This window comes from Numenius arquata, chromosome 12, assembly GCF_964106895.1.
Source record: "Numenius arquata chromosome 12, bNumArq3.hap1.1, whole genome shotgun sequence".
NCBI lineage: Eukaryota > Metazoa > Chordata > Aves > Charadriiformes > Scolopacidae > Numenius > Numenius arquata.
This window is the reverse complement of record NC_133587.1, coordinates 5844955-5912899: the sequence shown is the minus strand read 5'-3', so window position 1 is coordinate 5912899 and position 67945 is coordinate 5844955. Positions and strand designations below refer to the sequence as shown.

At 54.5% G+C, this 67945-nt stretch overlaps 2 protein-coding genes across 4 annotated transcripts; one reads left to right on the top strand and one right to left on the bottom strand.

Annotated features, from left to right (window-relative positions):
- Positions 1-36373: 36373 nt before the first annotated feature.
- On the bottom strand, positions 36374-42292 carry CD40 (CD40 molecule). The gene is made up of 9 exons (XM_074157401.1): positions 42182-42292; positions 41044-41125; positions 40328-40453; positions 40099-40242; positions 39790-39889; positions 38745-38806; positions 38380-38478; positions 37944-37969; positions 36374-37628 (listed from the first exon to the last, which is right to left on the bottom strand). Exons 1-9 carry the CDS (start codon positions 42227-42229, stop codon positions 37476-37478), a joined length of 840 nt encoding a protein of 279 aa, XP_074013502.1. The 5' UTR covers positions 42230-42292; the 3' UTR covers positions 36374-37475.
- A 1899-nt stretch (positions 42293-44191) lies between these two features.
- Positions 44192-67565, top strand: NCOA5 (nuclear receptor coactivator 5). Of its 3 annotated transcripts, XM_074157130.1 has the most exons (10): positions 44192-44254; positions 48061-48247; positions 48779-48886; positions 52879-52945; positions 56456-56815; positions 57084-57199; positions 57388-57514; positions 59676-59875; positions 61820-62143; positions 62569-67565. In XM_074157130.1, exons 2-10 carry the CDS (start codon positions 48085-48087, stop codon positions 63222-63224), a joined length of 2121 nt encoding a protein of 706 aa, XP_074013231.1. In that variant the 5' UTR covers positions 44192-44254; positions 48061-48084; the 3' UTR covers positions 63225-67565. The 3 variants fall into 3 exon arrangements, with proteins under 3 accessions (XP_074013231.1, XP_074013233.1, XP_074013232.1); XM_074157132.1 differs by lacking the exons at positions 44192-44254; positions 48061-48247; positions 48779-48886 and having other exon boundaries at positions 52884-52945; positions 57084-57203; positions 57344-57514; positions 62569-62858; positions 62898-63224; XM_074157131.1 differs by lacking the exons at positions 44192-44254; positions 48061-48247; positions 48779-48886 and having other exon boundaries at positions 52908-52945; positions 57084-57203; positions 57344-57514.
- Positions 67566-67945: the final 380 nt, after the last annotated feature.

The following is a 67945-nucleotide window of genomic DNA, read 5'->3' as shown; positions in this document are numbered from 1 at the left end:
AATGTAAATGTACACACGTGTTCATTTTTTACTGTGTTTTGCTTCCCGGCTGCTGCTGTTGGTCCTTTGGCTGCAGCACGAGACCTGACAGTGCAGAAGGGCAGGACGCATCTTTGCCACGGCTCCTGCCCTCGGCTGCTCCTGCCCATGGCTGCCACATCCACATCTTGGCTTTCGCGCTGGGACTGGGAGCTGCTCGCTTCTCAGGGTCTCTCCGGTCAACCCCCCCCCCAAAGGAGGTGGCAGGCACCCCACTGCTGGCACCCACACCCTGGCCTGCTGCTGGTTCACTGTGATGATGCTGGGGAGGCAGCGGGGCCAACAGGCTGCTTCACGCTGGCCCTCGAGTGCCGGCTCTGGCCGCTCCGCCTCAGGCAGGTGATGCCCCTGACCCCCGGCACAGGAGAATGGAGAAAAGCCCTCTCTTTCCTCAGGAATGTGTTCGTGTTTTCCCTCCGGGCTGAAGAGCTGTGCCCTCGCCCCTCCGGAGCTGGCCCTTCCTCTAGCAAAAGTGTTGTGCAATAGCAGGGCTCTGTCCGTAGGAGATGGGGTCTGACAGGGTACGTGTTTAGCAACCCTCCCACCGGGTTATTCTCCATCCCCGGCCAGCCAGTCCTCCCCAGCGCGCATGCACGCACGCTTGCGTTTTAATTTCTATCCCACCTGTAAATACGGGAGGAGCACAGTGCCGAGCGAGCCGGCTGCTCCACGCGGTGCTGCCCCACACTCCCTGCCCGCCCGCACCCGGCAGGAGGAGCTGGCAGCTGCCACCATGTCCGATGGAGTCACTTTGGTTTCCTTTCTCTACCCAAATGAAATTAGGAGGTTGATTTCCTCACCCTTGTTATTTTTTCAAGGTCTTTCTAGGACCTGGGAATAAATTATTTCCTTGTCGTCTAGCCTGAGTCTTACTTGCTTATTTTTGTCTTGTTTCGCTTCCTCATATTGCACTGTCAACGTGGCCCCATCAGAGGGACCAGCCAGGCTGTCCCACCAGCAGGACAGGCCATAGCACAGCCCGGTGCGGCATCTTCCCTGCCACGAGCTGGCAGCCACACTGCCTGCCGACAGGAGGTTCCCACCAGAGGGATGCTGACTTCTTCCTGATTTTCATTGAAATGCTCATCAGAAAAAGCTTCTTTAAGAAGAAGGGTCAGTTATTCTGTCTGAATTTGAAGGAAACGATGAAAAAAAAAAAAAAATGCCCTTGGCTTTCTCCATCTCTTCAGGAAGAGAAAGTCGGGTTGTGCTTTGAGTGGTACGAGGTGCTGGGTGCGTGCTCCAGGCTGGCTGTGGTGCCTGCTGGCCACGTCTGCTCCCAGTGGGAGCCATCCCAGCACCGTGGTCCTGGGTCTGAGCCCCTACAGCCGGGTGCAGGCTCCCCAGCACGGTCCCAGAAGCACTGGCCCCCATGGGAGAGCGGCAGCAGCTCGTCCTGCAAGGGGAGGGGGTCCTTGTTCCTTCGTCCTGCAGAACAACAGGAGAAAGAACCAGAGGCAGAGTGCACGCCAAGCGACAGAAGAAAATCTGATGGTGCATCCTCATGATCTTCATGTTTCAGCCAACAGAGTTTCTGAGTGTTCTTTAAAAAGTGCACCTTCAGTGGTGTTCTCTTGAAGTCACGAGCAGCCTCGTAGCTGGCCAGCTGATCCCTCACAAGCTCCGATCCAGGTCCTGTACTTCTTCCCAGCTTCAATACAGCTGGGTTTTGTTACCGTGACCCGTTCTCACGTTGGCAGCGGTGTGTACGCCAGCAGTGTTCAGTAACTGGCTGCAGCAAAAAAAAAATAAAATTCTCCTTCAGTATTCAGTTTTAATACTGAAATGATGCAAATAAATGGCACTCTAGCCTGACCACAGATAAATCAATTGCTAGTGGTTTCCTTGATGGCAAGGGACTGGGGAAAGAGCAACGTGTTAATGGAAAACAAGCGTGAACCTCGCTGGGCTTGGGAAGCCTGGTGGAGATGCGCAGCTGGGAGCACTGCGTGGCCCCTCGGTGGTGGCTGGTTGCCGCAGACAGCAGCTGGCCCGCACAGGGAGAGGGGGACGTGCGCTAAACGCTGCGCTGGCATCAATGTAGGTCAGCAGATAGCACAGGCTGAATTTAAACCTCTCCATAAAGTGACAGTCATTTAAATAGCATCTTGCAGCCCTCGCTCTGAAACAGGCTTATTGATCCCTCAGGTCTTTAAGCGTTCCCGTACCCTTCACCATCCCCGTGCCTCCACTCCCATCCTGCTCCCTTGATTATTCTCTAAATGCTATGGAAGAAGCATCTGGTGACCTTTGACGACAGCAGTTAGTGGGAATTTTGAGGCCGGGAGGGGTTTTCAGACACGCAAGGTGTGCTGCCAGACCCCGATGTACACACTACTGTATTTTCTCACAGTTGCGGCAAGCGCTTCCGTAGCTGCCAGCCTTGAGGAGGCCTTTTTGTGAGCATCATCGTTAATTGTCCCCGCGCGGCAAGTTTGTCAGCAGTGCCCTCACAGCTGTATGCTCCGGCAGTTCTGGACACACTGGCAGTTGCTGTTTGCCGAGATAATGATGGGTGCTGCGCGTTTGCACCCCAGGTTTTCAGCCCAGGACCTCAGCAACGTGCTCACATGCTCCAGCCACAGGCAGCACGGAGATGTGCTCTCTTTGGCTCCTGCTCTCCAACTTCAGGCACACAGACAGGCAGCCCTAGCTACCTTGAGATGCTGGGGATCAGGTGGGCTGGGTTGTCCTAGGAACTCCCCGTCGGCAGGGGAAGCACCTGTGGTTAGTGTGCTCCTAACAAAGGAGGTAACAAGTGCCTTGCATTGAAGTGGGATGAGCCTGGGCCATGCAGAAGGATTTGCTTCTTGATATTGTGGTGGAATGGAGAGAGCTCAAAGCAATGAATTGCCAGCTAGAACCAGACCCTTAACAACAAAAGAGGAGGATTATTGAGAGCTCTGATTGCAGAAGCATCTGTGAAGATGTTTTGAGAGTTCCGTGCCCCCTCAACACAGCCCCTTTTGAGGAAATCTTTCTACAGCAACTTCTCTCTCTTCAGCAGTTGCACAGCAGCCTCTGGCTCCTTGCAGGGCAGGGCAAGGGCAGGTTGATCTCCTCCTTCCTTGCTTCTGCAGGAGAGGAAGCCAGTCCCGCTCTGCTGACTGGTGTCCAGTGGCAGGACTATCTCCAATCCAGGAGCTGAGCTGGCCGGACAAACCCATGGGCTGCTCTGCTGACGAGTGTGGAGTGAAGATGCTTCTTCCAGGTCAGTTCTCTCACATCAGAGGCAGCCCCAGGGGTGTGGAACGCGCAGCACCGTGGGCCAAGGGCTCCCAGCTCGTTAATGATGCCCCCTTTTCTCTGCACGGAGCGGGGCAGTGGGTGCACAGAACAGACAGTCGTTCCCTCAGTATCCCCCTCCGAGGCTGAGGCACGACCCTCGCCACACGGTGTGCAGCCTGAGGCTGTCTGCTGGCCCAGGATGGTGGCATTTGCCACTGTCACATTCTGAACAAGTCCCGCAAGGTCGGTGTCCCTGTGCTACGACGGCGGCTGGATACCGCAGCTCCGGTCCCAGCCCCAGCACAGGGATGCTGCAGCGGTCACCTCTAACGCCTTTGCTCTGAGCTGTGGCGAGCTCCAGAAGGCAAGGTGTCCAAGCCTCCTCCGGGGAGTTATTTACAAAAGATGGATGTGATCCGCTGAGATCATTAAGGGGAAATGAAAAAAAGGGCAGTGATATCTGCACCCCCAGGAGAAAAATACATCTCTGGTAACTGAGTGCGAGCAAGGCCGTGTAAGCCTCTGCCTCCCGCTCATGCTGGTAATACGCGGCTCAGGAAGGTGATCGCTTTTCCCCCATATCCTCCCAGGAAGCTGCTCTGTCACCAGAAAGCTGACTCCTTCAACCACCTCTACCACAGGTAATATCACAGCTCCCTGCATCCTTTCATTTACCAAGCCCTTGAGCTTTCTTTAGGGTTGGTATCAGGCTCTCGCAGCTCAGCATAATCTCAGTTTTGCATCTCTGCTCTTTGTGCTCAGTGCAAAGGCAGCAGCTGTGTCTTGTTGGGGGTTTCTTGCTGTGCTGTGGTGCTCCTGTTTGTGCTTTCTCCTTGCTGCCACCCCGCTGCCTCCCAGCCCATCCCGGGAGTGTTTCTGGCATCCCGGAGGTGACCTAGGCTTGTGGTCTGCAGCAGCAGGTATTCTTCTGAGCTTCCAGGCAGCTGTCACAGCTATGTGTTGCCACAGCCAGAGAAGTTAGAGAAACAAAATAATTGAATTTTATTTGGCTGTGGAACCTTGCTCCTGGGCAGTCAGTGGGGCTGAAAACTCACACATCCCAGCCTGGGCTTTCTCCTGGCACCGCGGTCCTTTTCCAGATGAGCATGGATTTAATGACCTTTCTTCAAATTCTTCGGGAAAGACCTTGGGCTTCACAAAGCTGGATCCAACACAGGTGGGCAGAGCCTGAAGCGGTCGGGATATGCAGCCATGGTACCAACACAGCGAGGAGAAACTGGGGGGGTCCTGAGCAGTGATCTCACAGTTACAGCTTTACAGAGGGCCTCAGCCCAGCCTGCCCGCGCCGATGCTGGAACCCAGGTGTGGGGGAGTCAGCCTCAGGCATTTAATGTCATGACAAGGAAGGGTAAAATACGAGAGCAGGAGCTGAGTGCCTCAGCGTTTGCGTCTCCTGCCTCTTCTGCCAATGTCTTTGCCAGTCGTTTGCCATGAGGGTGCCAAGCAGTCATTCTTAGACATCCCTCATCTATTGCCAGTGACAGCGAGTGCTTGTGGCTCGGGGATTGTTAACTGCCCTGTCCAGCTACGCTGCGGTTTTATGGACATATATTTTTCATCTGTCCCCGTCCCTGCTGTAGAGGAGCTGCTCAGGTGAGCATGAATTAGCCCAGCTGTTCGCTGGGGGGGGAGGGAGCAGACACCAGCCATTCCTAAGAAGAATGCATCCCCTCAGCTAGTGTTTTAACCACGGTAATTGGAGAAGTTTTAATCCCTCTTCTGCTGGGGGAAGCACGCCTGGCTAACAGAAACGATCCACCCCGACTTATCCCCGGCTGAGTCAGGCTGCAGCAGCTTCCTCCGCGGTCAGGAGAGTCACTCACCTTTAGCCAGGAACCAGGCAGCTGTTGAAATCCCTTCACATTGCACGCAAATTAGGCATTGAAAATACTCATTACAGCCAACATGACACGCCTTCATTATTCCAGAGTAATTGTCTGAAAGGCTCAGCTCGCAGCACAAGCTTCACTTCGTGCAGAAATGTGATAAAAAGAAAACAGGAAGTGCAATCAATGCTTGTAATCCTTTTAAATAAAAAGGTACTTGCTAGTAGCTGCCAACATCTTTAAAAAGCTGTGATTTCCCTGGAGAGAGCCCTTATCAGCTATGACTGCATGTCATTCGGGCTGTCTGTCAATCCATCAGACTTCAGTGCCACTGACATTAAGAAGCCAGGCGTTAAGATTATCACATTTAGCCATAATGTAGCACAGATTGTGTTGACATTTGGAAAGTATTCCACCACAGGAGCCATTTGACTTCGATACTTTCTTCCCAAAGGAAAAAAGAAGAGGAAAAAAAAAAAAAAAAAAAAGAAACAACAAACCCACTTTGAGCTGTTCCAGGGAGGGAGCCCACTCTGCCTGCAGGGTGCTGGATGGCCGTGCCACCCTGCCACGGTGGTGAGGAGGAAGAGGGTGTGATGGCTGCGAGGAGGAAGGACCCCGGCACACAGGCCCTGGCTCCGAGGGGGCTGTCAGCCGGCCGAAAGCTGCACTCATCTGCTTGCAGCTTCCTCTGGAGCCCTGCCATGCAACTCCACAAGGTCTCTCAGCCTCACACGCATGGAATCCGGGCAGGGCTTGCCATGGACATTCACCTCCCAGTGCCCCTGCCCTGCAGCGGGGGGCCAATTCCCAGAAACGCATCTCTCCAGTGCCTTCGCCGCACCCAAGTCCTGGTTTGAGCCACACAGGATTAATTTATCTTTCAGTAGTTTTACTTTTCAGTAAGGATCTCTTCTAATGCTTGGGAATACTGCACTTTTTGAAGACTCTGGCAACCAAATTTGTGAAAAATGTTTATCGCCAGCTCTGGTGTGTGGGTTTCAAGGTCTCGGTGCTTTTGAGCTCGCCAGGTGCAGGGATGAGGAGGAGCGAGACCCGGGCACTTTACCCAAGCTGCCAACAGGATTATTTCATACCATGAACATCACATTCAATAGAAATTAGAGAGTTTGCTGAGAAGTTCTCTCTCTCCCTTGATGGCTGCCATCCTGAGAATTTCTTGCCCCGGTGACCAGAGCCATGAGGTATTCCGTTCCTCCTGAAGCTGTAATGCTCACAGTGTCCAACTGCTGGGAGTACACAGCTTCCTATTATAGAATGGCCTGAGGATAATCCTTATATATTTTATATTGGTGTTGGGATCAATACTGGTTCTTTAGTATTATTAATGCTAATAATTAAGTATTATTCTATTAAATATTTCAACCCTTGGGTTTCCTTATTTTTATGATTCCCCTTCCCGGGTAGGGAGGGTCATTGGATGACAGAATAATTGTCTAAATGACAATACATTGTTGTGGCTTCTTCAAACCATAACAACCTGGCAAGAAGCACACTTCTATGTTTGTTGGCCAAGATGTCCCCTGTGCATGCCCGGGGCAGACATGGTGCAACACCAGAAGAGCATCACCCCGTACACACACCACGGGAACAAGGGCTCCATCCCTCCTCCCAGCACACCTCCTCCTGGGAAGGCCTCTTCCCAAAATGGAGAGGGGGATATTCCAGGCCATGTGCTGGGGTGGGGGGAAGGCTAGGGCATAGAAACAATGGTAAATGACCTGAAATGAACTGATTAATCTCTTTAAATAACTGTGAAACCATTTTCCAGAAAAAGTTAATCTACTCTAAATGGCTCTGGTGCTTTTCCTGGGCTCCAATCAATATGTGGTGGCTTGCTTTTCATGTGTGATTCACAGTAATTGCAAAAGAGCATTTTCTGAAGAAAATTACATTCTGCAAGCAGAAATGCAAAGAGACACTAGGACCAATTAGCATTAAATCCCAGAACAAGGCACGCTGTCAGGCGCACGGGCGAGCTGGAGATGCTACAGTGTCCTAGGTTCCTCTCCAGGAAGGCACTGGAGGTGCTGGAGTGTGGTATGTCCAAATGGCTTGCTCAGGAACCTATTCTGCTTCTAGGTCTGGCTGCTGGGATCCTGCCTGTGGAGTCCCAGCTGGAGAGAGAAGGTGGCTGCAGGACTACAAGCTTAGGCACAAACACCAAACACTTCCCTTTCCTGCCACCACGGGAACAGACACGTGCAGAGCTGATGTAGCCCAGCTGCAGGCTAGATTCCCAGGTCTCTCCTATCCCCTTCATCTCCTTTAGGAGATGCTTAGGTTTGCAAGAGCTGCTGGGTTTGCCCCGTTCTTGCCCAGCCTGCTGGCACTTGCCCACACAACTGGCTCCTGGTTTGCTGGGGAGGGCTGGCATGGGGCGGGCAGGGGGCAGATGGGCGGATGGGTGGACGGGCAGATGTCCCCAGCAGGGCAGAGCTTTCCCAAGGCTGCCCAACATGGAGTGCGGAGGTCCTGCCCGGCTGCCAGCCATGGCTACCTGACGGGAGGACAGGCACCCCCTTCTAAAGGAGTCTGTTGCTTTTCTGTCATCTGCTGTAAAACCAGAGCATAATTTTCCAGGATGTCATTCTAATTCTAGTGGGAAAGCTTATTTCTTGTGATTTACCCATAAAAAAGCCTGGTGACTTATGGCTGCGTGTCTGTGGGTTTGCCCATCAATCCATCACAGGGGCTGCAGGCGGGCTCTCCGCAGGGCAGGGGGAGCAGGATATAGGGACTAAGGTGAGCATGCCACTGTGATTGACACGCTGCTTTTACCATCCGTAAAGCTTCTGACATATTCCTTTTGGCTCGGTGCAGATCTGCACTGCTGAGCTCCAGCACAAATGTCATTAAAACATGTTCTACCCATGGTACCTATAAATAATTGAGGCAGCAGGTCTGCACTAAGCTCTGCGCTGCAGCTTTCTGCTCCTCCGATGAGGGGGCCCGGGAAGACGACCTTTCCTTCTCCCAGCTACCATCTTTGAAATGAAGGGGTGCCTAGCACTTCATCCCCACCCTCACTTCTCTGCTGGATCCCCCAGGCCATGCAGGATGCTCCCAGGGCTTGGTGGGGTCTGGTGTGCTCCCTGCAGTGAGATGAACGCAGACCAGCAGGGAAATCCATGGCTGAGAACGTTTGTGGCTGCTGTGGCCTTGGCAGTGCCTGATATGAAGCAATCGGTCCATGAGCACAGCTTTCCTTCCCTGGCCAAGGCTAGTGGGAGCATCCCATCTTCATGTGAGACCCACCAGGCTTCTGGCACTGTGGGACAGTGCAGTGTCTGTCACCCATCCCGTTCATGGGACAGACTACCCCAGCCCTTCTGCATGTCCTGGCACAAAGGGCAAGCGCCGTCCTTGATCCGGGCTCCTGCGGGCCAGCAGGCACGGAGCGTGGGCTGACGGATGAGCTTGCAGGCAAGGCAGCAGCGTGGGACAGCAGCGTGGGACAGCAGCAGGCTGCTCAGCCCCTGTGAGCAGGTCCCTGTCTCTGGTGAGAGGGGCAAGTTCACACCTTCAGCATCAGCCTCCCCCCCCCCTCCCCACGCCTCCCGTCACGCAGGTGCCGGCTCCATGCGTGCCCACGGGCAAGTTGCTTCTTTTCTCCCTGCTCATGACAGCCACCAGCTCCCCCGTGTCAGTGGGAGTCATTAGCAAGCCTGACGCTGGGAACATGCAGTATCAACACCGAGTGCTGATATCACTGCTCCGTGCTGCTGCTGGCAGTAATCCCCGCGTGACGCCGTCTTCCCCCCCGGCAGCCTGTGCCCTCCCACCCCTCAGCTCTGCAGCCAGGCTTCTTCCAACCTTCTCACGGCTCCCTGGGATCCAGGTGGGCACACTTGGGAGAGAGCAATATCGCGGCCGCACGCGGGGGCGTGCACGGGGCACACTCCCATTGCCCGGCACAGAGCCATAGCCAGGTGTTCTGGTGATGGAGGAATACCCTCCTGCCCCAGCACCAGACTTCTGCCACCACGTCCCGGGCCAGGCTGGCAGCACGGGGCAGCAGGGCTGAGCTTGGCCACCCTGTCCACCGCACACAGGCCCGCAACAGCCGTGGGCACGTGCGGAGGCAGGTGCTGGTGTCTGCGTGTGGAGGATGCAGCCATGCAGAAGCGCGAGTGTGTGTGTGTGTGTGCCGAGGCACAGACGCTGCGCTGTGCAGCGTGCATATGCCCTGACAGATCATGAAGGTATATTAAATAGCAGCTGTCGGGCTCTTTCTGAGCACAGCGGTAACACAGTTGGGACCATTGTGATGTCTTCTTAATTTAAACTCCTGTTGTCTTTCAGCCACGTGCTAATGAGGGCTAATGGGGAGATCAGCTCACTGTTTGCCAGCGTCGCTGTGTGCTGTGCCATGGCCCTGTCACTCCTGCAACCTGGCTGTCCTCGCTAGCTGCTTTCTATCCCTGCTTTGCTGCTCCAGTGGGGAGGGGGACTCGGGGTCTTCTCCCCAGGGAGCAAGCTCCAGCTCAGCATGTCAAAACCTGCTCTGCTGAGCTGTCTTCTCTGACCACGGAGCAGCAGGACTCATTCGGGGAGTTAAGCCTCCTTGTGCTGTTCATGGGCAGCCCTCACGGTCTCTAAGGTCTCTCGCAGCATCAACAGCCCCGAAAGCCCTGAGCAGACCCTGTGGCTGGGACACCTGTGGTGGTGGCATGGCCCCTCCTGACCCTGGAGCCCCAGGACAGCCCCTGGAACCCTTGGGACCTTCCTCATGGAGAAGCGGCAACCGAATGCCCGTGCAGACCATGTCAGCCCCTTGTACTGCCCCACTGTGCCTCAGGGTCTGCACAGGGTGCAGCAGCCTCTGGTAACCAGAGGAGTGATAGCCCTGGCTGGTTTGGCTATGACTCTTTGTCACCTGCGTGCCCGTCCTGGCTTGTATGGCTCTGGTGCTCGGAGATGGAGCAGCTCTGCATGGGAAATCTCTGCTTCACAGGGCTGCTGTAGGCTTCACAGGAAGGACGGAGCTCTGGGAGCAGCCTCAGGGGACCATTGTCCCTCTCCCTGCCTGTCCCAAACTCCAGGGCTGCCTGCTCTCCCCTCTCCACAGCCGGAGGTGCTGGGTACTCAACAAGTCCTTCTCCCAGGGGCTGCAGCGGGGACCCGGCAGCGCCATCGGGCACGGCTGGTGGTTGGGCAGGCCAAAGGGGGCTAGCAGTAGCCAGCAGGAGCAGGGTGCTGGAAGCTCAGTGCTGCCAGCATCCCTGGAGCTGCTTCTTCTCCCAGCCCAGTCTCCCCAGCCCCGTGTAGCACTAATCCACATATTTATCAGGATTAATGAAGCATGCAACAAATGTATAGGCGAGCCAAAGCAAGCAGCAGGAAGACAGAGACAATGGATGACAGCAGGCGAGGAGGAAGATAAGGCAGTGTATTGTGCAGACCCGGGGAGTGGGATGAAGCCACTTGTGCACTCGCTGGCCTGGGCTGCACGCGAGCAATGCACGCTCATTGTGTCCACACTCCCAAATACCTACACGGACACGCAGAAATCCTCCTGTTCGCTCACCGTCATGTCTCTGTGAGCACAGGCGGAAAGAAAAAAAAGAGATAGTCTTTCCAGAGCTCAGCCATCAATGTTTAAAAAAAGCTGTTGAATACTAACACAGCCATTTACGCCATATTTGCATACTTGCTTAATAAAAAATTATGGCTGTTCAAAGCCCAATCATTAATTACCCAGCATATTTTCTTTTAACTCCCTCCCTTTTTTTTATTACAGACTAAGCTGTTTTCCTGCTTATTCAGCAAAAGCTCCTCACTATTCCACCAGGACGAGACGTGCAATAAATATGTACTTATTAAGTGTGCGTTACAACTACACAAGCTGAGAGAAGTAATAACAGGCCCAACATAAAGCTGAAGTATTTATGCATGTACCTAGGGCCACTTTAGCTATTTATTTTCACAAAGAAATTAAATTAGATAGTTTGATAGCTCTCAGTGTGATTATGGTGGGAATTTACATAGGGCCCAGCCTGTCAGGTGGAGATGTGCGTGAAGGAAGAAGCCTGCGCTGAGGATGGGCTGAGGACGTCCTGCCGAGCCCCATACGTACCCCGAGGGGACACCGGGCAGTGAGGATGCGGCTCCACACACGGTCATCGCAGGACAGTGACACTTCGTGGGAAACGCAGCCTTCGGAGAGAAACTCTTGGGACGTGGAAGAAGAGCAAGTTTTCTCAGGAAAAAAAAAAAAAAAATTCCTTTTAAAAGCATTTTCGCTTGAAAGAATTGAAAGAATCGCAACGTCTTTGAGAGTTTTGAACTCTCATCCCTTGTAAATGCTTTGACACCCAAGAGATGACACCTGCCCCGCTCGAGGATGTGCGGGAGGGGCCACCGGAGCCGCCCCCCCCACGCCCGCCCGCTGCGGCACGCCCTCCAGCCATCACCGCCCTGCGGGAGGCCCAGCAATTAGTGAGCTACCTGATTAGCGCTGATTGCTCACCCCGCCGCCCCGCAGCGGCGGGAGGCCCCCCTTTCCCCCCCATTCCTCCGCCCCCCGAGCCGGGCGCTGCCTGCGGTGCCGCCTGCGGTGCTGCCTGCTCAGCCCCGCCGCGACCCCGCACCGGCCCCGGGGGGGACACCGGGGCACCGAGCCCCGGGGGCCACCTGCAGCCCCCGCCCCTGCTCTCCAGGGACCAGCTTCCCCTTGCGCTTGTCCCCGTCCTGCCTGATGTCCCCCTGTGCCTGTCCTGCAAGGTTCCTGGTGTCTCCGAGTTATTAAAGATGGGATTTTAAAATAGCACAGAGGATGAACAAGTTTTGCGGTGTCAGCACAGGGGAGTGACAGGGAGCTGCTGGGAACCAGCCCAGCCCCTCCAGTGACAGTGTCCTTTAATTACAATTGATAACCTGGCATCTCCCTCCCTCAGTGCTCACTAGCTCATCATCTTGCAGTGGGAGAGGGGCCACCACAGGCCCCGTCCTGCCGGTCCCCCGGACTCAGGCACAGTCTGCTCTGCTCCTCCCTTTGCACAAATTTTATCTAATGGAAGTGAAACATTGGCAAGATGCCTTCCAAGGAGGAAGAGGCATCTCTTGGAGGAGAGCCCTGTGCCTGCCCATCCGGGCATCCCATGGCGTGGCGATGCCTGGTCACCCTGTGCCCTTTTGGCAACTGCTTCCAGCAGGGGCTCCTAGGGAGATCAGTAGCTTCCAGGCACCGGAGATGGTGTTTGCTGGCAGAGGGAGTGAAAAGAAAACTGCCTCTGCCCGGGGGCACAGCTGGGGTGGGAGCAAGTGGGCTGAGCAATGGGGCCGACCATGGGATGTGCTGGCTTGCCAAGAGGAGTATAAGAACGACCCGCTCTGTGGTGAAACAGGAGGGAACACAGCTCAGCAATTACAGCACAATTAGCTCAAACAGCAGGTTGATTGTAAATTGCAGCTCCGTGCCAGCTACAAGTACGGAGCGAAAGGCAGGCGGGAGCTCTCCCGCAGCCCTGCTGTCTCTGCCCGCAGCCCCAGCCAAGCTGGAGGTGTAGGGCCACGACCCCCAGCATGCCCCGTGGGGTCTCCTGGCACCCGGCCCCACTCCCCCACCCCGCCAGGCGCGGTGGCCACAGGAGAGGTGGTGAGGAGCGCCGTGGGCTTGCTGTGGGAGGGCTGCCAAGAATGGCTCCCCAGGCACCCGCTGCAGTCGCGGTGGTGGGTGTTGTTGGCCCTTCCTGGGGCCCCGGGGAACAGGAACCACGCTGCCTGCCTGGGAGCATCCTGGATCCCTGGCAGAGCTCTCCTGGGAAGCCTCACTCCGTACAGGGGCTCTGGGATTTGGCCCATGGTGGCAGGACTGCTGCTGGCTCAGGGCCCAGGATGAGCAGTGCCACCGACAGCCTCTGTCACAGAGCCCCAAACCAGGTTTCCAGGGAGCAGCCTTGCTGGGAAGCTGGTAATTCTAACACTCCTGTACTCAGTGCGGGGAGCAGCTGGGGTGGTGAGCACCTTGCAGGGAGAGGACCCCCTCTGCCTGGTCCCTGTGGTGGCAGGGAAGGACAGGGCTGAGCGTGGGCTCACCTTGCAGGAGCTGCCCACACCGAGCAGAGGAGCGTGGGTGTTTTGCTGCCGAGGGAATGAGCAGCAATTAACGTTTAGTCTTTTCCTGGGGATGACCCTGCCTCAAAGCAGCCCGTTCCCTGGAGCTGCATGTCTCCAGGATGCCAACGCTGATCTGCCTGGAGTAAATAGGGCAGCCACCACCAGGTGACAGGGAGGGGACCCCACGCTGGAGCCCGGCTGTGCTGGGGGGAACCTATGGCACATACAGCTGCTAGAGGGCACAGCGCTTCCCACGGGGCTTGCGGCAGCCCCCGTCCCCGGGGATGGCACCCCTCTGAGGGGTGGCCAGGGTGCTGCTCCCAGCTGGCTTTGGGGACAGCCGTGCCCTCAGCAGGGTGTCCCACAGGCTTTGTCCTACAGATTGTGCTGGCAGTGGGACCGGCACACGTGGAGCCACGTGCTCAGCAGGAGTCAGCAGAATGTCACCAAATCTGTGCCGGGAAGGGGCAGGAGGGGCCCCTGTACCCTGTCTGTCCCTTCTGCATGGGACACGGAGGGGCCTGGGGCTGGCGGGGGCAGCGCCTGTCAGCCTGCTGAGGCTGATGCCTTTCATCTCCGAGTTACTGGCTCATGTCAGGGCAGAGCTGGAAATGTCAGGGACTGCTGCAGGGTGACCGTGCAGAGTGGCAGATGGTCAATGATGGATTTGTCACTTCAGATTCAGGCGGTTTTTAAATATTCAGCAGAATCGGAGGTGACAGCTCATGGCAGCAGGCAGGATTTCTGTACGTCTCAGTAAGACCTCCCGCCCCCCTAGGAGGGGGAGCACAGCAGGACAAACCCTGGCACCTCCAGGCAGTGGCTGGGGACGCTGCAGCTTGGGACCGCACTGTGCTTGGCCAGGGCTCTCAGTGCTCCCCATGGTTGGTGACCCGGTTGCTGTGCAGGCACGAGGCTGTGCCTGGTCTGGCCCTGCCTGCTCCCTGTGAGCCCCAGGGCTGGAGCATCCGTTCAGCATCCATGCTGTCTGTGGCTACCGTACTTTGTGAACACTGGCCAGGCCTGGGGGTGTTTCATGGGCACTGGGGGGCTCTGGCCAGCTCCACGCTGGGGGTTGGCACAACCCATCCCTTTGGTGATGGCCGCACAGCCATGTCCCCAGGAGAGGTCCAGAGAGCAGAGGGGGGCCTGGGGAGGCCAGTGGTGCCAGGGGCATGGGCACAGCCAGCCATGGCCTTGGTCAGCAGGGAAGAGAAGTGCAGTACAGCAGCCCGCCCCCCCCCCGGCCGAGATAAGCCTCCAGACAAGGAACCTGGCGGCCTGTCAGGGCATGCACAGATGCTCTGTGAATTCACAGTGGCAACAGTATTAAGGCAGGAGCCTGCCGCGGTGCTGTGCAACAGTCAGCAGGGCTGCTTGGGGCCAGCGAGGAACAGGCTGTCAAGAGAGATTCTCCTTCCAGAGCTGCCGGCAGCAGCAGCCCCGATCGCATTGATGGTTATGGGGGAGCAGTCACCAGCCAGTTCTCCCGTGAGCTGAGAGCCCAGCAGCACACACTGTCCTGCAAATACTGCTTTCTGCCCGGCCGGGGTCCTTGCAGGGCGTGGGGAAAGACATAGCCCTGCAAAAGGACACACAAGCCAGCATGGGAAACATCTCCTGTTGCAGGAGAAGAGCCAGGACAGAGCATGGGTTGATGTGAGGGACATGGGGCTTCCCCTCCCTGGGGACATGCGTGGCTACGGCTGCACTGGAGATGCCGGCAGGGGAGGGAGGCAGCAAGGTCAATGCACTAATGAACACGCTGGCCTTTGAGGGCAGGTGATGTATTATTCACTGGGCATCCCCCGTGCCTGCTGCCTAGCAGAGAGCTCTTGCCCGTGACAGCTTGATTGGCCCGGCTGTCCCCATGCCGCAGCTCATCAGGTGGAGGCCCTGACTGCAGGGCATGGCCGACCGTGCACATTTTCATCAAGCTTGGCAAACGGCGCGAGTCCTCCTCCTCCGGTGCTCATGTGTGCCACGTGCGTGGTGGTGCCCAGGGGAGACGAGCAGGGACAGACAGCACGCTCTCCTGGCCATCCTCTGCTGCACGTCAGTCCATGGGGTGGGGGAGTTCGTGCAGCCATCAGTGTGGTGGCCAAAGTCTGGTGCAAGAGGTGATCCCAACCAGGCAGGACTGCACTTGCTGGCAGGTGTGGGGCACAGGAGGGTCTGCACCCTGGTGGGCTTTTCCCTGGGTGGAGGAGAGCCAGGACCCGGGGGAGCACCTCAGATGGGGACATGCTGCTGAGCCTGCCAGACCCAACTCTGCTGCCAGGGGCAGAACCGCAGGCCCTTCCTACCCCTGCCTCTTCCCTGCCAGGACCATGATAGACAGCCAAGGATTAATGCTAAAGTAAGTGGTACCGGTGGCACCAGCCCTTCCAACCAGCTCCAACCTTGAGAGCAGCAGCCAGTGACCACCCAGGAGCCAGTGTGTTCACAGACGCCCCCAAAATACACCCCGCTATCTGTAGCTTTGCAGAGCTGACTTCTCTTCGTTACCATTGTCTGTTGTCAACAGCTTGCGCCTGTCTTGTGCACGGTCTGCGTGATCGCAGCAGCTTCCAGCAGGGCCAGTCCTCTGCAGCCCAGCCCAGTGCCAAACTCTTCTTCCTCCATTAGGTGCTTCTCTGATCAGAAAGCAAAAGGCTACTTGCTGGCCAACCTGTCCTGGAAGAGCTGAGCTTGGCTCTGGCTCCAGCCCGTGCTTAGAGCAATTTAATATCAGCAGCAGGAGGGGATGGGGAATTAATTTTGCTTGCTGCCACCCCTTCAGGCCACACCTGCGGGTGCGTGCCTGGTGCCACGCACAGCGATGTGCTGGCTCTCTCCTTCCTCTGCTCTCTCAGCTGCTTGAATTTCCACACCCTGCCTTCATCACTCCTTGAATTAACTGTTTCTCGGCCATGAAACTCTGGAAGGACTGCAGTCTGCTCTGCCCAGCAGGATCTTCCCTTCTGGTGATGGAAAGAGCATGAAGCTGTCAAGGAAACCACAGGCTATAAATCAAGGGCAGAGGCAGCATGAGGCAGCCCTTGGCTCTGAAGAGGCATTGCAGGACTTCCTAGCAAAGCTCAGGTGCTTGGGGGTAACCATCTGCTCCAGGGCACTCGCAGTCCTGAGGGATACAGGAGAAAATTGCCGTGGGACTCTCGCTCGGGTGCAGAGTGAGGGATTTACTGCAGATCCAGAATGGCTGGCCAGTGGTGTGCCCTGCCTGCACACGTGCCAGCATCCCTCAGGAGAGGATTGAGGAGACAGGGCTGCCCCCAGAATGTGCTTTGGGCAGGCTGAGCTCACCGCAGGAGCAGCTCCATGCAACAGCAGAATGTCAGGCTGGTGTCCCACCACATGCTGTGTTCCCCTCCCCAGGTGGCAACGCAGGACATGCCCCAGCCTGGGGCCATAGAGGAGGTGCTGCCCGAGGCAGTGGGTCTGAGTACTTGCCCCGCAGAGGGACAAGTGGCTCCGGCTGGGTCTAAAGAGGTTAAATCTTTCTAATCGCTCAGTAAGACCTTCTCTAAGAATTTATCTACTTTCTGCCTTCCAAGAACATATGGATAAAATCCCCCTGAGCGGGACTTACATTTATAGCATCTATTACTGAGATCAAGGTTAATCCAGAGTAATCTAATGGGGTGAAAAGGACTTTATATAAATCTGTTTTAATCTACAGGACATGATAGCCTGACAAGGCCATCGGAAAACTCATGCGCCATGGGCTGGGGCAGGGAGAGGTGCCAGGGTTCCTTGAGGGATGTGCGAGGGTGCGTTGGCTCATCGAGCACCTGCATCTCTGTAGCACAGCGGGGCAGTGTCGGGCTGGGACGTGGCTCGCCGGGCTGAGGTCGTGCTGGCTGTCCTGGTGTGCAGCTGCTGCTAGTGGCTTCAGAGAGATTTAATGGCTCTGTCCCTGTTGGGATGCAGTGCCATGGGACAGGGAGGCTATAAATGCTCTTCCCACTAAGTTATAAGCCATCCCTGGTAGGTGTAATTTATCTGTGCTTAGAGAGAGAGGATGTTCAGCAAGGAGAGGAAGAAGGTGAACTTCACATGGCTCCCAGTGCTGTGGCTGCATCCTGCATGCATGCCCCATCCTGAGGACCGGTGCTGCGCCTGTGTCCGGTGCCTGTAGCCCTGTGCACAGGGTGCTGCCATGCAGGCAGAGGTGAAGGACTTCCCCAACCAGAATGTCACCCTGTGGTCCTTGCTGCACCCCTTGCATGCAAGTCCCACAGCACCGTGCCCGGCTCCTGGTGACACGCTGAGCCCCGGCAGAGCCCAGCACCAACGGAAAGCCCTGCACGGCACCGCCTGTGCCGGCCAGCGAGGCGCAGGAGTGAGTCCTGCAGACACGGGAGGCCAAATAAGACAGTTCTCCAGAGCATGGCATGTCGTTCTACATCTGCTCAGATGGAGACTGAGTTATACAGGTCCCTGAGTCCCAGACCCGCCAGAAGACAGTATCTCAGCTAAACGATGCAAAAATGATTTAATGGAGGGAACTAATCAAGGAATCCAAGAGAGACTGCTCACCAAGGGCTGATGCAAGATTCAATTAAACCACAGCCTTTGTGGGCTCACCATTTTAATTTTCCACAAATTAGCTTAAAAAAGGTATGGAAATGAAGATATTAGATTTTTTTTTAAGTCAAAAGGAAAAATCCTTTGAGGATTATATTAGCTATTTCGCTTTAACAAACATCATTTCTATACTCATTTTCTTGTTTTAATCTCAGCTGTTTCCATTTCAGCTCCAGTGTCAGTGTTTCCAGAACAAAGATGGGGAAGGCTGTTAACTCTTCCAGGAGCTGGCCCTGCAGCCCGGCTGCCGCAGCTCCCCGTGCTTTGGTGCCAGACGGCGATGCTGCAGCGAGGGGGAACGCTATGGCACAGGTAACTCTGCCCATCCCCTCCTGGGGTGACAGGATGCCGATGTGGGAGCACTTGCTCTGCTCCATCCCTGCCTGCACCCAGCTGGCTGGGCAGAGGCTGGTGATGAGCAACGCCAGTGCTGGGGGAAAGATGTGGCCGTGGATCCACTGGGGGCTGTAGGCAGCTCTGGGCTCCAGCAGTCCCACATCTCCTGTAACTTCACCTGCTCTTGCCCTCAGGCAGCTGGAGATAAACATGGAGCAACAGTGTTGTGTGTCGGCTGCGATTTTTCTTCTGCGAGAATGTGCCTTGCGCTGAGGATCTCCCCTGAATAATAACAGCTGCCGTCACCGCCCGTGCCTCCGCTGGGATCCACTGCCTGGTGTGGCCGTCCTCTCCCTGCTCCATGAGGTACATCCCTTTGCACCAGCTCCTGCTCTGCCGGGCGGCTGCAGCACCGGGCTCGGCCAGAGGCTGTTCTCCAGCAGGAACGGAGCAGCCCTGGGAGGCGGCAGGGGCTGGTGGCCGGTTCCACCGGGCTTTGCCTGGGTGGATAGCCTGCTTCCTACCCCAAGGAACCGTGTTCCCATCCCTGGGCTCACTGCTCATGGCTGGAAAACAAGTCCCCAGCAGTGTCACTTGGGCAGGACCACGGTGGGTCTGGCAGGGCTATCCTGGGCAGACCTGGCATGGCTGGATCATGACCCCACGACGCTCAGGAGCATCACCCGCAGGCCCTCTGCTCCCTGCCTGTCCTCTCCCGGGGTGGGCATGGCTCCTGCTCCCCCTCTCCTCCCACCGCTCCCTGCACCTTTGACGCTGCCCATCCAGGTCCTACACCACCATCCCACCCTGCTTGCACCCTCCCATCCCACGCTGTCCCCTCCCGGCTCCCTTCGCATTGTCCAGCTCCTGGGTGACCTTCAGCTCGCAGCTCCTGGAAGCGCCTCCCTGCCCCCTTCCTCCGCGCCTCGAGCTGGAAGGGAGCTTCATTTGTCACTGTCTCTTTTAAAAGGTCCAATCTCTTCCGTGGGGTCACCTGGCTGCTCTGCCAGCAGCTCCTTGTGCTGGCACGGCTCTGCTGCAGCCACCGCAGCTGCCAGCCCCGGGACACGTCATCTCTGTCCCCTTGTCCTTGGGGTCCTGCTGCGGTCCCCCTCTCCCCCTGGGAAGAGGAACAGTCAGAGCCCATGGCTGGGGCCCGGGCAGCAGGGCCATCCCCATTGGGGCACTCGCCACTCTGCGAGCCACACTGCTGGCCAGGGGCTTCCACCAGCCACGGAGAGGGGCTGCAGAACCAGGGGACGTGGGTCCTCTCCTGCGCCATCCTCCAGGAGACGCAGCCGGAGCAACAGGTTGTGAATTCCCGGCTTCGCCCCACGGTGCGGATCTGGCGGCGGAGGCTGTGGCAAGGGACTCTGCCACTCCACTGGCCCCTCCCTGCCCCGCGCACGCTGAATGGAGCTCAATGCGGAATTAATTTGTCATATTGACACTGATCGTTTATTACGGAGCAGAGTGGAGCCCATTCATTTGAACAGAAAACATTTCATCTTATCTCCTGCCTTTTCATGCCTCAGCTCTCACTCTTTAACCTTGGACAACGAGACATTCATAATTTCCTCACTGGCTCTATGGCTCCTTTAGATAAGAAACTTATTTTTTAATCTTTCTTTCTATTGAATTTTAAACATGTTCCATTACAAAACCTGATGCACATAACAACATGTTTCGCCCAGCATTAATGTAGCCACATTATGCTGCAGCCTCCGCTCTGAGCCAGGCTCCCGGTCCCACTGTGTCCCTGGGGTCCGAGAGCTGGGGACCAGTGCTGCTTTCCCAAACGGCCATGAGGGCTGCCCACAGCAGTGCTGGGACCTGTCAAGGACCGGGTCTGGGGGACATCACGTTCATGGGGGTGCCACCAGCAGCCGCAGGGAGGGTGCATGGGGCTGGCTCTGCACAAGAGCGGGCGGCCAGAGCCACCACAAGATGAAGATGCTGTCATCAGCTGTTCCCAGTGGTTCCCACTTGCTCTAACATGGTCTGAGTTTGGGAGGGTATTTTTTATTCAGGGACAGTCACTGGAGAGCTGCTGCATGGCCGGGAGCCCTTGCAGCCCCATACACAAGCCCTGCTGCAGCCTCTGGCTTGGCCCTGGGCCATATGTGGCCGCAGAAGGACCGATGGCATCTCCAGTCCACACAGCCACTGCTCCGACAGTAAATAGCCCCGGCAGGGCCCCTACAAGGAGAGGCCATGGAAAGCTGTGCGCAGGAGAACCGCATAGATAAGGCTTTCACCTCCAAGGCTCTGCTGAAAAATTAGGGATGGGAGGTGGGAGGGAGCAAATTGAGATAAATGAGCGTGCTGCATGGCATCCTGCCCACGGGATGCTGAAATAAAAAATCAGTAAATAAAAAATCACCAGTCTTTATCTGGTCAGAGCCTGAATGGGCTGTGTGATAACTATAACGGATGAGCCTGCCGTAAGGGCTTCAGAGAGGGACCTGCCGTCCCTCACCGCCGTGCGGGGAGGCACCTGCCGGTGCTGGCTTGCCGGGGAAACGGCTGCTGCGTGTGCGAAGGACCGGGGCAGCCGGCTCTGCCGCGGCACACCGGGTCCTGTCCCTCCGAGCACACCGCACTGCTTGCCCTGCCGGTCCCGGGCATCTCTGGGAAGGGCTTGGCTCCTTCCTCAGCGTGAAATGCACTTTTCCAAGTCGTCCTTCACAGCGAGGGAAAAGGCAGATCAGATGCCGAATTAGCCTGCGAGAGCCGTGTTCCCGTCTCTCTTATCTAACTCCCTGTAACAAGCTCTTTGCATTTATTCTACCAAATGTGCTGCAGAATTGCGTTACAGCTCATGGCTGCGAGCCATCTGTGGAGAGAAATCCAGTTATACCTTGTATAATAAGTTCCTGACAATCTTACAGAGGACTCCGGGTCATAAAAGTCTCCCAGTTTTATCGCCAGTAACAGACACGGAGAGAAATTAAGTTGTCTTATCAAATTTAGATAATATATATCCCTCTGGAGTGGAAGGTTTCTGATGGATCTTTTACAGTATTAGAACATTTAGAGGGGTGAGTAGAAATGCAGAGGGAAGGGTGGGAGAGTACTGGGGAGCAGAAGGCCCCGGTAGCCCCCGGGCAGAGACGGGCCTTGGGGAGCCCTTGAAATGCAAGACGAGGTGAAGGCTGTTTGCAGGCTGGAGCTGTGCTGAGACACGGGCTCTCTCCTGTCTTGCTTACCTCCAGCGCTTGTGTGCCATCTATTTATGAATGCAATAACCTCCAGCAGTCCTGATATGCAAACTCCTTCCCCACTGCCTCCTGTGCTAGTCCTTGCGGGAAGAAGGAGCCACGGGACGTTTGCTGACTTTCTAAGTCCTCGGGTCCGCTGGAAATCAGCAGCCAAGCCCCGCAGGGAGGCTGGACATGGGATGTCTTTACCTTGTATCCTCCATCCCAGGGGAACATCTGCTTCGGGCCAGTGCACCGAGTCCCCTGCAGCTTCCCTGCTGCGGGCAGGCACGGCAAAACAGCCGGCACAGGGGAGGAGGATCCCTGATGCTGGGAAGGGTCCTGCTCCCGCAGCCTTTGCAGGGCTGTTCGGCGCATGGTGATGTCCTGGCTGGGCTCTCCCTGCCGCTGCTGGCAGGGAAAGGAGCTCTGCTCCACTCGGGCACCAATTTTAAGCTTCCTGGAGAAGGGTCTCTGGCTGATCCCATTGCCAGGGCTTGGCCTGGTCCTTGCCCCACTGGCTCGGGTGTGAAGGTTCCCATGGCCAGACACACAGGATGGGGACACTGGCCATCTCACCTGGCCTACAGCCCCACAGGTGAGCGCTCCCTCCCAGGGGACGCGGCTGCCTGCAGAGATGGTGCTGATGGCTTGGGAGGGCTGGGATCCTCCGCGCACCTGCTCTCTGTTCAATATTTAGTTTTCTGTAAAAGCAGAGTGCAGTAGTCATGGTAATGAAGCAGGCAGGCCCAGCATCGCTGGCGTGCCATTTATTAAGAGCTGTGCAGTCTCAGGCGCTGGGGATGCAGACGCATGCCTCCCCTGAGATCCCTGTGCTAATAAAAAAATGAGTCCTCACTTACTGATCTCTGTATTTTTAAAGACCGTTTACTCCATCTTTTCCTTTTTTTATTCACTTTGTAAAAATCTATCTTGCCCTTCAGTGCAGAATTATCTGTTTAGCACCATCGTTACTTTAATCACAATTAGCTTTCCCACTCCATTAGTAAGACTCTAAATGGTGTTAGATCATGGGAATGGGCCTTCACAGCCATCCTGGTGTTTTGCTGGGTCCAATGCCCAGGGTCTGTTCTCCTGCCAGACCCAGTGGCCAGTGGTCCCCATGCCATGCCATGCATTCCTCCCCAGCCCTTCTGGTCTCTGAGAGGTGCCGAGCCCCATGGCCACGTGGCTCCAGGGCTCCGGGGATGGGCAAGTACTGGCAGCATTTCCCTGGCAGGCTGTTCGGCTGGGCTGGAGTCGTCCCCGCTCATCACGGCAAGAGCAGAGAGGCTGGGAATTAGGATTTAACCAGAAGAGTGGGTCAAGAGCCTGCCTCGCCTCCCCACATCTTTTCTTCAGAGCATTTGGTGAACAATGCATGCAGAAGGCTTTTTATTTTTGTGTAGAAACGTGTGTCTAATGAATTAGCCACGGATTGGAGCCTAACATGGGTAATTTACACTGAACATTCGCTCGCTCAGAATCATCCATCAATTTCTTACCACATTAAAAATGACGTCCCGCTCTGGGAGTGCCTGGTTGGTGCTGCCCCCCCAAGACTCCCTCCCAGCATATCCCATGGTGCGACCGCAGGGGTTCCCCTCTGCAGAGTGGGGGGCTGACGTGCCACAGGCCGTGGTTGCTCCAATCTGGCCCCTGTGCAGCTCCGTGGGTGACAGGTTGTGCTGTGCCATGCCATGCCATGCCATGCCATGCCTGGGACCTGTTGGCACAAGGTGGGCAAATGTGAGGACGGGCATAGGCTTCCAATCCTGCAGCCTCTGGCCATGGGGTGCCGGTGGGGTACAGGGGGAAGAGAGATTTGCCATGTCCCACCGACTGCTCCAGTAATCTGTGAGCAACACCGGGTGGTGCAGCAGGGTCTTAGGTAGCTGGCATAGCCCTCAGTACCCCCTGCCCAGGCACGGGAGATAGTCACAGAGGGCTGGACATGGCAAGAAAAGCCCCAAGGGTGGGCACTGAGTGCTGGGGCTGGTGGGGAGCCCTGCCGTGTGCTAAGCCTCCCCCAAAGACCTGCATCCCCTTGGTGCACGGTGCAGCATGAGCCTAATTTGCTTGCCTGGGGACCAGCGCCAGACCCAGGGGAGGATGCCAGCACCAGAAGCCACAGGAGCATGGGGCATGGAGGTACCTGCAGGGGGGCCGGTGGTGGTGGTGGGGGCACACCCATGCAGTGGGGCTGGAGCATGGCCGTGCCTGGGGTGCAGCGGGGCAGCTCCCCACTCCACTCAGCAGCATCAAGCTCCCTCCGCCCCCTGGCCTGCCCTCTGCTGCAGGGACAACCCCGGGGAAGGGATTATACGGGGGAAATGTTGGTGCCAATGTAATTGCTGAGATAACTGCTGATGGTGGAGTTTTCAGACAAAAAATAGAGTGGCCAGGGTCAGTCATAATTGGTAAATATTTGTCTATCTAATCAAAAGGCCTTTTAATTAACAATTTCATTCTTGCAACTGGTTTAATTTTTTTTTAAGAACTTCTGCAGGAAGTCAATTAGACCCAACAGATGGTGAAGAACATCCCGGCATCAGCACATCCTGCCATCTGCCACCGCTGGAGAGCAGGGCGGCCCTGCCAGGCCCACACACCCCATGGCAGCCCCCTCCCCAGGACAGGGCAACCACAGACCCTGACCTCCGCCACAGGGCAGCTCTCGAGAGACCTGTCCCCAAGTGAGCGGCAGGCAGAATGGGCAGCTCTGTGCTGTGCCGTGCCTTGGGGCTGGCTCCCCGGCAGCACCAGCAGCTGGCACAGCGTGGGGCTGGCATGGTTCACTGTGCCAACAGGCTCTGCCCCCGCAGTTGGAGACCACGTCCTGGTGCCCCTGCCTTATCCTCCCCACGGGGCTGCCCAGCACGTGGTCCCCAGGTGGTCAGTCCCTGCAAGGCTGGAGCAGAGCTGCCCAGCCCTCAGGAGAAAAATGCCTGTAGGGACACAGGGCACTGCCACGCAAGGACACAGGGCACATACTATGCAGGGACAGCAGGCACACACTGTGCAAAGTTTCAGGACACTGCTGCACAGAGATGCAGGGCACTGCTGTGCAGGGACACAGGGCAGATGCTGTGCAGGAATGCAGGGCACTGCTGTGTGGGGACACAGGGCACTGCCACGCAGGGACACGGGGCACACACTGCGGGGGGGACACAGGGCACTGCTGTGCAGGGATGCAGGGCACATGCTGTGCAAGTACACAGGGCACACGCTGTCCCGCGTGCCCCCTGCCCTCACGCTGCCCTTCCCTCCCTCTCTGCAGGCAGGGCTGCATCTCCATCTCCGCAGGTGAGCTGGCAGCGCCCGCACCTGCTGCTCTCCACAATCAGGAGATTGCTTTGCACAAGAGGCATCTGATGCGTCTCTTCCTCAATCAGCTGCTCTTCACGCCCAGCTCCGTGCCACTCGCCGCTGATTGCCCTTTGTCTCCTGCAAGGCCACGCTCTGCGGCGGTGCAGGCAGCGGGGACGTGGCACTCTGGTGGCAGGCACAGCGCTGCTCTGAGTGTGGCTCTGCCCTCCTCTCCCCGTGTTCCCTGTGTCCCCCACAGCTCCTGGCAGGAGAAGATGCTGGAGCTCTCCCAGCTCCAGGGGATTATCTCAGCACGGGTTGGATGGGAGCCCCTGGGATGGACCTGTTGCTCCTGCCCTGGTCCCTGCCTGTGGGAAGGTAGCTGGAGAGCACAGAGCTGGCCAGGTCTCTGGGTCTGTATGGAGACCAGGCATGGGGTAAGTGGCCTGTCCTGCAGCTGGCAGGGCAGGAGGAGGCATGGGGGAGTGGAGGGCTGGGCTGGGCATAGGGCAGAACACCCATGCCCCAGGACTGAGCTGGCAGCAGCGCAGGAGGGGGCATGGCCACCCTGAGCATCACTCCTGAGCAACACCACTGGAATGTGTCCAAGGCGGCAGGGAGCAAAGCACCTAAATCTCTCCTGCCAGGCCCTCCAGAGATGTCCCCCTTTATTCACAACTGCTTTTTAATTGCCTTTTGTCAATTACAGTGAGATGGATCGGGTTCCTCGGGGAGGCAGTAATTAGCGCGGGGATGAATGCCGAGGCAGCCAAGCTCCCTCTTCACACAGCAATGGTGATTTGTAAACCTGTCACCGAGACACTGAGCTCGGCTCCGTCTCACCGCCGCGCAGCCTTGCAGGGGCAGTGGGGAGCACCGAACACAGCATGGGGGAGGCACCCATGTCCACCCAGCCCCCCTGGAGCGAGCAGGACCCGGGCACCCATCCCAGCAAAGACCCTTGCCATCCCCCCCCAGCACGCAGGGCTCAGAGAGTGGCTCTGGGGAGGGGAGGCTCAGTGGCCAGTGGCCAGGCAGCGTGCACCCTGCCGATGGGGAATGGCCATGTGTGTGGGGCAAGAAGGCCAAGGACACAGCTCCAGGACAGGCAGGAGCTCTGCGGGCAGCTAGGGAGAGGATCTGCTCCGGGCTGGCTGGGGCACAGGAGCCCCTCTGGATGGGATGTTGCTCCCGCCAGAAAGAATTAACACCTAGAGTTTACAGCTGGCTGTGGCCAGCCTCCTAATTAGGTTTGGTGACAATGGCAATTAGTCATCCAGGTTGCTAGTGTGGTGCCTGGGTCCTGCAGGGAGCTCTGGCCAAGTCACCGCTCTCCACACGGCATCTCCAGGCATCCTACCCATGGCTCAGCCTGAGCAGATGCTGCGCCTGCTGCTGCCTGACCTCCATGGCCAACTGTCCTTGAGCTCACGATGGTCTCACTCATGTTGCCAAAATTCATCCCTCCAGATAACCTGGTCAGTCAAGGGACAACCTGGGCAGTGGTCAGCTTGGCTGCACCCAGAGGGGCTTCCTCTTCCTCAGCCTCTTCTCCTCCTGGCACCCAGTGATGTCTCCCATGAGCATGGGCAGCACAATCTTGGTCCCAGCTCTGCAGGGCTTTGGGCATCGGGAGGGATATGGCCACCAGCCATGGGCCATGGCCAGGCTGCAAGGACAAGCCAGCATGCCAGCCTGGCCCAGCTTGGATGAGCCCAAAGGATGCTGCAGATGGTGGCATCACCCAGCCAGTGCTGGGATGGGTCCAACCTGTGGCCGTGCTCCCACTGGGAGGAAGCTGTGTGACCCCCACCGTGCTCGGTGGCACCACAACACGTGGCACCACAGCCTCAGCAAGTGCAAGCCACATCCCTGACCCCATCATCCCGGAGTGAGGTTGGGGCAAGGTGGACAAGTGTCCTGCAGCTCTCACAAGTGACAGGACGAGGGGACAGCTGTGAACACTGTCTGCCCCACTGGCGGCAGAGCTGGGGAGACCTCCAGCAGCTCATGGCACAGCAGAGGTTTCCCATGAAGGGAAGGGAGGGAAGCAGCTGAGGAGCCCCTGGTGCTGGCTCTGGGAGGGCTCAGGCTGCTGGAATGTCCTGCTGGAGAGAGGAGCAGCTGAGCCCTTCCCACCATGGGGCTCTGCCCTGCCCCGGCTGCAGCATCAGCCGTGCCTGCACTGGGGATGCTGTGGGCCACCGCCTGCTCTCCCCAGCTCCCCCCTCCCACCCTCCCTCTCTGCTCCGTGGCTTTTGTCTAATTCCCTACGCCCCTTTCCTATTTTTCTTCTTGACAGAAGAAGCAGGCTCATGCATCTAGAGACTCCACAGCCCTTTCTTGTAGCTGTAGATTAAATTTCCCAGTGCAGTGTCTGCTGGCCTCTGGCTGAGTCAGTGTGCAACGGGTGTCCTCCCTGTCCCCAGGGTGGTGCCAGGTCCTTGGGAGTGGCTCTGTGCAGAGGAACGGGGCAACCCCTGCCAGCAGAGCCGAGCCAAGCCAAGCTGAGCCCTGCCAGCCCTCCGGGCCCCAGCTGTGGGCAAAGAGAAGGGGCAAATCTTGCATGAGCCCGGCAGCCAAACTCTGCCGAGCATCCCCCAGCTCCTGCTTCCCTTGCTCTGCTCTGTCCTTGACCCCGGGGAGGGTGCAGCGTGTGGAGGGAGCCCGGCTGTTCTAATTAAACCATGTTTGCAAACTCCCATGGTAAGCATCACTAATTATAATTAGGGAGAGCAGATCTGCCTTCCCTGCCTCTGGGAGACGTGAACAAGCTCCCTGCATGCCGACCAGGCTTGGAGGGCACTGAGGGCTGGCACGTGGCTCTGCTCGGCGTCCCCTGGGCTGGGCACGTGCCCCAGAACAGCCCCTGTGGGAGAACGGCCCCATTGGGGGCCCTTGGGCTGGGGATGCCAAGCCAGGGGCAGGGTGCTGAGATACAGCTGGCATCAAGTCCCCCTCCGTGCGTGGCGTGACTGCCGTCCCGCTCCCTCAGCACGTTTTCTTCATGCTTGAACCATTGGCCTAACGATTTCAGGTTTTTTCCCCATTTTCCTGTATTATTATTTGTCGTTGTTCCTGTTGCAGTTCAGTGACCATGAATTATTGAACGTCTGCTTGCTCAGTAACTCTTTACTTCCACCTCGGCACACTGCTGCCTTGTTGCCTGCGCGGGACGGCCGCCAGCTCTTCCCCCAGCCTCGCCGCCTGATGCCATGGGACCCCTTGCCACGCTGTGACACACGCGTCCCGGCCCCACTCGATGGCAAGGATGCAGGCGAGGGGCTGGGCAAGCTTCTGGGTCCAGCAAAGTGCCTTCCCTGGGCTCTGCTTCATCGGCCACGGGGGCTGGGGAAAGCCAGGAGCTGCTCAGCCATGGGAGCCCTGGGTGAGGTGTGGGCAGCACTGGGTGAGGTATGGGGCAGCACTGGGTGAGGTATGGGGCAGCACTGGGATGCACTGAGGGCTGAGCAAGCAGCAGGGGTCAGATGGAGCTCACTTGATCCCTGAGTGGGTGCAACCCAGGCCATCAGGTGCACATGGGGCTGATTCAGGGCACAGCCCACCATGTCCCTCCCAGGTGATAAGAGGAGGAGAGGGGTGCCCTGCCTCCCCGCCCAGCCTGGGGTGGTGTGGTGGGGGAAAGTCCAGCCTGCTCTTCTATGGAAGAGAGCCTAACGGGGGAGCCTTTGCAGGCTGGGGAGAGTAGGCAGGGTGCAGGCATGATCTGGGATGTGATGGGTCTGCACTGCGGTTGAGGACTGCCATGGGTGCCTGGACCACCGGCTACTGCAGCTGCCTGCACATTGCCATGCTGATGCCATGTGCCACAGGTGAGTCTGCTCCGCTTGCAAAGGGCTAGCAGGGCTAGGACACCCAGAGCCCCTACAGTCCTTGCCTTTGCCCCTCCATCCTGTCTCTCCCAGAGCTGCCTGTGCTGGGGAAGGGGCTGGTTGTTGTGGCTGCTGCAAACACAGCACCTCTCGCTGAGCTGCATAGCCCCTGGAGGCTGGGACACCCCTTGCCAACAGCCTCGCCAGCTTGCCACAGCAAGGGCAGAGGTCTGGCAGCATGGGCAGGCATGAGGAGGACTTGCCCAGCATCCTGTCCCCACTCTTGGGAGTTTTGTGCTCATCAGAGGATAGGGACCTGCTAGTGCAGGACAGGCGTTGGAGCTGGGGCTGCGCCGCAGCGTTTGCAGGAGCAAGGAGGTTCTTGGTGGGTGACAGTGTCTGGCCAGGCCATCAAAGCCCAGGGGAGGTTCAGGCAGAGCCTGCTGGTGGCCTGGGGCTGCCCAGGGCAGTGGCACAAGCGGATGGGGATGAGGCAGAGAGGCTCTTGCCAGATCCCAGTCCTGCCTGGGAGGACAGGGCTTTCCTGGGGCCAGGGAAACTTTTCCCTCCCCTGTGCCATGCTCAGGGTGTGTTTGCTGGGAGGGAAGGGGAGACCCTGGGTTTAACAGGGCCCTGGGTGGGGGTGAGTACAGGGATGTGCCAGGCTGAGCTGTGCCAACAGGAGCTGGTCCTGCCAGCACTGGGATGGCTGGGATGTGCTGTGGCTAGAAACTGGCTGGTACCTGGGCCCTGCAAAGCTGCTGCTTCCTCCACACTGCTTTTGTGCTTAGGGCAGTGCTGAGAAATCTCTACTGGTATTGTGGGATTTCACAGAAGTGAAGAATAAAGTCTCTGAACTCCCTACAGCTGCATTTTCTGAGCACTGCAACACTCTGATACCTCTGAAACACTATTAAGCACCTGGTGCTGGGTTGTCTTTGCAACCATGTGTCCTAAATAAATCCCTTCCCCATGCTGAGCCGTGCTAATGGCCCATTGTTAAATGGCCAGCCAACACAGTATAAAATGAAGTCATTCTTTTTTCCAATCATCCCAGGAAAAAAAAAAAACCCACAAACCTAAAAAAAATAATAAAAATCTCTCCAGCATCTTTCTTATAGGATGAGACTGAAACTGGGAAGCTGCAAATCCCTGTGTAGTCCACTTGTTTGTCTGTGCCCTCCTGTCCCCTAAGCATCGGACGTAAGGGGGTGTTGGTCGCTTGGGGCTCTGCTCCTCATGGGAAGTGTTTGCAGGTGTCAAGCCAGGTCAGGCACCCTCTGCTGGTGCAGAGCTCTGGTTCTTTGCATACATGGGTGCAAGGTGCTGCCTCCAGCCCGTGTCCTGGCCTCACTGCTCTCTGGCACCCGAGTGCTTGTCTCTGTCTGCGACCGCCTTGCATGTAAGCGGGCTCCTTGGGAGACTCGCTCCATTTTTTTTCTTTAACCTTGAAATGCAATTTCCTCCCCAAAATACCCTTTTTCCTGTAAACAACATCTCTTTAGTGAGATTACAGCAAAAAAAAAAATCCCTGAGCTACGGGGTCCCGGGCGCTTTATCACCCGGTGAGCCCCATCCGTCACGGCTGCGTGTGTGTTCCCGGTGCCCCGCCCTTGCCGCCGGGTGATGGTCTTTTCATCATTTTTACAGATTTATTTTACAATAATTTAATTTCATCCTCAGCCCTGGGAAGACGAATTGGCCCCTGATGTGACTGGGGATTCGGAGCCAGTCTCATAAATTTGCTGCCTCTACACAAAAGCTCTTTCTGGAGTCCCCACCGCAGCCGGGAGCGAGAGTCTTTAAACAACGGGGGACGGGCTGTAAATCTCACAGCCGTTGGGGGGGGTGCTGCCGGTGCCGCTGCTTCTCCCTGAGCCTTGGCCGTGTTTGGTGGCTCCGCGTGGCCCTGGGTGGCTGGCAGGGCCTGGGCAGGGGTACAGGGCTCTGTGGGCTTCCCCAGCAGACCCCCTGTGGGACCGGGCACTGCCGGTGGCCATGTGCCAGGGCTCTCGCTGTGTGCTGGGACAAGCGGGCACCTGCAGATTGGGGGGGGTCCAGGAGCAGCCAGCGCTCGGGACCCATTTCTGTAGGCATGTACCTTGCTTTCCTGATGTGGCGGAACCGGTGCCATGCCGGGCACGGGCGTCGGGGCGGTGCCGAGGAGCTGCACCCGCTCCTGCACATCTGGGCTCGCCGCATGTGGGAGACTTTGCCGTGCTTCCGTTGCGAGAGGCTTGCCAATGTAATTAAACTCGAGTGACTCCCCTGCCCCCAGGCACAGCCCCTCATTTCCCTTTGATTTATTATGTCTTCTTAATTTATTTAAATGAGTCTCGGTGTTTGCACAGGCTGGGAGGGTGCTGGCTGGAGCTCTAATTGCTGGAGAGAAGGGAAGGCAGCAGGAGGGGCTCTGCGGGAGCTCAGCCTGGGCCAGGCAACCACGTCCTGTCCCCTGCTCCGGGCACCCGCTGGGGCTGCAGGGGGGAGCAGGATGGGGAATACACATGGGAAGATTCTTCGGAGCAAATCTGGCAGGGGTCATTTAGCTCCCAGTGCTGGGGCTTTGCCTCAGTGGGGTTGCAACAGGAAAGTCTGAGTAGCTTTTGTGGCTGGTTTAGGGGCTTTTTCCTGGGGCACCCCAGGGCAGCAGCTGCCCTGGTGCTGAGCTGACAAAGGCAGGGGGGCAGTGGAGCCTGGGGGGACGCCTGCTCTTCCCTCCTTCTAGTATGTGCAGGAGCTGGGGTCCAGCTGAATGTCACCATGGCTCCTGGCTGGCGTGGGAGAGGCGTGCAAGACCCCAGGAGAGCCCATGGCAGGGCTCTGAGGGGTCAGTCTGTGCGTGGGGCAAGAGACTGTTCCTCACCCCTCGGTCCCTCCATCCATTTCTCCTGCCTCCCCGCGGGCCCTGCTCCTCTGGTTCCCAAAGGACCACCAGGCTGAGCAGGCAGCGTGCCTCCTGCGTGCACAGCTCCTCTGGTTCCCAAAGGACTACCAGGCTGAGTGGGCAGCGTGCCTCACTCCTGCCCAAGCGCCTGCGCCGTCTCATGCCCCGCTGGGCTCTGTGCCGCCGGCCTCGCCATCCCCAGCCTGTGTTTGCACAGCTGATTGTTCCCGGCTCAGCGTACTGCCTTGCACTTGTCCCTGTTGAATTTCATCCTATTTTTTCCAGTCCATTTCTCCAATTTGTCAAGATCATTTTGAATTCTAATCCTGTCCTCCAAGATACTTGTAGTCCCTCCCAGCTTCGTGTCATCTGCAAATTTAATAAGCGCTTTCTCTATTCCATCATCCAGGTCCTTAATGAAAACATTGAGCAAACCAGAACCGGGGCGACCCCTTGGCCGTCCAAGCAGCCCAACGTTCGAGCTGTGCTCACCATACTTGCTGTCCAAATGTGATGGGAGATGGTGCCAGAGCTTTTCCATGTCCGCTGTGCCTCGCTGCATCCCCCAGTTCAAGTAGGAATTCTCTGCTTCGCTGCCCCGGAGCGGTGCTGGGACCATAGAGTGCTGCTGGCTCTGCAGTGCCCCCAGTGCCTGCTGGAGGATGGGGGTGCAGGTGTTGGGGTGCAGAGGGGAGCAGCCATCCAGCAGCAGGAGGGCGAGAGCCCCTCACCCAGGTAATTGGTGAGGGTGGGGGGCAGCAAAGCAGCCCCTGGTGGGGCCATTCCTCCCCCCTCATGGCACAGCAGCGGAGGGCAGCAGCCCACATCCTTTTCTCTTGGCTGCAGGCTCTCCCCAGCCCCATGGTCTCTCGGGACCAGGGCTGGTCCCTTGGGGACAGAGACTGCTCCTCTGGGCTGGACCTGGAGCCAGCCCAAAGAGGAGCCACCCTGTGTGCCCCGCAGGCCACCAGCCATCTCTTTTCTTTAATTGATTATAGAAAGCAATTTACAAAACACAAACTGCCACTTATGCCAAGCTCTGCGTGTCCAGGCATAGCTTAATTTCACAGTAAAATTTCAGATGCAATGAATGGCTTTTCCCAGCACCAGTCCATGTCCAAGCCAAGAGCTTTCCTAGCTGCATGGGCTGAGCTGAGCAGCCCAGAAATGGCTCCTGCACTGCCTTGCAGAGCAGGCAGCTCCCCAGGCTGGCTGTCACTGGGTTGTGATGGTGATCTGGGCCAGCTGATGCTGCCCAGGTTGGCTCAGCTGTGTGGGACCCACCATGGCTACAGCCTAGTCTGCAGGGAGCCATAGGTCCTAGCTCTCCGTGCAGTCAGCTGGATGTGAACCCTGCTGCAGACGTCCTGCGTGATGTCCCCTTTCTGCATGGCTGTGAGGGAGGTGGCCCATCAGGGCTGGCCGATGTTGTGGTGGCAGGGGCTCGGCTGAGAGCTGGTGCTCCCACTCTGGCTCCTTTCATGTCAGAGTTATAATTTCATGGCCAGGGTCTAGGAGGTTTGTACACACAGATGCATTAGTTCTGCATTTAGTGATACTTGAATAATTGGTGTCACATCAATTAGATCGGTTCTTGGATACTGCAGTGATAAGTGCTGTGCAAAAGCCTCTGGGCTGCAGGATATGAGGAACCCCAATGGCTGGTGGGGCTGGTGATAGTGGGCAGAGGGGGGCTGGAGGGGGTGTTGAGTGTTGAGAGAGCGGCAAGGGTACGCAGAGTGTTTGTCCTTTGCAGGAGAGTGGTGAGACCTGGGGTGGTCAGTGCCTGGGGCTGCTGTGCTGGGGGGACACTGGACTGGCTGTACAGCATGGGGATGCAGGTGTGCACTGGGGGACATTCTGCCAACCTCATTGCAAACTTCTGAGCTCTTCAGTACTTGAGTTGCCCCATCGTGGTGCTTCTTTGTGTCAAGCCACTTGCTGGGTACCTAGTTCAGCATAATCTGTCACTTCCCTCATCCCTTTGGGCTGCTGTTGCAGCCTGTGGCATGGCTTTTCATGGTGGATTTCCCAGCAAAGCGCTGCCCTCATGGGGAGGAGGCTCAGGTGGGTCTGGGGCAGCCTGGAGAACCCCAGGGCTCATGTGCCTGCAATACAGATCAGTGCTGTCAGTCCTATCCCCACTGTGGATTGTAGGCAGAGGTAATTTGCAGATGACAAATATCCCCGACAGTAAATATTTTTTGCACCCTCATCTTTCTACAAGCAGATAAGGTGGCAGCGCTGTAGCAATACGGTTGCTGGAGGGAGACAAACTCTTTGGCAGTCTTAAAAGTCTATTGTGTCCCCGCAATTATTTATAGATAAACAGAAGAAAGCCAATAAGCACAGAATGGAGCTGCACAGCTGCATTTGTTATGATGATGATGATGTTATCTCTCCCTCACACCCACACACGCACATCTCCAGTGCATGAAAACTCGCTGCTGGCAACAATCAAATCCCCATCCCATATGAGGCAGGACAGGCTGGAGGTTTTGCCCTCTCCTTCCTGACTTGCTGCTAGTCTGTTTTCCCCCACGGCGACCGACTGCACAACACCTCCAGCAGCTTCTCCCCCCCGGGCCAAGCCAGGGAGCCACAGCACCCAGAGTGCTGCAGGGTCCTGGGGCACCCACACAGCAGCGTGCTCCCTCCTTGGGGCACCCTGGGGCTGCTGCATCTGTGTTCCTGGTGGCAGAAAGACATGGAGACCAGGTGGCCTTCATCCCGGTAAACCAGCCCCAAGGATGCTTGGTGCATGCTGGGTGCCTCGTGATGAGGGGGGGCCCCGGTGTTGCTTGCGGGGAGTGTGGGACTGGCTGGGTCCTCATCAGCTTGTGCAGCAGGACCCCAGGATGTGGGTGCTCCCCATTGCAGGGAAGGGTGCGGGGGAGAGCCTGTTGTCCTGGCCACGCGGAGCAGGGAAAGCCCTCCTTTCCCATCCCACACTGCTGCCGAGGACAGAAACGGATGTGTTTGGAGGAAACTGTGTGAGAGATCTGGGATTAAAGGATGTGGCAGGGAAGAGTGATGAGATCACTGCTAATTGGTGCGTTTCTCCAGCCTGTGGAGTGGAGACATTGGGGAGTGAGAAATGCTGACTCTGGCACAGGCAGGGGTCAGGAAGTGCTGTGCTCTCCCCGTTCGGTGAGCACTTAGAGAGGTCCCTGAGCTCTGCGGGAGCCTGCAGAGAGGGGCCAAAGGCCTGGCAGGGCTGGACCCACCAAAGGAGAGGGCAGAAAAGTTGCAGGCACAAGGCTCTGGATGCTTCTGCGCCAGGCACTGGGGCCCCCAGGTGAGCTGCCATTCGTGTGGCACTGGGGCCCTCGACCAGCCCAAGTCTCCCCGTGTCCTGGGGTGCTGCATGGCATTGCCTGGCTCCCACTGGGACAGTAGACCCACAACTCCTCAGGAGACATGCAGTCACTGTCCCCACCCCAGGGGCCAGGCGTGGGGGGGCGATGTGTATCCCTGCCAAGCTCTCAGCCTTGTCTCTGCAGGGCCTCCGCCCAGGAAAAGCACCAGGACCAGCTCTCCAGCTGCAGACAGCATCCGAGGCAGCGACTGGGAGCCCTTAACTGGACGGGAGAGTTGGGATGATTTTTCATTGCTTCCTCATAATAAGAGGACAGGAGTAAGTGACTAGTACAGTTTGTTCACTCGGTAAAGATTTATACAATCACTTCATCCAGTAATTGGTATTCTGGGGAGAGAGGGAGCTGCAGCTCCAGCATCCGCCTCTATTTGTTTTCTCTCTGCCTTTCTCTCTTTCTCTCCCCTTTTCAGAATGAGTAATTCTGTCCCTCACAATCCCATTTAAACAGAGCATTTGCGGAGTGAATAATTAGTTACATTCAATTAGGTCTCATGCGCTCTCCCTTCTCACTTTGGGGGACAGACGCGCTAATGAGATGGCACATGTCTGACATGCGGGAGCAGGCATTAAGCACGCTGCATGTCGGCAGGGAGAGGTCAGCACTGGGAGAGGCAGGGAGCCAGGGGGGCCATCCCGCTGATGCGGGGCAGCCATGGGGGAGACAGGCCTTTGCGGGCTGTTTGGGGCCAAAGGCTCCGTGTCTGTAGCTCTCATGATGCCGGCTGCCTCCGCCAGCAGGACTCGGGGTCACGTCTGTCCCCAGGGCAGGGTGTTCACTGGGTTGGTGCCGAGGGGGACGCTCCCCAGTCCTGGGACCATCCCACCGGCACTGCTGGGAGCACTGAGCCCTGAGAGGGAGAGCTGCTGACACGCTTTTATCTCCCTTATTAAACCTAACATTAGGTTTTAAGAGGAGCCTTAAATAATGTGCCACTGCCTTTACAGTAAAAGTCGCTCCGTATTCCAGCTGCTCCTGGCTCTGGGATTTATGGCCTTTCTTAGGCCATGCTGCAAGCTCTTGGGTGGTGGCAGGTTATGGGCTGCAGCTGCTCTTTGTACCTGGAGCCTGCACTGGGCTTGGTGCAAGTCCCGTGCCAGCGAGTCAGGGCCCACAACCAGCTCTGCTGCTGCTCCCCCCACTGCCCCAGCACCCCACACAGCACTGCCCTGCGGTGAGACGGGCCCCCCCACGGTGCATGGGGTGATGGACGGGCAAGGCAAGGTGTGCTGAACCTGCCTGGCCCCTGTGATGCAGGGTTGTGGTCAGGGCACGGGCGGTGGGGATGTGTTGGACAGAAGCCCGTGTGCTTGCTCCTCACAGGTAGGGATCAGTGGGTAGGAGTTGTCACGCTGCCCGGCAGCTTTGGGGGACGCCGGCTGTAGATGTTGGCGGGGCACACCCAGGCTTACGGTGCGCTGGAGGGTGGGGGGACTGTGTAGGGAAGGTCTGAGGCCACGGCAGGGATGAAGCACAGCTGATGGTGTCTCTTTCCCTTCCCATCTCCGGTGGGAGCATCTGCCCTGGGAGCACCCATCCCCAGAGCATCCCTCCCAGGAGCATCGGTGCCAGCAGCCAGTGAAGCGCAGGGACCCGAGGAGGGGCGGGCAGGCCGCGCTGCTCACGCACACGGGGAGACGAATTAAAGTTTTAATTACAGCTTTTAATCAGCAGTGCGGTGGAGAATAACCAAGTCTGGCCGTTCCCGCCGTGGCGGCGGCCGCCAGCTCCCCCCGCGGGGTGGCTGCAGGCAGCGGGGCCGGGCTGCGCCCACGCCTGCCCTCGGTGCGGGGGGTGGGTGTGCGGGATGGTCCCCCGAGCTCGGCGGAGAACATCCCACCATGCCCACCGGCCGAGGGTGCGCGGCCGCGGAGCTCCCGGACACACACACATCCCCCCCCCCCCCCCTCCCTAGGCGGGGCGGGGCCGCGCTCCGCCGTTAACCGGACGCGGACGGTCCCACCCCGCGCCGGTCCCGCAGCACCATCTCCCGGTAGCTATGCGTCGGTGTCCGGGCGTCTCGGCCCTGCCGGTCCCTGTCCCCCCACCCCACCCCATAGAAGAGTGCTGCAGGCACTGCCGGGGCAGCGAGTCCTGCTTTTACTTGTCCCCACGGAGCCCGGCTGTGCCCGGTGGCGGGGGAGACAAGGGGGCTGTTGCCCCGGCCCAGGCTGCCACACTACCCGCAGCCACCCGGCCTCCATCACCCCCTGGACCCAGCTCCAGCATGGGGTCATTGTGCTGGTGGCCCAGCTGGGTGCTACCGCGGCCTCCCTGGCTGGGTGGCTGAGCTGAGCTCTGCCATGGTGGTCCCACATCAGCAGCCCACACTGTCCACCACGGCATCCCCAGCCGTCAGGCAGACCGAGCTCTGCCGGGGGGTCTCCACGTGAGCAGCCGTGCCCTGCTCTGCCACAACAACCCCCGGGCCGGTGGCTGCGCCAGGCTCTGCCAGGGGCTCAGCACTGGAGCAGCCACGCTGTGCCCTGCCCCAGCACCCCAGGGGGGGCAGTGGGACCAGGCTCTGCTCGTGTCCCCACATAGGCAGCTGAGCTTTGGTCCACCATGGCAGCCCTGGGGAGGCAGCCAGACCTGTGGTATCCCTACGGGGGTGGTTGTGCCATGGTCCACTGCAGCATCACATTCGTTTTCAGCCAGGCCAGATGCTAGATATTTCTCCCCAGCTGGAGAGGGGACAGAGGAGACAGTGCTGGTCCCAGTCTGTGCTCCTGTTGGAGGTGGTGTCCTCACAGCCTCTCCTGCTCGGACATGCGGCTCTCCTTGCCATCCTCCTGGGCCACGGGCTGGCCCTTGAGCAGGGTCTCCTGCACATGTGGCATGTCCTCTCCATCCTCTGTGGGCTGCTGGGTCTCTATGGGCTTCCCTCTTCCCTCTTCTATCTGCAGAGGGGCAGAGTCAGGGGCAGGCAGCTACATCACCCATCTCTGCAGCCACGTCTTTCCACAGGCTCCTGCTACGCTCCCATGCAGGGCAGGACCTCACCCTGTGCGGGTCCCCTCCTGTCTCAGCATTTGCCAGCAGCATCCCAGGGTTGCCCCAGCCCTTGTTGTGTCCCAGCCGGGCAGCCCTAGGACAGCCCCCACCCCTCCTGCCCTGCAGAGCCACAGCCCCTGCTCTCTGCTGCTGGCACATCCCAGGCTGTGCCCAGGAGGGACCCAAACCCACTGCTGGAGGAGGGCTCTGGGCAGACTCACCTGCTTCTGCACCCGTCGCCTGGGATCTGGATGGAAAGAAGAGAGAAGGCAAGAGTCAGGGGAGTGCTCCTACCCTACAGTGAGCTTTCAGGGGTTAGAGCCGGGGCTGGTGCTGCTGCACTGCAGGTCCTGCAGCTCCCATTGGGCCTGCTGCTGTTTCCAGGCTTAGAGATGCTTGGGTGTCACAGCCGGGGAGCCAAGCTGGACCCACAGGGCACCGGTGCTTTCCTCCAAGAGCTGGCTCAGCTTGGGCTGTGGCAGTGCAAACATGCTTGCTCACAGGGACAGAGCCTACTGACCCAGCAAGGTGATGGGCTCGGGGAGCCATGCCCTGGTGGTGTCCCCAGAAGGGCTGCCACCGTCCTCCCTGCTCGGCTCCTCAGCCCTGTACAGCCCCTCCGGCCAAGACATCGCTTCTCGTGTCCCAGCCCCTTACCTATGTGGACCAGGCAGTAGATGCAGACGCCCACGAGGCAGGTGACGACTGCAGCTGTGATGGGGATCAGCACCGACAGCGAGGAGCGCTTGCCCGACTCTGTGGAGGGAGATGGGGTCAGTGAGGCACCCTTGTGACACTCCCACCATGACGCCAAGGTCCCCGATCTGCCTCTGCTCCAGGCCTGGTCTCACAGGGATCCCTCATGGGGACAGAGAGGAGCAGGAAGGCATCGTGCCAGTAGTACAGTACTCGTCTCCCGAAAACACCCAGGGGCCAGGCCAGCTCCCCCGAGTGCTGCAGGAGCCGGAGCACCAGGAGATCTCTGCTCTGCACCAGCCCAGCCCTGCGCACCGGGCACTTACCACAGATCACATCCGAGGTGTTCGTCCCTTTCACCTTCACCACCAGCCCCTTCTCCTCGCAGCTGCGGGAAAGAACAAGACCGTGTAACCACAGCAGCAGCCCCAGCACACGGAAAGCCCCTGAGGAGGAATGGCCGGGGCTGGGAAGCCACCAGAGCTGCACCAGGAAGCGACCTGCGCTGAGCTGGCTGGGCTCTGGGGCGGGGGGAGCGAGTGGCTGGGGGCCCCAACTGACACCGGGGCCTGTGCTACGTGAGAGGGACAATAGGTACAAAGCACAGCCCAACCCCGGGGTCCTGGTCTGGAGTTGCTGAAACTGCTGAAGATGGGGACAAGGTGCAGGAGGGAGAAGACACTTGAGACCTGCCCAGTCAGGGAGACCCTGGGGCTTGGGCACTGCAGCTATTGCAGAACAGCTCAGAGATGACTCGATGACAAGCTACAAGTGGCTCCGTGGGGAGGTAATTTCTGGGCACAGATAAAAGCAAAGTGAAATCCAATGGCTGGCAGCTGAAGCGAGACTAATTCAGCCTGGAAATAAGGCTCACGTTTCTACCAGGGAGTGCAATTAACCCTCAAGCAGCTTTCTAAAGACAGGGATGACCTGCCAGCCCATGGCATTCTCAAAGCCAGACTCTCTATGGAGGGGGCTGGTGCCTTGGCTGATGACTACATCCAAGGAGTGTGCTGGGAGGGAGAGCCTGGTCAGGGCATGGGTGGGTCCCCATAGCCCCTTATCCCTTTCTCCCCAGTGCAGACAACAGCGGGAACATCCCTGAAGGGGCCAGTGTTCTGTGCACATGCTGAGGGACAGTCTCAAGGGCCTGGATGTCTGCCTCTTGCTCAACCACACACACCACCCTGGACCTCACCACCCTCATAGTTCCGCTCCTCTCAGTCCTGCCCTGCGCTAGCCTGATGCTGTGTCCCTCAGAGACCACCCCAGCTGCCTGGTCCCCAAGGCGGCTGGCAGCAGAGGGTGTGCTCACAGGGACTGGGCACAGCTGGGGATGGGTGAAGGATGTGGTCAGCACTTGGACAATACCTTGTCCAGGGATGGCACGGCTCAGTTTTAGAAGAGACGTTGGAGAAGGTGCCTTCTGCACAGGGCTCACAGGGGGATGACATCTGGGCCACAGCCTTGGCTGGAGAGAAGCAGAGGTTGCAGGAAGGTCAGTACGGGCTGTGGAGGGTCAGGCGAGCAGCCTTCCCCATGGCAATGCCGCCAGGGCGCAGCAGCAGACACGGCTCTCCCGAAGCCCTGCTAGAGGCACCTTGCTGGGGGAGTCCCCCTTTCCCTGAAGGGCCTGAGGTCGATTGGTCCCACTGAGAGGGAGGAGCTGGACGGACTCACCTGCCACGAAGCCGAAGCCGCGCTGGCAGGGCTGGTTCTCCACGCAGGTCTGGCAGCTGGTGTCAGAGCAGTGCATGCCATCCCGGCACTGGCACACCGTGTTGTGCGTTGCGTTTCCTTGCGTCTTCACGATGAGGCCAGCGTCTGGGCAAAGAGAACATGGGTGAGGTGAGACACCAGCCCCTCCAGGCCCCGCAGGCTGGGGTCAGTGGGTACAGGGAGCACTTACTGTCTTCACAGATATCATGGGGGGCACAGTGCCTCTCCTTGGTCCAGCTCTGCTGATAGTGTCCACTCTCACAGCGGGTGCATTCAGAATATTCTGTGTCACTGCATTCAGAGACCAGCTTTTCTCCTGTAATAGAGGCTGTTGAGGAAGGGGCGCGGGGGCTTTCCCCCTCTCCAGGCAGCAGCTCTGCCAGCAGAACAGGAGAGCACTGGCAGCTGTGGATGCCAGGGCTGCTACCAAGCAGCATCTTGGTAGCCTGATGCCACTCCGGTGGCTACACATGCTGGACGGGGCCGGGTGAGGGTGCTGGGGCAGGAGAGCAGGAGCAGGGGAGACAGCATTGGGTGTTCACTGCCTCCAGCACTCCAAGGACTGGGAAACAATCCAGGAGCAGCAGCAGGAGCTGGCAAATGCCATCACTGTCTGGTAGCACCAGTGACAGCACTCTCCCCACAAGCTGCCCATGCCGTGGGGTCCTGCAGCTGCAGGAGCACAGATAGTCCCAAGAGAACTGTGGCAGATTTGGTGAGATCCGGGGGATCTCCCAAGGCACCCATGAGGTCCCCAGTTGCTCTAGCACTGAGGTGACACAGAAAGTGAAGCTGTCAGCACTGCTGGCAAGAGGGTGGGGTGTGGCTCAGCCAAACGGAGCTGGGCTTGCTCCGCTGTGGCCAGGCAGTGGGCCCTGGCACAGGAAGGGGAAGGGGTCTCCATACCTGGCTGACACCGGTTGCAGCACTTGCCCTTGTGTTCATACTGCTTATCAAAGCACCTTATGGCATCACCAGGTTCCCAGCACTGGAAGAAACAAGACCTGTGGATTCATGCCGCTCCACAGTGCTCCGGCACCGCCTCGCTTCTGCAAGCACACGTGTGCTAACCTGTCCCCTAACCCACGTCCCGAGGCAAGGGCTTCCTTGCACCGCTCTTCCCATGCCTGTGCTAACCACAGACCGCAGCACAGCGGCCTGCGCTGCCTGATGCCATCAGTGCTCTCTTTGAAGTGGGGTGGCAGTGATTCCGCTAGGGTGGCCCCACATTTCCTAACAGATTCTGATCTCGCATCACCCCATGCTCCTGCCAACTGCACTGTGGTCCTGGGCAGGGGGTTCCCGAGTCTCCCATGCCCAGCTCCTTCCCAAGGCTGATGCACTAGCCCTGGGGGACGGGAAAGCCCCAGGCAAGTACATCAAGTAGCAGACCCCCGTGGGGCCCCTCGGGCAGCCCTGGCTTGACAGGGCAGCCATGGGGCTGTAAGGCACCCAAAAGCCCGACCCAGGGACGCCTGACCCAGCCGAAGGGAACTGGTCACGTCATCACATACGTCTGACACTGGGCAAGAATGGGAAGTGTAAGGGCCTGTCCCTACACCCCCACCACCTCCCAGCGCCCACCCCATGCCCCGGACTGGGGGGACCCCAGCCGAGGGCCCAGGCTGTGCCCAGGGCTGCGGAGCCGCAGGGCTCGACGCTGCCCGTCCCTGCCGGCGGGGACCCGCGCCCCGTGCCCGGGCTGGGCTGCGGACCCCGCCGCGCCCCGCTCCCCCGAGTGGAAAGTGAAAGCGAGACGTGGGGCTGAGAGACTGCAGGCACAGACCTGCCCTCCCTCTCCGTCTCCCCACGTCTACGGTCCGGTTCGCCGGTGGGGTGGCGTCCCGGACCCGGTTGGCTCAGGCTGCGCGGGGCGGCGGCGCGATCGGGGCTTCCTCCGCCGCCGCCGCCCGAGCTGCGCTAAGGGGACGGGCCAGAGCGGCCGGACCGTGCCCTTTCCCGGAAAGCCCGGAGGCTCTGTCCCAAGGGAGGGAGGAAAGGAGAGAGCCGCCCCAGTCCCGGCCCCGGCCCCAGCCCCACTCACGCTCAGCAACACCGCACCGAGGAGCCCCAACAGCCCGAGTCTCTTCATGTCGCCGTGCCCCGCCACCGGAGCCGCCCGCTCTATAACTGCTTCGGCCCGTTCCCGCCCAGGAAGGGGGCGTTGGGCCGCCCGCTACCGCCCCCGGGGCTTCCCCGTGCGGGGCCGAGCCCGGGGGGCGAGAGCGGGGCCGCGGGGGGGACGGACCCCGCGGGGCAGCTCCCCGCCAGCCATCCCTCCTGGGACACCCGCCTCCCCGGGGGTCTCGGCGGGGTCGCTGGGGCTGGAGGACCCTGCGGGGTGGCGGTGGCTGGGTGTGGATGTCTTGCTGGAGGTGGGATGGGGGCTCCTGCCCTCTCCCTGCCAGCCCCACCGAGCCGCTGCCCTGCCGGCACCTTCCCGGGGTGAAGGGGGTGCAGGCAGTGGCAGGAGCCAGCTGTGGGCCATGGAGAGGAAAACATTTGTGCTGGCCCCGCCACCTCATTCCTGAAGCAGAACTTGGAGGTTTCGCTTCATTTTCTCAACGACAAGTCAGGGCTGCGGCCCTGGAGAGCCCCTCATGGCTGCCCGCAGGCCCTGGCCTCGGCATGGAGTCCCCACAAATACGTCAACCCAGAAACGGGAAGGGGCAAAAGCGCTGGAGGCCTGGCTATGCCTCTGGCCCGTCACCCGCCTCCGGCTCAGTTCCCTCGAAGGAGTCCCCACGCGATCCCCTGGGAAGTTCCAGCCCCCCCTGCCCACTCTGGAGACTTTCCCTGGGTTCTCCTTTCCAGTGCGGTGGGTGGCCGGGCAGGGAGAGGTGGCTTCTCAGCATCCTGGTCACACGCACCGCTGCCACCACGGCCACGCTGCGGCGACGCCTGCATGGCCACGCTCCTCGACAGCCGTCCTGGCCACGGTCATGGCCTCAGCCCCGGCTCGGAGGTTGCGCTGCCCGTGGCCTTCACCCGGTGGCTACGGTGGGAGTGGGGGGGCTGCATGCTTCCCCGAAGGCGACAGCAGGGCTGGCAGCGGCGGGAGCCGCGTGCTCTGGATTCCCCGTCCTGCCGTCACTTCCCAAAAATGACTCGCTCGAGAGTGTGAAGGGTCCCGGGGGAGAATCGAGGGCAGAGATGGGGAGGCACAGGTGGGGAGGGGGATTTCTGGGCCCTCCTCCCGTGGGACCGGCCCGGGAAGTCCCCACAGCCCTGGGCACCGGCCGCATTTGCCAGCGCTCCCCGGTCCCGGTGCCTGGGCGGCGGGGCTGGTCAGCGCGGGCGCCGCGGGTTGGGGCGGCCGCGGAGCCCGGCCCTGGCGCTGGGGGGGTGCGACGGCAACGGGGAGGGCCCGGCCTGACCCCGGGCTTGGCCACCTCGCCTCACCCTGCCCCGGTGCCAGTCCCGGTCCCGGCCACATCGCCCCGTCCCGGTCCCAGTGCCGGTCTGGGACCGACCACCTCGCCCCACCCATCCCCGGTCCCGGCCACCCCGCCCTGCCCTGTTCCCTGTCCCAGTCTCGGTATGGTCCCCGTCCCGGTCTGGTCCCGGCCACCACCCCGGTCCCGGTCCACTCGCCCTGCTTTGCCCCGCCCTGGTCCCGGTCCAGGAGCCGGTTCCGGTCTCGGTCCCGACCACCTCGCCCCGCTCCGCCCCGCGCCGGTCTCGGTCCCGATCCCGATCCCGATCCCGATCCCGGTCTCGCCCGCCCCGCCCCGGTCCCGGTCCCGGTCCCGGTCCCGGTCCCGGTCTCGGTCCCGGTCTCGCCCGCCCCGCCCCGCCTCTCTTCGCCTCGCGCGGGGTCTGATGGCGCCACCCAGCGGCCTCTCCCCCGCCACCCTCCTCAGGACTACAAGTCCCAGCATGCCTGGCGGCGGCGGCTCGCGGGGCACGCCGGGAGCCAGGCAAGGCGCGCTGCTCCGCACGCCTCGGCAGGCATGGCGGCGGGCTGTATGCCGGCGCGTTGCGCCGTAAAGTGCCGAAGCGTCGCCATCCCGACGGCGCTTCCCCCTTCGCTTTGCGACGGCGCCGTGCGGCAGCGGCGGTTGGCGCCTTTGTCCTGGCGGGCGGCGGCCTGAGGCGGACCGGGCCCGGCGCGGCGGTAAGTCTGCGTGTGGGCGGCCCCGCGGCGCCGGTGAGGCTTTACCGGGAGCGCTCGAATAAAAGACATGTTCTAGCACACCTCGCGGAGGGCTGAGTCCTTCCTGGCCGCCGCGGCGGGCTGGAGCTGGTCCGAGCGGGCCCTGTGGCCGGGCCGCGCCTCTGCCTCAGCGCCTCCGGGAAGTCGGGGCTCGTTGGAGCTCGTCCGCTCCCCCGGCGGCCTGGGGCCGGGCGGTACGCGGGATTAACGCGGTTGAAAAACGCCTTTTCCCCAGTCGAGATGTGCAACCGGTGATGTCGTTCTCGGTGTCGTGAAGAGAGCAGCCCCCGGCCTGCTGTGAGGACTTCGCTGGCATTAGCGAGGCGTCAAGGATGTGGTTGGTTTTTTTTCCCCTTACTGCTGCTTGAGAAAGCCGCGAGTAGCGACAAAGATGCGGCGCAGAGGAGGAGAGGAGGGCCCTGGGCAGCTGCGCTTTGAGAAGCCTGGCTGGCGTTCTCACAGCAGTGGCAGGGTCCTGGGGAAGGAAGGTGAAAGCCTTCTCTCCGTGTTTTCCTCGTGGGCAGCCCTGTATCTACTTGCTGCCCTGGGCGCAGAGGACCAAGGCGGGTGGGTGCTAGTGCTGTCCCCGAACGGCCCTCTTGATCCCAGGCCTGGCCTTTGGTGGTGGCCTGGCGGGGCTTGGCTCCGAGGTGCTGAGAGCCACTAGCCGGCGCTGGGTGGGAAGCTCGCCACTCCTCAGCAGCGTTCCTTTCTATGGTGGCTGGCTTTATTATTTTTGCCTTGCCCAGGAACTTTTTGGAGACTTCTGTGTCATGTTTCGCTTGTGTCAAATTAGTTTCAACATCCCACTTCAGCTCTGTCTTGCTCTCTGAAGCTGTGTTGCTACTAATAAATAACTTTGATTTTAAACATAAGATTTTTAGGGAGATGTGGCTTTAATTAACTTCGTGAGGATTTACTGGCATGTGAGCTGGTGTGGGCTGTGCTGTTGTAATAACTGGCTCAGCCTGGTGCTCAGTTTCTGCATGGGGGGACTGGCACCTTTAAGCTGCCCAGATGCGTAGTTGTTCTGTCTGGCTACATTCATAGAAAAAGACTTAATGTGGAAATCAGTCATTCACCTGGTGTCGTCTGCCTAAAGCTGGGACAACATTAATTAATACTGGTATTGTGATTACTAAATGGCCCTTAACTATGTAATCTACCAAGTGTAAAATGGTAAGGGACAGTAAATGCTCTTATATGAAAGTTCTGTGGTAATTCAGCCTGTCTGAGTGCTTGGGATCTATTATTTTGCTTTGAAAGTGACCTGCAGGTGGAAAAATAGCTCCCTGTTTTAGTTCACGTGGAAAACTCTTGCACCCTTTTCCCTGGCCACTCCCTACTGTCCCCACCCTTAAGAAAAAGGAAAGGGAAGTTCTTACTGCTTTCTATACTGAAAGTGAAATGTCCTGCCAGCAGCAGTTACGGGTCTTGTTGACTGCTGTTTGTATATGTGACATCCTGAGACTGTAGACACAGGTTGTGCTGCCTGAGCAGATACTTGTAGGGGCTCTGGAGTCCCCATCCCTGGTGGTGCTGGGAACCCGGCTGGAGAAGGCTGTGACAACGGGATCCGACTTGGATGTCAGCCTGCTCCAAATGGCAACATGGACTAGATGGGTCTTTCCATGTTTTGTACCCACTTAATCATTTCAGGAGAATTTTGAAAACTTCTTTCCCCTCAAGTGATGAGAACTCAAGCAGCAATAGTAGAATAGAAGAGAAATCTATTGCTTTCACACAGAAAAATGGGATAAGATTTGGTACTTCTGCTGGGGAAGGTAAAACTCTGTGTGTATGGACAAACTTACAGGAGGATTGAAGCAAATACGGTAGAATAAATGACTTTTTTGTTTGAGTGTTGGGGTTTTCTTCCTCCCTGTTCTGGCAGTTCTGTTCATTTAAAAAAAATTTATTAGATGATTGGGAGGCATTCTCTGTCTCCCATCCCTGCAGCGTTTCCTAAAAGAAGGAGAAAAGTGATATGAGTGTAAAGTTCATTGATCTTAAAACAAACAAACCAAAAAAACCCAACAATAACAAGCACTCAAATTTTATGTGTCAGATGTGGAGTAGATGTATTTTTCATGCCAGTTAAGTGTTGTAGAAATATTTATGTAAAACCATTTTATATTTTTGGACATTTGACTTGTTTATTTAGAGGCTACTTTTATTGTAACAAATATAGGTTACTATTATGGAGTGTGTTGGTTACAGGCATCTCATGATTAACAGCAGAAGTTTCTGTTGATATACACAGTTTCACTAGCTTTCTTTTTTCCAGGTTTCTTGCATGTTATAAACAGAAAATCCCACCCTTCATTCCCGTAGATGTTTAGGAAGTATGACAACTTTATTAAATAGCTTTCAAACATCAAAGTTCATCTTAAAAGTTTTTCTTTTTCTTTTTTTTTTTTTTTTTTTTTAAAGCTTTACGTAATGGTGACTTTTAAACGGGAAAATATGAATCCTGGGTGGGGTTCAGTGGGGTTTTTTTGTTAGCTTGGTAGAGTTTATGTTGGCTTTTTCTTTGGTGGGATTTTTTTGCTGTAATTCTTTGAGTAAGTCTGTGTGGTGAACGTTGCTGACTGCTCCAGCTTTGTCTGCAACAGTGGGGGCTAATAAAGTTGTCGTGGTTTAACCCCAGCCGGCAACTGGGACCACGCAGCTGCTCGCTCACCCCACCTCACCCCTGGTAGGGTAGGGAGATGAGGGAGAGAAGGAGAGGGTGGGGGGAACCTTGTGGCTTGAGATAAAGACAGTTTAATGGAATGGTAATGAAGGAGGAAAATAGTAATAATAATGGTAAAAGTATATACAAAATAAAATGGTACAACACAGGATGCTCTCAGCACCTGATGATTAATTGCGCAGCCCATCCTGAGCAGTGATTGCAGATTCCTGCCCCCCTGGCCAACCCCTATTTATATACTGAGCATGATGTCAAACAAATAAAACAATATGTGTTATCAACATTATTCTCATATAAATCCAAAACACAGCAGCCACTAGGAAGAAAATTAACTCTATCCCAGCTGAAACCAGGACAGGAGTGGAATTTTGCTGTACTGGGGGAGATGAGGTAGCAGTACAGCATTTACGTGGGGGTGGTTAAATTCCCAGCTATGGACCCGCCTTCTGTGGGAGCTGACGTCTCTATGGGGACAAGGATATGTTTAGTAGGGGTATGAATGAGAAACTCTGGTTTTCTGGTACTGGAAAGCTAAGATTTCACATCTAGTGAAGTGATCCAAGCCTGGTCACTTAAAAGCATTTAAACAGTACTTCCTGATGTCTCATTCAAAGCCTGTATTGAAATATTTGGGACCTGTTATGCAATGTTGCGATGAGTGTTTCCTTTCCGCTTATTAAAATATTGCATAAATTTCAACACTTCTTACCAGTGGACTGAAGAAATAGATGTCACAACAATGGGTGTATTAAAGCTTAAAGTTAAGAGGTTTTAGTGGAAAATGAGTTTTATTTGTATCTTAGTTTAGAGTTAAACCATTAAAATTTAATCTGCAAAACAATTAGGTTTGCTACCTTTCAGTATTACAGAAAAGCTCAACCAAAACGCTGCGCTATACATTTTTGCCAGACCTCTGTATCCCTTGTATTAAGATTTCTCTGGAGTGAAGTTTGCGTCAAGCAGACCCAGTTGGCTTTTAGTCTGCAAAGCTGTTAAGTTTAATCTTGTTCCAGTTTAATTTTACTGTCATGGATTGAAATTATATGCATGGCCGTTTTTCTTTTTTGCGAAGAGTTGGATTTGGAACGAAAGCAAAATGGCTCGAGGACGCAAGAGCAATAGCATCAATCAGAGCGACTTCACTAACAGCACCAATCCTCAGGATTTAGAGAGAAGACTTTTTATCGGCAATTTGCCCACAGACCACATGACTCGTGAAGAAATGCAAGAGATATTTTCAAAATATGGCAAAATCAGGGGTTAGTATATTATCTTATGCCTTTTCGTGGCTGGGAATTCAGTGAGAAATATAACTTTCATGCTTGTCAAATGCTATTTGGTGATGATGAGAGGAGTGACTAATGTTCCTAAAAAGTGACCTTTTAATGATAATTTTCTCTGTCTACATTTTCTCTGAAAAAGTGATTCCTTCAGTACAGCTGAAACATAACGAATATATCAGCTATGTTTTAGCTTTTGGGGTTGCAGGGTGACGTTACAGTATTCTTTCAAGTGACTCCATAGTCTCTTAATCAAATCTTGGTCACTTCATCAGCTGTATTTTGGTCACTGCCTTGTCAGAAGAAAGTCAATCTATGAAATATGTTTCAGAGTCTCTGAGCTCTGCATTTTGATCCTGGTAGATTTGGTTTTCCCAGGAAACTTCCATAGTGGTTTTTGGGTAGAGCCCCTTTGCTCGTTCGCCTGGTGGGGTTAGGTGATGGCCTGGGTGCGGGTTAGTACTTGTCCCTTAGTTGTAACTGGTCTTGCCCTGCTGTTAACTTTTCCAGCCCTCAGCATGTACCATGGCTATGGGTTCGTGCAGTATGACCGTCTAGAAGATGTCCAGGCCGCTCTGGACGGTGAGAAGGGTCGCCTTTATAAAGGGTATAGATTAGGTAAGGAAAACTGATCCGTGCTCTCCTACTGACCCCAGCATGCATTCTGGTAGAAAGAGTGCTTTTTGTTTTAAAGCTCTCTGGAAAGATTACTATGTCAAACTTGCCTGGCGTTAGTCTAAAATCACTTTTACTAGGTATGTATTTGCTTTCTGAGTTATTTGCTGTAAGTGCTGTGTGGTTCATCTGCAGTGTTTTCTCTTGCTACCTAAGTCTTACTCTGAACTTATTTTTATGTGTTAGCATTTCAAAAGCTCTCTTGCCCTGTGTAAGTAACCGTTCAACATGTAAGCCCTGGAAAGTGGTCATCACAACCTCATGCGTGTAGTTTCAAAAACATTTCTAAACCAAGTATTGGGCTTCATCGTGACAGGTTCAGAGGAATTGGCCACAGCTCTTAGTGGCTTGTTAGATAAGTAATCTTAATTTGGATTTTTTTGCACATGTGAAATCAATCTGTATGTAGTGCTATAAATACTAGGTGCTTAAAAAAAAAAAAAAAGGTGTTTCCATAAAGATGAAAATAATTCTGCTAAATATGCTGGGAGCAAACTTAAACAGAAATGAATGGTTAGAAATCTAAGAGTAATCTATTAAATGCAAGCAAAAAATGACTTTTGAAGTAAGCCTATGCTAAATTGGAGAAAAACGGTTTGACTTAAAAAGGAATGAAAGGAGCAATAAATAATAACTTGTGGGAAGGTGTGTGTACAGTAGCAAATATGATCCTGAAGATGGAAGTGGAGGCAAATAGACAAGGAGGGTAGAAGGATACAAGAGGAAATTAGGCCAGCATTGTCGAAGTCTGGAAGCTTAAATAGGAACAAGTGCGGCTGTTTTAGAAGCCAAGGTGTGCCTGTCTGGACATGATAAAATTTCTAACTGGAAAGGACCACCTAGTCTTCAGTTAGTGTTTCTGTTGTCTATTTTTGAAGAGGCAGAAGGTGTTTTTAATATAATTTCCATTTTAATAGCAAACTAAGGAAGGGAAAACAGCACCAAAACTAAACCTCTCCAAAAAATTAAATCTAGCACCTGTGAGGCTCGGTGAAATGAAGACCTGCCTGGGCTATTAATATTGTTTTTCCACAGGCCTTGGAAAACTAGGGAGTTTCCAGGGACCTAGCAGAGCGCTGCAGATGTGCCAGTGGGCAGCACAAATGGGATAAGCCTGGCATCAGCCCCTGGTAACAAAGGATTCTTTCACCTGACTCTCAATGAGAAGTGAATTAATTAATGCCAATCAAAATAAATCCTGTCAAGCTAACTTATTCTTGTGATACAGCAAGTTTTATGGCTGAAAGTAGCAGTGTTGATGTAAAATACTTCTGTAAGATGTTTGATTTGATTAAGAAACTAGAACAATTAAAAACAATGGAGGGTTAAATGGATTTCAAATGAATCTCAGTGTAACATAGATGGAATTGCTCAGTGCTTTGAGTGGTGTTCTGGAAAAATTGATTCTTGGCCACACAGTGCTTTTATAAGTGACTTGGAAAGAAAACACACAATCATGGTTTAAAAAGAGAATGAAATAATGAAGATTGAGTTGCTGATGATGAAATGACTTGGACGTCTTCCTAAGCTGGGTGCAGGCAGAACTGAGCTTTCAGTAAAGCCAAAAGGGAAGATCTGTACCCAACAAGAGTGTTTTTTGTCATCCTTAGCTGTACAAAACACAGACTTGTAAGTAGGGAGGTTTTGGTACGTGTGGGGTTTTGCTGCTGGAATACTGTGTTCAGTTCTGGTTTGCCTGGTTCAAAAAGGATAATGATAAATTGGGGAAGCCTCAGAAAAATCTGAAGAAGGCTTAAGGAGTTGAAGAACGAGCCATAGAAAAAGCCTCAAGATACAGGAATGATGCGATCTGTGTGTTACAGACAGACCTGGAGATAAGTGAGTTTTAATCTAGTGGGCATAGGCATGACAAGGCCTTAAATGGAAATAAATAGTTTTGTTTAACAGCAAAGTAGTTTGCTTCTGAAATAATTTATTGGAGCTTTGGTGGTTTGTGTGCTCTGGAGACTTTTAAATTGGAATTGGATGTGTTGCTAAAAGCTCTAGTTCAGTGCCACTGCTGCACTTGAGATAGGAATGTGATTCAAGAAACTCTTGTCACCTGTGTTTATTCAGAAGGTTACACTGTATGATTACAGTGGCCCTGTCATCTCAAAATCCTACAGGACAGAAGACTAATTTTTTTCTTGGAAGCTTTGTCAATGTTCAAATGCTTAACCTGTAAATGCTGTTGGCATTAAATAAAACATTATTAAATCTGTTCGTTTTGCACAAGAGAAGGATCCCTGTCAAAGGTGTTTTTTCTTCTAGTAAACTATTTTTGTTCAGATTTAAATACTTTTTTTTTTTTATTTGAAAGAAATGTATGGTATTGAGTGTAAAAATAATAGGTTTCTGCAATGGCATCTTAAAACAGAAAATAAAAATAATCTTAAACCAAAGAAAGCAGATAGTGTCTTGTTTAAAGATAACACTTGACTTTAAGGGGGAAAAATTTCTCAACTAAAAAACGAATGCAAGGAGAACAGTTGCTTCAGTTATGCAGTCTGAGTATTAAATATAATTGCTAGTAACACAATAAGGCAAAAGGCTTTGGGAGAGTTTAACCTCCAATGTTGCATTATACTAATACTTCCACAAATGCATAGAAGTGTTTTCCTATCTTTTAATGAATAAAACTGTGTAGGGAATAAACGTCCATCCAATTTACTTTGTGACAGTAGACAATGCAGCTGTATTTGATCCCAGAGAGACTGCTTTGTGGTCCTGTGAATGTTGTTACGCTGCATTTGTAGTTAATGTCCAGATTGCCTCTCCAGAAGAGAACATGCTGCTGCTTGATTGACAACAAGAGCAAAAATTAGAACTAATCCCTTAATTCTAATTTTAATCTTGAAAGTAATGAAGGATAGTTCGGGAAGTTACAGAAGATGTTAAGACTGAGTCTGCCTAAAGACATTGCAGCATGTTTATTCACTTGCAAGAGCTTTGAAAGTAGTTAATGTAAATAACTAATAAGACATTTTAATTGTCGATAGATTCTCAGGGAGTAGGTAGGCCCTAGGTTTGTTTTGTTCTTTTCCTTAAAAGGTTCTCAGAGTAAAACATCTGAAATCATTTCTGTTTGTCCTTGCCCCCCTCCAGTTCACTATTTCATCTTCAATCACCTGTTACACTTTGTTTCTTCACAGTAGAACAATATGGGTCCCTGCCAGTTCTGGGCAACTTCACTTTTTCTTGTTGAGGACAAGACTCTGTTTCTTCAGCTCTTACTTCTTTGTATTTCACTTCATGGTGTTTTTCCTGGAGATGCTCCGAAGCCAACCAGTTTTCAAATTTCTGATCTGTTGGATCAGTTTGCATCATGGTAATAGTGATGTTTTGAATGCACCATGTTGACTTCATAAGGAGCTTGTTCTTCTGGCTCCTTGGATCCCATTTCCTCACTGGTGGAGACTGTACAACTTAACGCTGCAGCAGTCCCTTGGGAGGCAGTTGCATGTGCCACTTGAGAACCCTTGGGTTATTTTCAACAAGGGTAGCGGCATGCTCCATTGAACAGGACTGGCTGTGAACTTAAGAGTGTGCTGGCCATCAGCTTCCTTTCTTGGAGATTTTGAGAATCTGCTTTTTCTCCTACAGTCCATGAGTCGCTTTCTGCTCCCTCATAGGCTGCAGAAGAAAGAGGTTCTCTTATGGAATGAAGAGTCTAGATGTAGGCCTGAATGTAAAGGGTTAAAACTTCACCCAAGCTGTCCACCCTATTTTGAAGTCAGAGAAATCCATTAAAATTTCATTATGTTGTACTACCTAAACTTAATAAAAAAATGTCAAAGTGACAATGTCTCTCTGCTGAATGGATTTTCTTGCACCATCTGGATGTTGTTGAGCTTAAGTTGCTTTCATTTGAATTGTGCTGATGATCTTTTTTTTGTTCCATAGCATTGAACAGATGGGTTGATTATTCTTTACAGATATTAAAAAAGCAGTGGAAAGAAGAAATATGAATAAGGCTTCATCAAGGTCCAGTCCGGCACGAAGGTAAAGTACCTGGAAGCAGTGAGTTATACTAGGAAGGTCAGGCTTTTAGGGCATGAGCCCAGCGGCCTGTGCTAAATGTCTGTGTCTCTTCCCTACTGCCACCTCCCCAGTCAAACGGAGATGCTCAAGCGAGACAGTCGGGATGTGACCGCTCCACCTCTAAGAGCCCTTCTGGCGCTAACACCTCAGGAGGCACAAGGGAAACCTCGTGTCTGCTGCTGTTACTACAGCTAAGCGTTATGTTTTGCAGCACAGGCTGTAAAAGACTTATGAGGAAGAATACACTTGATGTTTTCTCCTGCCTCAAGTATCAGAGAAGCCGAGGCATATCTAGAGAACGCCAAGGGGCTGTAGCATTCCCAGAGCCATGCTGCAGAGGACTTTGGGATCTTGCCTCTTCTGATGTCAAAAGCTTCCAGTGCTGAAATGAGACTGGAAAAGAGCACACGAGCGAAGCGCATGAGAGAGCAAACATTTCTATTGCACTGTCCTGTCCACATGTGTGCTGGCCTTGTCAGTACCTGGAACCAGTCCTGTTCTCTGCAGTCAGAGTGGTGTGTACCTGCCGGCTTCTCTTGGTTTCACACACCTTGGTAGGCACAGCCTGTGCAGCTCCTCCACGTCTTCTGTGCGTGAAATCACTGGCGACTGGAGAAGGCACGGACTGTCCTGTCACAGGAAGACAACTTCAGTTTCCTTTCCACGGCATTACTAGGGAGCACACGAAGACATGCTGTGGTTACACTTTGATGTAAGATGTGCATCTTCTGTGCCTCTACTCTAAAGCTCTCAACACAAAGGAGTGTTGCCTTTTGGACTTGAAGGTAATCAAGCTCTCACGTGTCTGGTGCGCTCTAATAAGTTGACCTGTTCAGTTACCAAAAATGGGGAAAAAGTGCAAATAGCAAGACACCTACCACCAAAAACCAGAGAATGAGTAGCTGCAATCCTTGGTATCACCTAGGTCTCTTTTATTTGCTGCACTTCATCTGCACAGGGCCAAATGTGCTTGCAGAGACCAGTGTGTGGGCATCGCCCAGGAGGTGCTTTGTCACACAGCTGGGGCTTCCTGTTACAGATGTGATAAGCCTTGGGCCTGGGCAGCATCAGTGCTCAGTCCTGCCATGAGGACCCCAAGAATACTGCAGGTACCTGAGCAGCAGGCACTGATGGCACATCCTTGGCCATCAGGTGTCTAATGCTGATGGTCCCAGGCAGCACGGTGGGTGTAAGAGGCAGACACCTATGCTGTGAGTGTTGGTCCTTGGACCACATTGCAGAGGGACAAGCAGCAGGCACTGATGCCATAGGCATTGGGACCTGTGTCATCCTGTGTGTATGCAAGAGCAGATGCCCATGTCACAGGCACTGAGGAGCACTGGAGGTGCATGAGCCATGGGCAGTGGTGCCCTGGGCACCAGGCTGTGGACTGGACTATCGCCAGGCTGCTGAGGGCTTTGGTGCCTCTGTGAAGGCACTGGGTTGCAGCTGGCACTGCAGACACTGTGACCAGCCCGTGTTGCTAGCACCAAGTCCCAAGCAGCCCCGTGGGCACGGTGGCGATAAGGTCACAGGCATCGAGTCCTGGGCACGACCATGGATGATGGAGTCTGGACCACGCTGCAGGTGTGTGAACGGCAGCTGCTGATGTTGGCCTGCGGAGTCCCATGCTGAGTCCCGAGCACATGTGGCCAGCGGTGCTGATGCTGCAGGAGTCGGACCGTGGTGACAGAGGCATGGAAGCAGAAGGCTGCTCTGCCTTGGTGCTGCTACCTCTCTGCGAGCAGCGGGGCAGCCATGCGGGTGCAAGAGCGGAGGGGACCCGCGCCACCTCTCTACTTCTGTCGCAGTTGTGCGTTGTTCACTCTGCATCTTTTTGTCTCTGCAGCTCCTGAATATGGCCTGTTCTGGTCACCCCTACACCAGCTGGAATAAATGTCATATGCCAAACAATTACACTGCATCTGGCTCTTTTGCTGTATACTCTTACAACTGCAGAAAGATCAGTTACTCGATATCCATTAGAGCAAATCAGAAGTTTCCCCTGAGCTTCTGCCATTGTTCATTGTAGGTTGGGGGGAAGCGGGCGATGACGTGTATCTCTCATGGGATGTGGTTTCAATACAGATCACAAACAAGAAGTGGATTTGTGTGTCCAAGAGGCTGAGGGTGTTTACACAAATACAGTTTTTCTTTTACAGGAGGAGACTGTATATTCTCTTAGTGGCAACACTGTAGTTTTTCCCAAGATCTGTTTTTATCTGCCGTAAAAATAGAGAACTCCAGCACTCCTGTGTCTCCCCAGCACAGCTGGGTGTCTGACCACCACAGTCCGTACTCAGACTCTGCAGATCCGTCTCGTACTGTCCGCTCTACCTGACACAGAACTTGGGCACATCTGACTCCCTGCTCCTGCAGGTCTCTCCAGGTGACTGCTACATGAATGCACTAGAGTAGAAGCAGGCTTATATTCTGCTTATCTTTCATAAACTGGTTAGGCTGGTAGAGGACTCTTAAAATTTGTCAAGTTTTGGAAATAAAAAGATTCAAAAAGATGTTTTTTTTTTTTTTTTTTTCTGGTGGTCGTCAGTGTCTTGGGCAAGGAACATTCCAAACATATGAAGCTCAGTAGTTACTCTGCAAGATTTTTATCTTTGGCTTAGACTACAGTGAAGTTACCTTTTTTTTTTCTGGAAAACAAAATATGACCTGGAAAAAAACGTGCTGTTTTGGGAAAAGATGAAGACTGGAACGTTATTCTTCCTTGCCTCCGAAGACAGTGTGGTACAAAGTCTGAATGAGATGGATCATTCAGATGGGACAGAGAAGCCTGTTGCTGCTGAGGATGCCATGCTGGTTGGGTTTTGTACCCTCCTTACACAGGGCATCGTAAACATAAGACTGGCTTTCTACAGACACTATCTCTTCAAATCCAGGACACAGCGGTAGATGTCATTGCTCTGCTAGCAGCACAAACCCAACCACACCATGGAACCTGCAGTGTCTTTGGTCACAACAAGCTCCTTTTTTAATCACATGCCAATAACAAATTATTTTAGGTATTTTGCTGTCATTGACTAGTGAATTTAATGGATCCCTTGAATGCACCTGGCTATTGCGTATAAGGCTCCAGCACCTTGAATTCTCTCAAAGAATTTGCAAAAATATGTTTGGTGGGTGATCTGTGGCTGATGTTGGAGGCCAGAGGCCTTGAAATAGTGGTTTCCAAGGTGCCTGTTCACTCCTTCCCACAGGCGCTCCATACTTTTAGGGATGCTTCATTAAGGAGCTTTCGGGGTCTTGTTTGGCTATGATAAACATTAGAATTAAGAAGCTTCCCCAGGCTGCTTCAACAAATATGTTTTTTTGGCAATTCTTGCTGTTGTGGGATAGGAGGGAGGATTCAGCTGCTGAGAAAAGGGTCACTTTGGCACCTCAGGTAAGAGATACAGGGGTGACAGCACTCATGTCGTTAGCAGTCTAATGGAATTTCCCTGCTATTTTCCACAGAGAACCATATGCCTACGGGGATGGCCGAGATGCCAGACGTGACCGCTCCCCTCTTCGGGGGAGTCCACGGAGAGACCCCAGAGATGGCAGGGATGGTAGAAACGGGCGAGATTCCAGAGACACTCGAGACATTCGAGCTAGAGACATGCGTGACGCCAGAGACCACAGGGACCGACGGGACATGCGAGACCCACGGGATATCAGGGATCCAAGAGACTTGCGGGACCCTCGCGATGTTAGAGATCTTCGTGACCCACGGGAGCCACTGTACGATCGATACAGGGATCCGCGGGATATGAGGGACCCACGTGATATGAGGGATCCACGGGATATGAGAGACCCTCGGGACCCTTTGTACAGGTAATTTCCATGGGATTGTATTTGCCAACACAGTTTTATGGCGATTCTGTCTCAATGGCTGCACTGATTTGAGTGGTGTCAGGCATTTAAGATGAGGAAATTGCTCTGACTGTTGACAGTCAGATGCCTGCTTCGTGTCTTGTGAAGAGCAGGTGGGTACTTCAGAAATTAAACTTGAGGAGGGTCTGTGTGTGATGCGCTGGCCAAAGTTGTGGCCTGAGATTGTGCTGGAGCATGGAAACCCTTGCTTCTTCTCTAAATCTTGCAGACGAGATGAAGGTTATGACCGTTACCTTCACATTGAAGACTACTGTCGGCGGAAGGATGACTCTTACTACGACCGTTACAAAGAACATTTTGATAGAGCTCCAGTGAATTCAGAAGGTGAGTACCTGTAACGTTATAATGAGCAGATTCATGTCCTCCCTCTGGGAGGATGCGGGAGATGCCTGCGGTGCCGAGTGCGTTGCGTTCTCTTGTTCAGAGATTCAGACAGACCAGCTGTATGCACCTCATTGCCCCAAGCAGATCCAAAGGGCATGATTTGTTCTGTCCCTGTGGTTTGCTTTCAGACCGTCTGAAGCGTGAGGAGCGGCGCCGAGAGGAGCTATACCGTCAGTACTACGAGGAAATCAAGAGGCGTTTTGATGCAGAGAGACCTGTGGATTGTTCTGTGATCGTGGTGAATAAACAGACAAAGTAAGAAAATAGTTACGACAAATTTTGTTATTGCATGGTACAAGAAAATGGAATTAAACTTAGTCCTGCCTTGAGGCTGTTTGTGTTACGGGTTGCTCTTGAGGAACATGGCTTTAGAGCCCTCAGGAAGTGGCAGCTTTTTGAGTATATATGGGAATATATGTTGATGAGACGGAGAAATGTTGTATCTTGTGCTTCACATTTATTTCCTTCACTATACCTTCTCCTGATACTTTCCTACCTACTCTTCTTATCAGCCTACTGTCACGACAGGTTATAGTGGCCTCTGCTTGTTATTCATGGGTTGACTGATATGGAATTCATTAATATGTGCCAGGCAGCAGGTGGTTCAGGGCAGTTGTTGGGGTGGAGTCGTGGGGGTGTTCATTTCAGAGCTCCTGTCAGGCTGGTTACTAGGTCAGATACCAGTCAATACCGTTAATCCAACGTGCACAAAGTATAAAATCGCTGCTGAAAGCAGTCATGAACAATACCAAAAGCCTGTCTAAGTAGTAACCGGGGCCATCTCATGTGGCAGTCTGAAGGTTTACTGAGGTGTCCCCACTCAAACACAGCATGCCTTTTTATTGTGCTAAATGCAAGATTGTTTATCTAAAAACAAAAATGCAGGCAATCCCTCTAGAATGGTGTGCTTGCCCTTGGAATGTAAGGTCTTAAAACAATTTTAGGAGTCAAAGGAACTTGTGTCAAAAATGTTAGAATGTCCTTAGTTTGGAGAGCGGGTGCTGTGTTGGGGATAGAGGGGTACACCTATGCCTGGCACAGTGGGAGAGGGGCTGAAATGATGGCACCAGATCTATATCTTTACAAATAAATGTAGTGAAGAATAACAAAGATGTAAGTAAATCATAGATCTGGCTTGGGGTCTGAAGAAAATGTTTGTCAAGGTGAAATCTAAAGCTCTGTCTCGTTCGCCCTTTGGAAAAAAGATCAAGAGTTGCTTTTATTTAACTTTGCTCTGTGTGTGAGGCAGAAAGAGAGAGCTGGCACTTGTCTGATCTGGTGGTAGCGGACAGAACAGGAAATCGGAACAAAGGGAGCAGTGAAACTAGAAATAAAATTCTGTGATTTGCTTTTAATGGAGTTGATTACCTGTTGGAACAAATCTTGAAAGGAAATTTTAGATTCTTTATCCCTTGGTGACTAGAAATCTTCAGAAGATATTTTAATAGACCACAGGTTATTATAATTGATAAAGGGAGAATTTGTTTGTGCAATAGGATCAGCTTAGTATCCTAAGGATCATTTTGGTCTGTAACAGGTACAAACCTTAAGAGCATGTTAATAAGTCTTGGTATTGAAGCACCGATGTCACCTACCATAGACCTGTTGAAAGGTGGCTCCTGAATAACTTTGATAAATGATCGGTGTAACTCAGAAATCCTTAAAAAGACAGTATTGCGGTTTTGGTACTGATTAAAATAAGCTTAAAAAATAAAGCCTTGAAAACTTTAAGCTCAGCCGCTTGAGCTCAGGTTTGTGTTTGGAATGGGAAGTCTGCAGGACCATAGATACAGGAACAGTGGATCCCTCGATCCTGTGTTGATACTGGGTTAGGGCAGAAAGCAGCTAGTGGAACAAAAGAGCAAGAGAAAATGTGTTTGGAACTCAAGTGAATGTTTATGGATGAGTAGTTCTCTTCTGAAAATTAATCTTCAACTCCAGAAGTTGGGCTGTGCTACGGTGAATTAGTTTAAGGCGTATTTGAACAGTTAAGATACTGAACGTAGCACAAGTAACTGACTCCTGTGGGTTTGCTGCTCTGCTGTGTACCCCTTAGATCTCTGCAGGCATAAATTACCTCACTTAATGACTTCAGTTTAAACACGTTTCTATATAAGCAAATTTATAATAGTGTAAATCCCTTTGCAAACACTCTGTTTCTCCACTAAGCTGAGGCTTGATTTGTAATCTATTTCAGTTACACTGAAATGACTGATTCAGGTCAAACTACGGGTAGGATCTGGGCTTTGAATATCATTGTACTGAGATTGCTTTACTACTGTCCTCTTAAACGTTACGAAGTTTGGCAGGCCATCAGAAAATCAAATCTGAGATGGTGGAGAGGGTGAATGTGCCAGGGTTTCTGTTTCTGTATATGACTGACTTGTTAAACTCTGCTGGCTCTGCTTTGTGGTAGGGAGTACGCGGAGTCAGTGGGGCGGAAGGTGCGGGATCTGGGCATGGTAGTGGACCTCATCTTCCTCAACACAGAGATGTCACTGACGCAAGCCCTGGACGATGTGAGCAGAGGAGGGTCTCCTTTTGCCATTGTCATCACCCAGCAGCATCAAGTTCACCGCTCTTGCACTGTTAACATCATGTTTGGCACCCCACAAGGTACTGAGGTCTCATGGGCTCTGTAGTCACCCAAACCAATCCCAGTGCTGCTTTAGTGGCAGCAGAATCACACAGGACAAAGTTCATCCTTGCTGTGACATAAATAGTTATTAATGACTTGACACCAGGTCATAAGTGTGAATATCATTATTTGTAAGTTTCCATGATACTTTATTTGTCCCTTGTCAAAAGGATTGTTGAATTTCTGCCAAGAGAGAGTATCTCGGCTGTGATCTTAGCACCTCATGTTCACCAGCCTTTGCATCTTAGGGCAAGTCGTGAACCCCGGCTCTAGAAATGACTTGATAGGTTTCTGAGTAATACCAGTCCAACCTCAGTTTATCGCTTATTTCTCTCAAAGAGAGCATGTTTGGAACGTGAAAAATTACAGGACAGATTTTAAAACCAAATGTGATTTAAGGAAAACAGAATAAGGATAGCGTATTTGGTGAAAGTAAAGATCTGATTGTGAAACTGGGAAGAGTTATAAAAAGATACAACTATGAAGTGATTTGGGGTCCGTGCTCCATCTTTTTAGCATTTTAGCGCCATTTACACTTGTCACATCACTTTCCATGTCAGGGTGTGACTTGTTTGTTGTGAGGGTGGGTGTAGGTATTAAAAAAATGTCAGAATGTGATCTCAGAAAGCAGTCTTTTGCTCTGATCAGGTTATTTCTCCCTTGCCGTGTTCTTGAGTATAATGTTTTGTGAGGTTCATCTGGGAGAATAAACTTCTGAATGCACAGTCTGGAGAGAATAAACTTCGGAATGCACACTGGGTTTTGTGTGCTTACTGACTGAAGAATCCCAGTGTCCTTTAACATTGGATGCGGATGGAATAGGAGGGCTCTCTCATTTCCTGCACAAATACAGCTCATGCACACTTTCACCAGGTTTTCCACTGCCCTTGGTTTTAATTCTCTTTCGATTTAACACCCGTCCTCCCACCAAAGCTTCTCTTCTTCTTTATTGGATCTAACAGTGTATCAGATCTGATAAGAACCCCAGTCATTAGCTCACCCACAGCTCTTTCTAGAGATTAAATAAGCTCACTTGAACTGCACGTGGCCACCTTTCCATTCACGTTAGTTTCAGGGAAGTCTTTCACAACTTGTGCAATGTTAATTATGAATGTTAAAATGAACCCTGGTTTCCTATTACGAGGAAGAGGGTGGCGGGATTTGATTATCTGCAGGTGCGAAAAGTACCAAGAGCTTTGGGCACTTTTGGGAAGGTAAAGGCCTTCTCTTTTGATCTCCCTCCTTAAATCTGTGTTCAGAGGAATATTTGGCTGCGTACTTTGTGAGGTGGAAATAATGACTTCAAAAACTTTAAAAGGCAAGTGCAAAAAAAATTTAAAAAGTTGGAATAGACCATTATTCGTTCTATTACAGAAGAACTTGATTTCTGCTTATTGCCCCAGAGTAGTAAACACAAGCAGCAATGTGACATCAAGCCAGTGCTTCCTTCCTCCTCATCTCCTGCATGTGCACACAGAACCAAAAAGTATTCCCATTGCTGTCCTGCTCTGGGAAGCTTTAGCAGCCTTCAGAAGGCAAGTTTTGGATCTCTCCAAGGCTTTACCGGTAGAATTGCTGGAACTGTCTCCTCTCGGAGCACGGAGAATTTATACGAGAGGTAGAGGGAGCTGCTTTCCCTTTTAATTGGGTGAGAGGCAAGATAGACATTTCTTGGACTGATATGGTATCTTCTCAGAGCCCTCAGGTATGGAAGAAAAGGATGGCCTTGCTGGGTGATAGACTTGAGCCTTCTGTTGGCTTAGGAAATTGGACTGAAAGGCCTAGGAAGCTTCCCAAATCTATGCTCGCAATCCCAAAGCGGTGCGTGCCTGCTGAATGAGATGTGCCGGTGTGTGTGAGGCAAGGGCACCTTCTGTTAACGTCACTTTGGTTTACTTAAAACGTTTCTTTTCCTTGTGCAGAACACCGCAACATGCCCCAAGCTGACGCCATGGTGCTGGTGGCAAGGAATTACGAGCGCTACAAAACAGAGTCGCGGGAGAAGGAGCGGGAGGAAATTGCCCGGCAGGCTGCCAAGATGGCAGATGAGGCTGTTCTGCAGGAGCGGGAGCGCCCACCCTCCATGGAGGAGGGTGTCAGAGGAGGTCACCCTCCAGGGATCCAGACTCTCTTGAACCTGCTGGCAGACAATCGCTATCTAACTGCCGAGGAGACTGATAAAGTAATTAATTACTTGAGAGACCGGAAGGAACGGTTACTGAGGGGAAGCACTGATTCTCTGCAGGGTAAGTTTCTCAGCCCCAGATAAGTCTGTGAATCGTATGGTTTGGGGGCCCTCTGGGCTGGGAACCCAAAACACTCCTGGGACTGCAGAGGAGTCCTAGTGTTGTAACTTACTCACACAGCGCCTCATTGTACTGAGATGGACCTGTCCTTGGGAGTCCTGAGACGATTCAGGTCTTTCAAGTGAAAGAACTTTTATACTGGATTCTCTCAGGGAAACCACGGGGCTGCTATAACTGGTTTGGCTGCAAACGAAGGGCAACAGTTCTGCTGAACGGTTTGGGTTGCCCTGAGCTGTGCAGCTCTCCTGTTCAGAGGGTGGGTATTCACTGGTGCTTGTGTCTCTGGAAACTGTTTCACTAGTTTTCTTTAGGTGCCTCTTCAAGGGAATTTGCAGAGCTTTAACCCTTTTTCCTTTCGTTCCCAGCATCCATGTCAAGACAGTCTTTGGGGGCACCTTCAGGATCATCTCTGGGTAGTCAGTCCAGCCTTCCAAGCTCTCAGGCTCATCAGGGTTCACAGCCTCTGGCCTCTGCTCCTTCTGTTCCGGTGTCCTCTTCTAATCCTCAGCAGGAGCTTCAAGCAAAAATCCTCAGTCTCTTCAACAGCGGGGCGGCGGCGGCAGCGGCTGCTGTAGCAAACAGCAGTTCTGCAGCCTCTGTGGGCGCTTCAGGTGGCACTCCAAACCAGAACTTTGCTAACATGGCCAGCGGTCAGGCCCGCTCAGCACCCATCAGTGCTGGAAATTTAAACCAGGCTCAGCAGAGATTGCAGACTCCAAGCACGCAGCTTCCTGCTCTCCAAGGCCCTTCAAGAAATGCAGGCCCGAGACCGGGAGCTCCTCCACAAGCTCAGTCGCTCTATGGTCAGCACCAAAATCGCCTCCCTGCACCTGGCAACGTACCTGCTCAAAGGCCAGTGTCTTCTGGTATCAACTTTGACAACCCCAGTGTACAGAAAGCCTTGGACACCCTTATCCAGAGTGGTCCTGCACTCTCCCACCTAGTGAGCCAAACGGTGGCCCAGGGGCGAGCAGGGTCCTCAGCCCAGCAACCTATGGGTTCCTACCAGCGACACTATTAAAGCTGAGCTGTCAGGTCCTGTCCCCTTCCCTTTGCCATTCCATACTTATAGCTGTTTAAAGAGTCCCCTGTCCTTGACGCGGGACGAATGCCCCTGGATATGCATGTCCTCTCCACTTTGGTGAGAGTGTACCCCCGGTGGCATTTCTGCTGGCTGTTCTAGCACTGCCCTTCCTCACCTCGGTCTGGTTAGCAGTGTTTGGAGAAATGTTTTCTCAGCGGCACCATGTGCTAAGAGCCGCTTTGGATAATCGGTTGTTTTGTCCACTCCCAGAAGCTGCTGCAATGACGGTCCTTCTCAATTTTCCTCACTCCCAGTAGCTGGTGCATCTTCACACTGTGGTGCAGTCTGGGCTCGCTGAACGGTCTTAGTATAGTTTTTGGGTCAGTGGTTTTGAGGAAACAGGACTAACAGAGCGGTAGCGCTGGCTGGGCCTTCTTGGAGACCCACCTTTTTGGAACGGGCACTATTTTTCTTTGAATTTTTTTTTTTTTTAATTTCTTTTTTTTTAATGGCATATAAGCCAGTTGGAAAGTACAGGGGTAGCGCTAGCAGCTGGGCTTATGAAGCACATGTCTGACCACTCCTCAGTAACCCGAGACCGGGCCGTTTGGTCCCTCTGTAGCTGGACTGTCATGTCCTGGCAGAGCGAGGCGGAGAAACGCTCCTCACCTCGCCCAGCTCACCGAAACGGGCAGCTTTGGTCGGACCACTGGGGCAGATCCGAAACACAAGAGCTTCCAGCCAAGGAAATGGTCTGTCAATTTTCCTACACCAAGTAGTCAGTGTTAAGATCAATCTGTTAAATTTGGTGTATAAATTTCCTTTTCTTATCATCTTGCTTTGGGATGGTTGGTTCCTGTAGCCCAGCGACTCAGCCTCACTGATGTGCTGCTGGCCCTCCCTTGGGAATTCCCTGCAGCCAGTTCCCAGGTGGCGGATGTCTGCTCCCTGAACCTTCATCTCACTGTCAGTGGGTGTTCTGTCCATCTAAGGTGGGGAGGCAGTGCCAAGATGCAGTACCATAATTTTATACATTATTTTTTGTTCAACACTTTGGTAGCTGCAGCGGACAGTTGAGTGGAAAATCGGGCAGTGATTCTTCACCGTGTTTTTAACCAGTAACATACTTTGATACAAGAACACAAAACATCTCTTAACTCTGTGGTCCTCCCCATCACGGCCTTCTTGGAGTCCGTAGGCTTCCTGCAGAAAACCGAAAGAAACTGAGAAAGCAGTGTTCTTGGAGCAGAGGATTTTCTTTGTCCCAGGTGGTTTGTGTTGTAGCATATTTTTTTTTTTCTCTCTCTGTGCTGTTAACAAGAGGACATTACTTTTTAATAAAAAGGCAGGAAAAATGTTTTGTTGCATTTTTGACACTTGACAGCTTGAGTACTACGGGAATACATTATTCCACCGCGTTTGCCGTTACTCTCTTTTCCGGATAAGTTGTGTCAGACGCGGCCCTACGCTGGATGGCAAGCGGAAGGCGTACGAACCTTCCAGTGACCGCTGTGAGGATATTGTGGTCTGTCTCAGTTTATACCGGTTTGGGGTTGAAGTACCTCACAGATGCTTATTCTGGCACAGTGGACTCGGAGGATCTTGGGCAGAGCAGCCCATGTGCCCACTGAGGGACACACGCAGGGGCAGCGTGTGGCAGGGGCCGGTGTGAGAGGTCCCAAGCGTCCCTGGCTGCTGGTGGCAGGAGGGGAGGGTGCGCTTGGGCCAGCAACGAGCTGGGCCGGTGGCCCTGCCACAGCTGCAGCTGGTTGTTGGCTGCTGCGTGAAGTCAGGGCCACCAGTCCCTGTGCGCTGAGCACTGGCCTTCCTGGACTTTGTGCTCCGTTACTACGCAGCCTGAAATGGGAGGGAAGGATGTCTCTCTGCCATCTTTTCTCCTCCGGTCTCTTTTTGTTAGATCCCTTTCTCCGTCTCCACGGCCCCGCTGGCAGGTAAAGCATCTTTGCTGGGGTGATCAGAAATTTGTGTGAGCTTAAACATGGGAACTGTGGCGCTTGGGAGAGGCTGTTCCTCTCCTCATGGTTTTTTGCTCCCTTATTGCTCCTTGTTTACGGAAACGGTAGCAGCCAAGTGCAAAATTTACTCTGCTTTCACATCCTGGGCTGCATCAAAAGAAGTGTTGCCAGCAGATCCAGAGAGGTGATTCTGCCACTTTACTCTGCTCTGGTGAGACCTCACCTGGAGTACTGTGTGCAGGTCTGGAGCCCTCAATATAGAAAGGACATGGACCTGATGGAGCGGGTCCAGAGGAGGGCCACCAAAATGATCAGGGGGCTGGAGCACCTCTCCTATGAGGACAGACTGAGGGAGCTGGGGTTGTTCAGCTTGGAGAAAAGGAGGCTCCGGGGAGACCTCATAGCGGCCTTCCAGTACCTGAGGGGGGCCTACAGGAAGGCTGGGGAGGGTCTGTTTACAAAGGCCTGCAGCGACAGGACGAGGGGCAATGGTTTTAAGCTGGAGAAGGGGAGATTTAGATTGGATATTAGGAAAAAATTCTTTACCATGAGGGTGGTGGAACACTGGAACAGGTTGCCCAGGGAGGTGGTTGAGGCCCCTTCCCTTGAGATATTCAAGGTGAAGCTCGACGAGGCCCTGGGCAACCTGGTCTAGTTGGGGGTGACCCTGCTGACTGCAGGGAGGTCGGACTAGATGACCTTTGGAGGTCCCTTCCGGCCTGGACCAATCTATGAATCTATGAAAATAGCTGTGGAGACCCTGGAAGCAAGCGAAAACTCCCCGCGCAAGTAGTGAAGGGTGTAATAAAATCATTTATTGCATTTTGTGCAGACAGGAGTCTAGAAAAATGAATACAGTTAAAGCAGTAAAGCATTAACAGGGAGCATTCAACAGCCGAGGAGCCACTCCTCCATTAATACCTGCACAGAGAACACGGGGTCTGTACTGAGGCGGCCTAATGCACGATACTGAAACACTCACGGAAATTAAATGCAAGCCTAATACTCTTTTTTTTTTTTTCTTCTTCTTTTTTTTTTTTTTTTTTTTTAGTTTGCAACCTGTTTTATTTACAAGGTTTTAAACTTAATTGCATTGCTCTGCACACAGATTCTCTAAAACACAAAGCATACTAGGTCACTACATGTCTATTGAAATATTGCACTGGAATAAAAGTCACTTGAATGGACGTAGAACATCTAGCTACGGTGATTAAAAGATTATTGAATGAACTGACTTTGTGGTAACATTCATAACAAATATATTGCACATGTAGCACAGAAAGTGTTTGTAACCAGCAAATCTCAGACCTTTTGGTCTTTTCTGCTAGTTTTTAGTCCTGCTACACAGAGGAGGGTCTTGACTCTTTTAGTGCAACTCTCACCCTTGTGCAGTATCTAGTCCTTCCTCTCGTCCGGCCGCGGACCCAGGCTGGACGTTGCCCGCGCCTCCTCTACCTGCTCTCCTCTGCCTCGTTGCCTGCACCGCGTGGTGGCCGCCAGTGACATGAGGTGGCCGCAGTGACGTGAGCCACCGCCGCTGCCACTGCTGGATGTGGGAGACCCGCTCCTGCCCGGCTGTGGGGGACAGGGCCGCTCCCCACTCCCGCAGCAGGACGTGGAGCACACGCCATGGCCACGCGCTGGCCCAATGCGGCTGCGTGCCACCTGCCTGCTGCGGGCCACCCTGCCACCCCACCGTCCTGGCGGGTCCTGTCTGCTCAGCGCTGCTCCCGGCAGCAGCCAGCCCCTCAAACAAACTTGGGGGGGAAAGAAAAGGTTGGGGGGGGGGGGGGGGGAAAGGATGTCGTCAAGACCTTCCTGTCTGGAACAAAAACCGAAATGTGTCTGCGCATGTGCCAGGGAGGAACTTGCATGTCTACCGGAGGAGGACACTGTCTTCACCAAGGTGGAACGGCAGAAGGGTGCTCTGTGGGGGAACTGAACACTCACAGAGGCCGAACGTGCAGGGCTGGGTTTGTAAACTAACATGCAGCGCTGTCTGCTAAAACTGGCCCTCTCCAGCCATCGGGGACTCGCCGCGGGAGCCGGCACCTCTCTCGCCACAGCCAATTTTTGCCTGGCAGGGGGCTTGAGGCAGCCCTGGCTCTGTCTATAGCTGTGCCCCCTGCTCTTGCTGGAGGATGAGGAAGGGGAAATGCCTGGTTTTTTTCAGCAGCAGTGATGGAAGGAGCTCGCCTTCCTGCTCCCTGGGGGAGCGGCTTTACAGTCGGGGGGCTGAAGTGTTGCTGAGGGGGAATGGGATCCGCTGGTGATGCCGGGGAGGCGATGAAGCAAAGCCCTCAGTGGAGAAGCGTGCCCTGGGCTGCTGTCTCACCGCTGCTCTGCAGACCACCTCATTCCCTGCTACCCTCTACCTGCGGCCAAAGGAAGAGCTCTTTGCCCTGACACTGCCCAGGGTGGATGCCGTCTCAGCAGAGGTAGATGCTGGCAGATGCCGCTGCACAACCTGCCTCTGCACTGGGGTCCCTGATGCCACCCTGCTCCATGCGCAGGGGCTGGGGGGGACCAGGCTCGCCACCACAGGACAGCACCCACCGCAGGGCAACAACCAAGCTGGAATGAGAGGGTGACTGCAGAGAGCAGGGTGGCATCGGTTGAAAGAGGCAGAGCGGCTGGCGAGCGTTCCAGGCCCAACAAGCGTGGTGCTAGCACATGAGATGAGTGGGCAGGGCGCTGTGCATGCCTCCCCCCATCGCTGCAGAAGTGCCTCGGATCATTTCG

Coding starts and splice junctions, on each gene's coding strand:
- CD40 (XM_074157401.1), bottom strand. CDS start 42,229: ATGAAGAGACTCGGGCTGTTGGGGCTCCTCGGTGCGGTGTTGCTGAGC. Junction 40,243..40,327: donor CCATGATATCTGTGAAGACA/GTAAGTGCTCCC, acceptor CTCTTTGCCCAG/ACGCTGGCCTCATCGTGAAG. Junction 38,479..38,744: donor CACCTCGGATGTGATCTGTG/GTAAGTGCCCGG, acceptor CTCCCTCCACAG/AGTCGGGCAAGCGCTCCTCG.
- NCOA5 (XM_074157130.1), top strand. CDS start 48,085: ATGGCTCGAGGACGCAAGAGCAATAGCATCAATCAGAGCGACTTCACT. Junction 57,515..59,675: donor GTGGTGAATAAACAGACAAA/GTAAGAAAATAG, acceptor GCTTTGTGGTAG/GGAGTACGCGGAGTCAGTGG. Junction 59,876..61,819: donor CATGTTTGGCACCCCACAAG/GTACTGAGGTCT, acceptor TTCCTTGTGCAG/AACACCGCAACATGCCCCAA.